Below are 71,502 nucleotides of genomic sequence, written 5' to 3' on the forward strand. Positions count from 1 at the left end.
ACATGTCTGCATTCCAGCTAGAGGGATTAAAGGTGTGTGTGTGTGTGTGTGTGTGTGTGTGTGTGTGTGTATGTGTACACGCACATATGTGCACTAAGGCTGAATCATACCACATCTAGAAACATATTTTTTCAGTAAACAACACAATCTCAGGGTTCACCATGTAATTAAATATCCTGCAACACTTCTTCTCTAGCTACAAAGGATACTCACTAAGCCCCTTGTGTGCCATTGGTGGATCCTGATTTTCCCTACTAGTTTATGGTTCCATCCAGGGTCTTATCAGTGCCTCCTTGAATGAAATCTTATCAAAAGAGAGAGAAAGAGCTAGGTGTGGTGTCGAATACCTTTAATCCCAGCACTCCGGCAGGCAGATCTCTGTGAGTTCGAGGCCAGGCTTGTCTAAGGAGTTCCAGGACAGCCAGGGCTACACAGAGAAATTCTGTTTCAAAAAAAAAAAAAAATACAAAGCAGGCATATAGACAGAGAGACAGACAGACAGACAGACAGACAGGCAGACAGACAGACACACACACACACACACACAGAAGGGGGGATCAAAGGATTTCTTAGTAACCTTCTGAGATGTAACTTGAGAGCCCCTAAAACAATGTCAGAGCTGATGCTTGGACAATGTCTTAATTAGGGATTTACTGCTGTAAATAGACACCATGACCATTGCAAATCTTATAAAGGACAATATTAATTGGGGCTGGCTTACAGGTTCAGAGGTTCAGTCCATTATCACCAAGGCAGGAACATGGCAGCATCCAGGCAGGCATGGTGCAGGCAGAGCTGAGAGTTCTACATCTTCATCTGAAGGCCACTAGCAGAAGACTGGCTTCCAGAGGCAGCTGGGATGAGGGTCTTATAACCCACACCCACAGTGATACACCTACTCCAACAGGGCCACACCTTCTAATAGTGCCACTCCCTGGGCTGAGCATACACAAACCATCCCAGACAAGTAGCCACTTACTGAGAAGCCCAGACTCAGACCTGGACACATCTTACCCCACCTACCCACCCACTGCGGTTTTCCTTGAAGTATATGCTCCCACTCCAGTGACTCAGTTTCTTTAGAACACTTCTCTTTCTCTTAACTACTCCAGCTTAAGCCTACATTAAAATATTGTCAATAAAACTTCCATTTCTGCGTCACTATCCTGTAGGATAGTCCTGGAACCAAATTAGTGTGGCTCCGGCAGGTCCCTAAAATCGTGGGGAAGACCTTGGGGTGCTGAGTGTGGAGTTGTGTCCCCTCACCCCAGGAGCTGCCTAAATTCTTCCAAGCCTGCTACAATAAGATGGCTGTCTTAGGTAGGGTTATCATTGCTGTGATCAAAGCAACTTGGGGAGGAAAGGGTTACGGCTCACTCTTCCATAGCACTGTTCATCAGTGAAGGAAGCTAAGGCAGGAAACCAAACAGGGCAGGAACCTGGAGGCAGGGGCTGATGCAGAAGGCAATGGAAGGATGCTACTTACTTGCTTGCTCCCCATGACTTGCTCAGCCTGCTTTCTGATAGACCCTAGGACCACCAACCCAGAGATGTCACTGTCCACGGTGAGCTGAACTCTCCTACACCAATCATCAATCAAGGAAATGCCCCACTGGCTTGCCTATAGGTCAATCCCCTGGGGGCGTTTTCTCTATTGAGGTTCCCTCCTTCCGGATGACTCTAGTTTGGAGAGACATTGTAAAGACAGGTTTGACCACAGCCCATGGTTCCTCTTCCACATGCTTCCATTTGATCCACCTTGTTTGCCTTGGGACAATGGGAGCTGTTGGGGTGATGTCTATTTATGTAGATGAAAATGATTCTCGGAAATGAAACACCTATTAAATGAGCAAGGAAGAGGAGCCTAAAGCCAGAATTGGTTGTTACCGCCTAGATAGCCTTTATTTTTCCTTACGACATAGACGGTGGATAGAACTTGAAGCATGCATATTCATGGTGAGGCATCCCCAGAGAAGATAGTCAGAGAAGGCTGTCATCAGTAGAGTTTAACAATAGAGTCGTTGTGGGTGACAAGACCCTCAGCTGGCAAAGTACTTACCATGCAAGCCAGAGGGCCTGAGTTCAATCCCCAGAACCTACATAAAGATGGAAAGAGAGACTGGTTCTACCAAGTGTCCTCTGAGCGACTCATATGCCCCACAGTATGAAGGCCCCACACCCCACACTTGCAATCATAAAGTTGTTGAAGCATCATAAAAATATTTACCAAAAGAACCAAGTATAACAAAATCGAAGAAAACTATTGAAAAATTCTCATCTCTAGGTAGTCTGGATCAAAGCTCACTTAAACACCTTGTCTGTCTGGTCCTCCTGCCTCTGCCTGCTAAATGCTGGAATTATGAGCACACGCCACCATCCCTAGCTTATAAAGGGCTAGCGATCAATGCCAGAGCTTTGTGTGTCTGAGGCCAGCATTTTACCAACTGTGCCACATCCTAAGCTCTGTTTCCAAGTTTTAAATAAAATAAAAGAGTTGGGGGCTGGATAAATGACTCGGCAGTTAGGAGCATATTCTGCTCTTCCAGCGGACCTGGACTTAGTCCCCAGCACCCATGCCAAGTAACTCATAGCTGCCTGTGACTCCAGCTCAAAGGATCTCAAGCCCCTTTTCTGGTCTCTGCAGACAGTGCTGTACATGCACACAGATGGTCATAAAGGAGAACAAGTCTTAAAGGAAGGAAGGGAGGAAGCAAGCAAGCAAAGCCATCTAGCTAAGGCTAAGGTTCCACTGGGTCCCATCTTCCTTCTCTCTCCCTCAGAGACTTACGAATTTGAAATATCTCCTTCTACTCCTTAGCATAATACCTCCCCTTCTTATAGCAATACCAGTAAGCACAATATATCATATTAGCAATTACACAGAGAGGGTCCAGAGAGATGATGGCTCAGCAGTTAAGAGCACCGACTGGCTGTTCTTCCAGAGGTCCTGAGTTCAGTTCCCAGCACCGGGGTGGCTTGAAAATAAAAGTACTCCAAAGAGGCCAGGTGTTGCAACACACATCACAGTAGGGAGGGAAAGAGAGAGGGAGAAGAAGGGAGGAAGAAGGGAGAGGAGGAAAGGGGAGGAGGGGGAGGAAGAGAAGAAATAAAATTAAAAATGTTTAAAGAGTCTACTTTGGCAATTTTTATTACAGCTAAGATTTCTTTAATCTGGAGTATCTGAGAGAGCAGGGAGCACCTGTCACAGGATGCTCTGTCCTCACCACATCCTCCCCCTTTGGATGCCAGGAATGTTTCTCCAGCTGCTCCGCTACATCTCAAATTAGATTTTCAAACATTTAGGTCTACTATTTTTTTTATAGTCATTTGTATTTAAGTGTGCGTGTGTGGGTGCACTGCATGCATATACACGTGTGTGTGTGTGTGTGTGTGTGTGTGTGTGTGTGTGTGTGTGTGCAGGAAGAGCCAGAGAGTGCAGCAGATCCCCTGGAGCTGGCATTACAGACAGTTGTGGGCTGACTGACATGGGCGCTGGGAACTGAACCCAGGTCCTCTGCAAGAGCAGGATATCTCATCCACTGAGCCAGCTCCCTAACCACATCTAATTTTCATTGAAATACTACACTTTTTGTTGACTGTTGTCCCCTACCATGAATTGCCTTTACTTGTGTGTGTGTGTGTGATGCACACATGCACACACATGCACACTTGTGCACATGTGCACCCATGTTGTCTTCATACATGCATGTTTGCACATGCGTGGATGCATAAGTTTGTGCAAATGTGAGTGTGTGTGTGTGTGTGCGTAGAGGCCCCGGGTAAAACTAACTGGCTTATTGTGTGGATACCTCATCTCTAGCCCCGTATTCTGGGGTTACACACAGGCTGACTGCCACATCCACACAATGTTGAGTGTGTTTGGGGATCCAATCCTCACACCTGCATGACAAGCCTTTCTTCACAGAGTCACTTCCCCAGCCCATGACCCTCATTTAATAGAAGCAGTATTCTCTTGTTCCTTCAAAGGAGCCTGTTTCAGGTGAGGGGTTTTGTCACCATAACAAATGCATCAGAAAGAAGCTTAAATGGAGGAAAGACTTGCTCACAGTTTCAGAGGGCTCAGGTCACCCTTGCTTGGCCCCACACACTTGGACAGACCACCATATTGATGGGACTATGCAACAAAGGACTGCACTCACTTCACGGCAGCCACTCACTTCACAGCAGCCCAGAAACAGATGGGGGGAGGGGCACCAGGCCAGGACACGGGACAGTCTCCAAGGATATTTCTTCAGTTAGGCCTCATCTCCAAATGTTTCCAGCCCTTTCCAAAACAGTACACTAGCCAGGAACCACAAAGCTTTAAGTTCTCCTTCGAGAGAAATGTCTCATATTCAAATCCTGACATCGTCTAAAATACAAATTATTCTAAATTGGACATTAATCTATTTAATGTCATAGATTCATCTGTCAAGTATTTACTGAGTATCTGGTGACCCTCTGGAGATGCCCTAATGACAAGATACCATTGGAAGTGGGGGTTCTGAGGTCCCTGGTACTCAGTCCTGGCAAATATTCTCCACCTACTGATTCTTCTTTGACTTGGGAGTTGTATTCAAATCCTCCAGGAAAGAGGTGACTCCGGTCTGCCTTCTACTTTTAGAGCCCTCCTCCTCCCCCTCTTCCTTCCTCTCTTTCTCCTCCTCCTCCTGCTCCCCCCCCCCACTTCTCTCTTTTCCAGTCACAGCTGGTTTCTAAGACCCACTCTGGCTGCCAGAAGAGTCCAAAGGACTCTGAAAGGCCCGGGACACCTGGCTCAGGAGCATCCATAACCAAGGCCGAGTCAGCACCCAGAGAGCACCTGAGGCTAGCAGGCAGAGCCCCAGCCCTGGTTCAGTGCCTGCCTTCCTAGCTCTGCCTCAACACAGCCTCAGGGTCCTCAGTGGATGCAGATCAGGCTTTTTCTAGTCACGTGATGTCTTTGGTTCCCTCTAGAGGTTGGGGCCCAGAATGTCTATTTTGGCTGATGGAGAGGACACAGGACCAGTGAGAGGACAGGCAGCTAGCTAGCTCAGTCACCAGCAGAGTGGCAGGCAGCATACAAAGGCATCCGAATGTGTGCAGCTACTACATCTAGACACCTCAGATGCTTCTATGGGAAAGGAGAAAGAGGCTCAGAGGGAGACAAAGATTTGGCAAGGCTACATTGTGTATCAAGCCTGGTCCTCTGCTGGTCAGAGGTGGGATACAGCTAGCCCACTGTATCCCAGAAGCCCCAGGGGCCATCCCTGTCTGCTCCAACCACTGCCCATCATCTTTTAGTCCGAGGTACTTAGTGACTGTACACCATGCTCCTGGAACAATCTAAGCTCTGTGGAGACAACAGTGCACGCGGGCGCACACACACACACACACAGCAGATTAAAATCTTGCTTTAAGTGGTCTGGCAAGCAATGCAGTAGCAATGTGAGGCCAGTGATACTCGAGTGTGCATGCATGTGTACATGTATGCATAGTGTGTGTGTGTGAGTGTGTGTGTGTGTGTGTGTGTGTGTGTGTTGCATCCTGCCATCAGTAACAGTGGAGGGAGAGCAGGTACTGAGCACCCTCCTTCCATGTCTAGTCTCCTGGCAAGGTAAAGATGGTCACCCTCGTGTCGCAGGGTGAATACATACTCCCATGGTCTCATTCTGGCATAGAAGTCCTGCCCCTCTCCTTAGCTTCTTCCTCTCAGGTTCTTGTGAATGCCCAAAGGCCCAGACTTCCCCCCAGTGATTACATAGTGATGGAGGGACAAGGGCTGCACTGGCAGAGAGAAACTTCATTCACCAGGTGCCCTGCCAAGATGGGGCAAGGAGGAAGCACAGGACCATTATGGAGGCCTTCAAGGCCTGGCTCTTGTGATTTCTCCTGACTATGTGACTTTGGTGAGCCACCTGGCCTCTCTAAGCCCCTCCGTCCCCGCTGACACATTGCCACACAATAACCAACCACAATAATCTCCTTTCCCTGGTCTATGCATCCACGAGGCCAACAATTTGTTTTGAAACAGGATCTCACTCATCTAGCCCAGGCTTGCTTCAAACTCAATGTGTAGCAGAGGCTGGCCATGGATTCCTGGGCCTCCTGCTTCCCATTTCCTATGTGCTGTGTGTCTCAACAGTGATTTCATTAAGACTCCATTACGGTCCAGTAGCTGGAGTGTAATTTTTAACCTTCTTCACCTGTGGTCCGTCCTTTTGGGTGAGGAGGAGGCAGAGCACAGTTGCTGAGCTTTGGAGTGTGTGGGGACAGCGCCACCTGACGGCCATATGCTTCTGTTCCTGCTGTTGGCTTTTGTTTTCTGACTAGGCTCTCAAGACTGCGACTCTGGCTCCCCCTAGGGGCTGGTGGGGACTGGCGCTCCATCCCTGAAGTTGTGAGTAAATTGTAGGTAATACAGACGTGATTGTAGGGTAAACTACAGAAGGGTTCACGGCCTGGCCACACGAGGGCTGCCTCTAAAATTTCTCCCCAGAGGGAGACACAGGTAACGTCTACCCTCCCTTCTAAGGTCGCAAGGACAAACCAAGGCACAATTTCACCAGAGTTCATTCTGGGGAACCGGTAAGGTTTGGGGGCTTCCTTACAGAGCACAGGTAAAAGGCTACTTAAAGGAGTGTGGGTGCTCCTCCCGCAAAAGGCTGGAAAACCTTCACTCAAAAGGAATGGTGACAGCCGGGTGTGGTGGCGCACGCCTTTAATCCCAGCACTCGGGAGGCAGAGGCAGGCGGATTTCTGAGTTCGAGGCCAGCCTGGTCTACAAAGTGAGTGCCAGGACAGCCAGGGCTACACAGAGAAACCCTGTCTCAAAAAACCAAAAAAAAAAAAAAAAAAAAAAAAAAAAGGAATGGTGACTTACCCAGGGCTGCATAGATGGAGATCCAGTTCCTAGCTTACACTACTCCAGCCACCGGAGGCCAGTTGCAATTAAGGCAGAGTGGTTCACCACAGGTGTTTGGGAGCAGCTGATGAGATTCTCCTGACCCTACCCCCAACCCCTCCATTAGGGGACACAGTTGGGATGACTGTTTTGCAAGAAGGCACAGAAAAACTTTCCCTGCATCATGGTTACTTGGCTGGGAAGATTGGCACAAGGGTACTCCTCCTCCTCCTCCTCCTCCTCCTCCTCCTCCTCCTCCTCCTCCTCCTTTTTCGAGACAGGGTTTCTCTGTGTAGACCTGGCTGTCCTGGAACTCACTCTGTAAACCAGGCTGGCCTCGAACTCAGAAATCCACCTGCCTCTGCCTCCCAAGTGTTGAGACTAAAGGCGTGAGCCACCACTGCCTGGCTTGGCTTTTCTTTCTCTCTGTCTCTCTGTCTCTCTGTCTCTCTGTCTCTCTCTCTCTCTCTCTCTCCCTCCCTCCCTCTCCCCCCCTCCCTCCCTCCCTCCCTCCCTCCTTCCTTCCTTCCTTTTTCTTGTCTTTTTCTTAAGAGGCAGGGCTCACTAATACCCAGGCTGCTCCTAAACCCCTAGGCTTCAGCTCCCTTTTCACCTCACGTTCCGTACCCAGGACAGCAGGCGTGTGCCTCTCCGGCAACTTGGTTTTCTTTATATGTATGTGCACTGCACATGTGCAGGTGCCCTCGGAGGCCAGAAGAATGTTGGACTCCCTGAAACTGGAGCTACAGACAGCTGTGAGCCACCGTGCAGGTATGGGAACTGAACCTGATTCCTCTGTAAGTGCAGTCAGTGTTCTACACCAAGGTTGAGAGAAAACATAGATTTGCAAATTATACATATATAGTAAGTGGCTTGTATCTAGAATATATAAAGAGTTCTCCAAACTCAGTAATATGAAAACTAAAAATACAGTTTATTAGTGGATGTGTGTGGATGTGTGTGTGGTGTGTGGATGGGTGTGGTGTGTGAGTATATATGTGTGTGTATGTGTGTGTTGCATGTGTATGTGTGTGTGGTGTGTATGTGTGGTGTGTGTATGTGTGTGGTGTGTATGTGTATGTGGTGTGTATGCATACATGCACATGATATACATTTGTGGATGTAGGTCAGAGGACAACTGGCAAAACCTGGCTCTCTCTTCCCATTTGTGTTGCCCTTAACTACAGAGCACTCTTGCCAGTTCAGGTATGTTTTTTGCATAGATATGCAAATGTTCATTGCAATAACAGAATAAAGTTGTCACTGAATACAGCAACGCATATCTTTGATCTCATGGACATCCTTGAGTTTGAGGCCAGTCAGGACTACAAGTCTCTCTTGTCTGTCTGTCTGTCTGTCAGTCTCTCTCTCTCACTCTCTCTCTCTCAACAAAAAAATGCTAAAAATGCCCATTGATTGGTAAATGCATAAACTAACTATGGTGTGTCCATACAACGGAACAGAATACAACTTGGCCACAGAAATGAATGGCTTTCAAAATAATTATGTTAAATGGTAGTAGCCAGAGCCTTAAAGAGATCTCTCGAGTCCTGTCTCGTAAAGGCTTTAGAAAAGAGACTGATGAGCATGCAGAGACAGAAAGCAGCTGTGGGAGGGGGCTGCCTTGGGAGGCAGCAAGCAGTGCTGGGGAGAGCTAGGGTGGGGGACTGCAAAGATTAGGAGAAAAATCTTTAGGGCAATCATATGCTTATCGTCTTAAATTGCATCCCTGATTTTGTGGACTCTGTGTCCCCCCCACTGTAAATACCAGAGTCCCATCTTAGTTACTTTTCTCATTGCTATGGTAAAACACCAGACTGAAGCAATTTAAGAAAGGGTTTATTTTTGGTCCATGTTTTGACCTCACAATCCTCCTGCCTCCACCCCCTGAGTGCTGGATTACAGGCATGGCTCAGCCCCCATGCTCAGCAAATTACTATTTACTTGTGCTGTGCATATTTCAAAAGGAAGTTTCTTCAACAGTTGTTTTTTGTTTGTTTGTTTGTTTTAATTTTCACAGGAAACCAGGGTCCCTGAACACATTTTTCTCTTTTCTTTTTAAGATTTATTTATTTTTAAAGATTTATTTATTATTATACAAATACACTGTAGTTGTCTTTAGACGCACCAGAAGGCATCAGATCTCATTATGGGTGGTTGTGAGCCACCATGTGGTTGCTGGAATTTGAACTCAGGACCTTCGGAAGAGCAGTTGGTGCTCTTACCCACTGAGCCATCTCACTAGCCCAAGATTTATTTATTTTATGTATATGAGTACACTGTAGATGTCTTCAGACACACCAGAAGAGGGTGGGTGTCCATTACAGATGATTGTGAGCCACCATGTGGTTGCTGGGAATCGAACTCAGGACCTCTGAAAGAGCAGTCAGTGCTCTTAACCGCTGAGCCATCTCTCCAGCCCCCACATTTTTTTGTAACAAAAATCTTCAAAACTGAAGCTCATGTGAGTGAAGAAAGGGACTAATCTTGAGGGTCATTCTGTTGGGTTTTTAGAAAATATTTAATTATTTTATTTATGAATACACTGTCGCTGTCTTCAGATGCACCAGAAGAAGGCATCTGATCCCATTACAGATGGTTGTGAGCCACCATGTGGTTGCTAGGGATTGAACTCAGGACCTCTGGAAGAGCAGTGAGTACTCTTAACCACTGAGCCATCTCTCCAACCCCTTGAAGTTATTCTCTATCCTTGAGAGACAAGGTGGCAAGGTGGTGCCCTTGGCATTGGGTAACAGAAACGTGCCATAGCAGGTGACCCCCCAGACTGGCTGGTGAAGCTCTGTGGTTTTATTTTTCTTGAGAGGCAAGAGACAGCTTTGTCATTCAGAGGGCATATAGAAACTCGGGCCTGGGTAGGCACCAACCCCCATCCTTGATGGCGGAGAGAGGGAGAATGACAGAGTCACCAGGCTCTGATCCCCTCTGAGTGCCCCAGCCATATTGCTATACTACAGGATTCTGAGGATGGCTAGAGCCAGGGCCAGAAGGCTCACCACCCAGCCCTGTGCCCTGATCAAAGGGGTTCAGTGGAGCCACGAGATAAAGAGCTTTCAGGCCCCAAATTCCATAAACAGGGAGTGGTGGGACTCACCGTGATCCCAGCATTCTCGAGAAAGAAGCTCAGGAATCAGGAGCTTAAGGATATCCTCAGCTACACACTGAGCTGGAGGCCAGCCTGGGCTACGTGAGACCCCATCTCAACACCAAAGGGAGATAGGCAGAAGCATCGTTAGGGAGCACGGGAGCAGCAGTCCCAGCCATGCCTGGTTTCGCACACCTGGGATAGTCTGTCTATACACAGAGGCAACTCAGGCAGAGGTTCTTCATACACAGCCCCATGCCTCAACATGTTGGTTAACTGTGCCTCTGTTTCCATATACAAAATTGTGGTTACAGGGATGACCACAAACAGCTGTGAGCATCAAGAGTTTCCGTCTATGCTGAATGTTTAGGTCTGGCCTCTGGTGTGTGCATGGTCACCGTATTCTTTTTAAAGCCCCGCCTCCACCCTTCCTCATATGGAACACAAGCTTCCCTGGTGAGGAGAATTCCCTAACCCAGGCCTCGCACAGAAAATCTAGAAACCCAGGTAGGGTTGGGGTGACACTTGGACCGACTGCTCCTGCAAGGCCAGATGTCTCCAGCAGGGGGCAGCAAGCACCAAGCTTTGTTTGGCATGGGTCCCTACAGATCCCTACCTCCATTACTTTCTATAACATGGGTTGTGGATACCGTTCTCCTACGGGAGCCCTGGACTCAGCTACTTCTCCACGTAACCATGGACTCTTAAGTCTTACTATTAGTTTCCCATAGTGTGTGAAATACGAATGCTGTCCATTCTTCCTCCCTGACCTCAGCGCCCCAAGTTATACCAATCTTCACCCCAGGGCAGCCTTCTCTCAATCTGACAAGAGACTTCCAAACAACACAAATAAAAGACCACCCCCACAAACACATCTTTATTGTTCAATTAATGAACTAACAGGGAGGGGTGAGTGGACTCGGTCGGGGGTGGCTAGTTTTGAATAGCCAGAAACTCTTGTTAATTGTATACAAAACATGGTTATTAAAAAAAAAAAAAACCACGTAGAAAATGGGTGGGCGAAGCAGGAGCCTTATGAGGACTCAAGGCACCTGGGAATTTGAGACACAGCCCAACCTCACATCTAGAGCAGTGTACCAGGGCTGCACCCAGGACTTCCCTATAGATCAGATACACTCCCTTCTCGCCTTTAAAAAATAATCACTGCAAAACTGCCCTTGAAGGGGCATAATGACCACTGGCCAAGGCACTGCCAGAAATAAAAAGAGCCCACATGGAGCCCTGAGCTGCCTTCTCCAGGACTCAGAACCAGAGCTGGGCTATCCCTGTTCCCCGGGATCCCACAGGGTTCAGCTTTCCCCTGGGAGGAGTGGCCATCAGACACTATACGCAGGCACATACACCCTGGGCTTTGGTCATCACCGTGGGTGGGCAGAGGAGCTGCAGCTGGTCCTGTCCAGCTTGTGTAGACTTAGATGCACTTTGCAGTACAGTCCGGCTGGGAGCTGCTGTGCCGGGCCAGGATAGCACAATCAGCATAGCTAATCGGGATAGCACAGGCAGCATCCAGTGCCTGCTGTGTCCGTGCTGGACTTGGCACCAGGTCCCAGCAATCCATCCGTGACAGAGTGCTCCGAGATAATATCCTCCACACGGGTGATGTACAATAGGGTCAGCAGCACACCAAGAAACTGAGGACAGAGAGGGAGCCGGTGAGAGCCTGCTGGCACATGGGCATCCTTCCCTGGCAGTTCCCTCCCTGGGAACTGGGCTGGGGAAGTCAAGACACCCCAGCACCCACTGCCCAGGCAGCCCCAGGCTGGACCTCCTCTACCCTTCCCAGGAACATGGAGACTTCCTGCCCCTGTACATTAGCATGGCCCCTCTCTGCTGGTCTTCTGCCTCGATCCCAGCTCTGCCACACCTTATCCAGGGGACCCTTGGGAAAGTCACTTCACTCTTCGAATCCTCCATTTCCACTACCGCCACTAAGCAGATGTGCTAATCAGACACACCAACCTTGCTGACGGACTGGAGGCAGAGCCAGTGCAGAGAGAGCAACTGAGACTACTCAGTTTGGCTCTCCTTCCAGACCCCAGCCCTCCCAGAGCCTCTGAACCCTTCATCACTCAGCCCGGCTTCATCTGCACCCACGGACTACCCACCTGAGGAAGCAGGATGCCCAGTAAAAGGCCCGCCATGATGGTATAGTTGTCCATGAACCATATCAACACGGCGTTGGTGCAGCCCCGCACGTGAATGACGCTCTGTGCATTCAGGCGCTGTGCGGGCAGAGGGAGAGTATCGTCAGCATGGGAAGGTGGCCCTGGGTTCTCTAGTGCTGCTCCTGAGATGGCACTGGGGACACTGTGATAGTGCTCTGGTGGTGAGAACTGCTGGGAACTGGCAGAGTGTGCCTGCATGCCTCCCAGATGCCACCCAGGGCTGCACACTGTTACCTGAGCCAAAAGCCTACTCCAGGTATATGTGGAGGGAAACCCTACATGGTTTTAATGTACACTGAAGTTTCTAGAATTACTATGTTACATTTACCCATGAGTGGAAAATCCCTTGCCATGAAACTATTTCATGTACAAATTATTAAAACCATCATCATTTGAAACTTTGTTTCATGTACAAATTATTAAAAACATCATCATTTGAAACTTTGTTCCATGTACAAATTATTAAAAACATCATCATTTGAAACTTTGTTTCATGTACAAATTATTAAAAACATCATCATTTGAAACTTTGTTCCTAGTACAAATTATTAAAGACAAAACCATTTGTGGATGGCACTACCCTCTTCCACATATGAGTAGGACTAATCGGACCCACTGGGTTATTAAAAGATGAAAGAAAAAAGACTGGGCACAGTGATTCCCACCTTTAATCCTAGTGCTCACTCAGGAGGCAGAGGCAGGGGAATCTCTGTGAGTTTGAGGCAGCCTAGTCTACATAGCAATTGCAGGTCAAATGGGGCTACATAGACTTGCCCAGAAAGCTGAGGCCCGGGGCCACCCAAGGACTTTCTCTTCCCCAGGAACTCCTGAGTCCCGGGCAGGTAGTACCAGTGTGAGCTGTCAACAAACTGCAGGGCTGGGCAGGCAGCATGGGAGGGGCCCTGGAAAGTCATGATATCTCACTCAGATAAGCCTGCCTGGAGCAGGGACTCAGCAAACCTGGCCAGATGACCTCCCCTGGCACCCTGGGTCCTTCTGTGAGTGACAGCCAAGGAGAGCTGGGAAATCTGAGTAGCCAGGAGCCCTCTGCTAGAAACCCTCTACTAGCTGAGGAGTGGGACAAAGGGAGCACCATCTGGGAACAAAGGGAGCATCATTTCTGGGGACAAAGGGTTTCCAGGCTGTTACCTCCTTGTCGATTGTTTTGTAGCCACACATGGTGTTGACAACATCTGTCTGAAACAAAAACACATCGGTCACGGTTCTATAGGCTATAATCTGAAGGGCTCGCCTTTTGCAGAAGAGCCAAGGGCTGGGTATACAGTCTGGTGGGTACTGATGGAGCTGAGATCTCCTGCCACCAGGATCAGGCTCCAGCCTATATCTTAGTGACCACCTCCAGGAAATGCCCCAGTGAAGAACCATGGGCAGGCTCCCTCCCTGGGGGTTCATGTGAGGGTCACCCCTCCACCAGCAGCAGTCTAAGCTCTTAGCCGGAGGCACCCCCGTGGCTCCCCGTGGCTGAGCCATGCTGTTCCCATTTTACTGGCTCTCAGAAAGGAACTGCTCAAACCACAACTGGGCCCCTGCCAGCTGTGGTTTACCTGAGGGCAAGGCTGGGTCACTGGCCACGCTCCCCTGCCCCTTCAAAGCTGGCTTCGCCATCAAAGAGCCACAGAAGTTCCTCTCTGAAAGAAGGGCGGCTCTCCAGAGCTTTTATCCCTGGAGTCGCAATGGCTGGGCTCTAGCCCCCATCAAATTCCTTCCCAGGTAGGCCCCAGGACAATGCCCACCACTGCGTGGGCCCTGCTTGGTCCCAACCTCAGCCACAGGGGAAAGGTAGACCCTCAGGCCCAGCCCGGATCCAGCCTGGGTCCCTGCAGTGACAAGGGAGGGGAGCAGCAGAGGACCCCAGCTCTCACAGGGCACCTTCACTTGGTGATGTTCCAGACTCTGGGTGTGGCCCTACCCACGTGTACCCCATTTTCATGGTTACAGGCTGGGGTGGTAGGCACAGCTATTGAAACCATGAACAAGAGACTTTCCAGGAGAATAAACATGTATACGAGTGGTGTATGTATGGTGTGTGTGCTGTGTTGTATGTGTGGTGTGTGTGCTGTGTGTGTGTTATGTTTGTGTGATGTGTGGTGTGTGTTATGAGTGTGTGCGCACGTGTGTCATAATTGCCAGGCTTTTCTGCTCCAGTCTCAAAACTGGGCAGTTCCTGACATACTTGTCACACATCAGGGCTGACAGGTGGTGACCTCACAGCTCAGCATCCCAGATGACTGGGAGGTGACAGCTGAGAGGCTCCCACTGGGGAAAGTGGAGGCTGGCATTTATGTCACCACATGCCGCTGCCCAGGGCTCTGCTGCCAGTGCTCACTGCACCTGCACTGTACTCTGCCTCCAGCGACTGGGTAGAGCCTGCCGCCCCTGCCGGGCACTCTGGCTCTTTGTTGCTGGGCAGAGCCCTGCCAACCCTGGGCAAGTCCCAAGAGGCTAAAGCAACACTACCCGGATTGAGACCCTCCAAAGCTGTTGTAAGGACCGAGTAACTACAACCAAAGAGCCTGGGCCAGGCCCGCACATGCTCACTGACACACTCCCAGAGGAAGCTGCCCACGCATCTCCCATTGCCAGAGCCCCTGGTCTAAGGCAAGCTCAGCCCCGGCCACCACGTCCCACCCACTCCCACTGCCTGCTCCACTTGGGCAGAGTGAGAGCAGTGTTTAGCAAACTGGGTGACCCTCACATCCAGCACCCATGCAGTTACCGTGTTCCTGATGCAGCAGGTGTAGGGCACCCCGCAGGCCAGGGGCCCGGGGGCGCTGCAGTCGTGGTACTGGTTTTTGCTCCAATCTCTGTAGTCCTCCCCGCCACAGCACTTGAACTGAGGGGAAAAGCACCAAGGAAGAGCTGTGATCACTGCCAAGGTCAGGGTCAGATGGCAGGAAGGAGGTGTGCATGTCCAGGGGTGGAGGTGGGGATGGAGGTACCAGAGTGGGATGGGGGCACGAGGGCCCCATGAGGCCATACTTTATTAGGTCAGAGCTATCAAGAGCGGCATGGCCATGAAGAAGGGGGTGAGCCCTCCACTCTGGAGAGCTCACATAGTAAGGCTGGACACTTCAGTTGGACACCAGGTGGTGACTACACTCTGGGAGGGACGTCTGTCCTCGGCAACTGGTCTGCACCTTCTCCTCAAGACTCAACCCCCTGAGGCAGGGGTCTGGCTAGAGAAGACAGCCTCAGAGGCCAGGGCCTGTGGAAGCCCTGCTTCACCCTGACCTTGGAGACCCGAATACCTGCCACAGGCTCTCCCCTTAGCTCCCCCTCCCACCTCTACTCGCTGCACAGGAGTCAGCTTCTTGGGCGGGAAGAACAGAGAACAGTCCTGCAGAGAGTCTAGCTGGGACAGTCCTTCTGGGCTCTGCATAGACTAAGTACAGTCATCTGGGGAGACAAGAGTACTGCCTAAGTGACAAGAACCATGGCCAAGCAGGCCGGCGCACCAACAGGAATACTACAAGTTTGAAGCCAACCTGGACTACATAGTGAATTCTAGTACAACCTGGGCTACAGGGTGAGACACCATCCCCCCAAAAAAACCCACCCCAAATTATACCAATTCCACCTTGGGAGGGGCATGATCTCCTAGGAAGGGATACTGTGTATCTGGGCATAGGGAAGTGGAGAGGTGGGGGTGTAGCTTTATAACTGGGAGGACAGGAAAGGCTGCTGGGAGGATAGGACAGTTCATCTGCAACATGAACAAGGAAAAGACAGTCAACACCCATGTGCAAAGGCCCTGTGAGGGAACAAGGCTGCATCCAGGGAACAACAGCCATAGGTAAATGAGCGATCAGCCAGAGCAAACAGAGCTCTGGGACTGTGTTCCAAGGTAGGAGGCTGACGGATTGGTGTTGTAGGAGGCACTGAGACACAATCTGGGCACCCTTCTGAAGTTGCCACAGTGCCCTGTAGTCCCTTCAGGACTCGGGATCCACAAATGCCTATCTATCAGCTATGTTGGACAAGGGCCATTTGTTCTGCTGCCAGATGGATACACGTTCAAATCTCCACGTCACCACTCCAGCCGGTGGCCACAGGCAAGGCCGTCGCCCTCTCTGGGCCTCGGATGCTTATCTACTAGAAAGAGCGATGCCAACTTCGCCTGGCTGGGTTCTGACTGTAAGAGGAGTCCTGCATGAAGCATTCTGCACGAGGTTCAGTGAACATGAGTCACCTCCTACCCCCACCCAAGGAGAAATTAAACCCCCGAGCCAGCTAGGGGCTGGTTCCAACAAAAGCATCTATCTACCCAGAGTATGACTCGGCTCTCCCAGCCGGGGCTGGCAGGCACATTGCTGGCACAAACAAATCTCCCAGGAGCTGCACCTGTTTCTTCTACAGAGAAGCACAGAGCCAAAGGCCTGGGGTGTGGTGAGGTTGGTCCCCACTGAAGGCTCGCACAGGGGACCAGGCACACCCAATCGCCAGACTCCACCATCACTGTCCTTATCCAGGGAGTGAGGGTGACCCCACCGCACTGGCTCTGCCCTAAGCACCATCATAAACAAACCAAGGGAGTCTCAGCTACAGCAGAGGGAGAGACCAGAGTCAGCTTCTGTGGTGCAGACAAGAAATCCAGGCCTCGGGACTAAGAGGGAGGCAGGCAAGCCCAGGGAAAGGGTGGCTTCTGCTGCAGCTGTAACTGCCGCACCCACATACTGGGCTGGGCCTCGGAGAGAGGAGCAGTGTCTCAAGGGGACACACAATTATCGACACATTCAAAGATGTGTCAGAGAAAAGGGAGGGGTCTTGTTCCGTGTCCAGTGGAGGAAGCTGGAATTAAGAGAGAATATTCTCACCACCTATGAAGTAAAGCTCTCCACACTAGAAGAACTGGGTCCAACAGGCTAGACACCAGGCCAGCCAGTCCCAAAGGGAGATCCTTGCCACCCAGGGGGTGAGCCCTGGGGCTCTGTAAAGTGACCAGAGACATCTGGCTTTGTGGTGAGTTTTCCCATGTTTGAAGGGACCATCCATGGACCAGCACTGGGAACGCACAGGTCAGCTGGCCCCTCACCCCACTCTTTGTAACAGAGGCATGAATCCAGGGCAAGGGTCCTGGAGGTCCCCCCTCTGCCCCTCATCCCCCGCTGCCCGGTCACCTTTTTCTGAACAAAGTCCATGATGTTCTTGAAGTCCAGATCATCGTAGTAGTTCTCGATTCCTCTCCGGATGTTGTCGTTCAGAAAGTCAATGGTCTACCCGGAAGAAATTGCCAAGGAAAAGGAACACACATCAGAGGCCAGCCTGGATTATTCTAGAAGTCCAGGTTAGCATGGAGATGAGACCAACAGTTTCCACCTACCTGAGCAGAAGGTCCCTGACATACCCCACCCTGAACACCTGGCACTGCCCAGACCACAGACATTCACTCCAGGCCCTGCAAGGCTGATCTGCCTGGCTCCAGCTCTGAAGCAGTATGCTGGATCCGGGCCTCAGCCCTCCCAGATCCTGGCATATTCTCTCCCTTGCCCAGCAACAGCTGTGACCATTGGTCCTCCAGCCCATTCTCTGCTCCCATCACCCAACCTCTTGCTTTATAAAGAAGGAAACTGAGTCCCCAGGGGGAAGAAGTCCATGGGGGTGAGAACTGAGAGGAAACAGAGATGAAGACAGACTTTGCTCTGGGTAACAGCAGGCTGGTCAGGACTAGAACCCAGGTCCCCTGACACCCTACGTGGGCTTTTCTTCATCCCTTGGTGCTCTGACCCTCAGGCCACACAGTCCCCTCCCGGTTTGGGAGTGGCCAATCTCCACCCGGAAGAGCGAGTGGAGCACTGGAATGCCAGCCTCTCCCAGTCAGGCTGGGCTGAGATCCCTGGAATACAAAGAGCCCACAGCAGGCACGGCTGGGGCGGGTGAGTGGGCAGCTCAGCCACAGGCTTGTTGTTGTGACAATTGAAGCTTTCAGAGCAGAGGCAGAGTCTGGGCACAAAGGGGCATTCTTGGCTCTGGTACAGGACAGAGTAGCCAGGCAATTCCTGTGGGTGGTGGGACCAGCTCCCAGGCCCTGTTGGGGTTTTGTTTCCCATTGGTGAGCCAACCCTGGGGACCTTTCAGAATTAAGCATTAGAGGCTAGCTAAGCCAAGGGGGAAGGAACATCAAGTCTCATAGTCAAGGGCACAGTCCCCACTGCCACCGGACCCCAGCATCTCTTAATCTCCAAGCCCCCTTCTTTCATCCACAAAGGGAGGCAAATACAGTCAGCCTTCTGGAGGTATCAGGAGTTTGAACCCCACAAAAGTGATTGTGGATGCTGGTCACACTGTAGGTCCTGGTAACACCAGCATCTCTGCATGTGGGAAACAGATCTCTCGAGGTGTCACAGAGGAAGCCTCAGTCCCCAGGGGTGTTAAGGCTCACAGCTTGCCCAGAGGACTTCCTGCAAGAGCGGTAGCCCCCGCATGTGTGAGCATCCTGGAGCTTGCCTGAGACACCTGCAGCCCTGAGACTAGTATACTTGTCCAAGGTTGCCCAGTTTCTGCCTGCCACGCTCTACATTACAGGCTAAGAAGACTCAGGTGTGACTGCCTGTTCCTGAGACCCACAATACTCAGATCGAGCTGTCTGGAGGACCCCATTCCCACCCCGTGATGACCAGCAGCAGCACAGACCTCAAAGGGAAAGAGAAGCCATGGGCTTCTAGGAGAGGCTCTAAGGTCATCAGCACACAGCCCTTCATGGGTCAGGGCAGGGGTTGAGTGGACCCGTCAGCCATACTGCATTGGCAGAACCAGTCAGCTCTCAGCTTGACCTCCGCATCCTGTGCCTCTGGGGGAATGTGGTGACAGGCCAGATGGCTGGGGTGGAGTGGGGATGAATAAGAAACAGGACACCAGGGCGAGGTCTGTGTGCCACCCGCCCGAGTGGGGCAAGGGAATGAGCTCACCAGCCTTGAATGATGCACTGTAGGGGCTCCGCTGGCTGAGCTAGGCTTGTGGGTGACACCGCCATTAGGGTCTTGCCTAGGCCAGGAGGGTAGAAATGTGGCGTGCGCAGTGACTTTCCACTCTCCAGGCACCAGGGCTGGAGACCTGGCTCACCCTGGCCTTCCATCCCCCCCCCCCCCCCCAGCCATCCTTAGATCTCCAGGGAGTCTCTTCTCTCAGGAATGGATAAGGGCAGGGTGGCCAGGCACTCTCACTCTCTCTCTCTCTCTCTCTCTCTCTCTCTCTCTCTCTCTCTCTCTCTCTCTCTCTCTCTCTCTCTCTCCCCCCTCCGTCCCTCCCCTCCCTTCCTCCCTCCCTCTCTCTCCTGATAAGTCTAACTAGTATGGTATGTGCTGGCTGCACTCAAGACAGACCAACAGACCAGGCAGACCCACACACCCATGAGGACCCTATCTCCATCTAGTGAGCTGCCTTAGCCCTGTTGGGGAAGAAGGTCCTGCAGAGAACCTCTTGCTTGACAATACCCAGGGTACAGATGATCTGCCCCGGTGGGGACAGGGCACATAGGGTAGGAACTCCGCTCCCAAAAGCCAGCCATACCACTGTCCCCAGACAAAGCTCTCAACCAGGTCACACCAACAGGAGCAACTCCAGCTAGCAAGATGCCTTTCTCTAGTGCCACTATCACAGGCCACGGAGGGACACATGACCCAGAGCAAGCAAACATCGAAGGCCACGTGATTTTCAAAGTGTGTTAAGCCACCAGATAAAGCCACAAAGACCTTTCTTTCCAGAATTTGTCTTTCGGTCTGCATTTCTAGCCTCAGATACCTCTGCCTCTCCCCAAAGAAGCCGTGGACTATTTTCAATGAATGTGGCATGTAGTGTAATCCTGCATAGACAGGTGTCCCTCCCAGGCTGACTGCCCCAGGATCCAGCCCCTCTGGGGATAGAATTACTCTGGGTCCCCGCAGGCTGCGCGGTTTCTGGGACCTCAGGCTGTGTGGGAGAGGATGTATATGTTTGGGTGCTCAGCCAAGGGGGACTGAGGAACTACCAGCTTTCTCCTGCCCCTGGGTTCAAGGCATCCTAAGTGCTGGCTAGTAATGCTATACCAGGTAAGATAACCAAGTTGGTGCTGCCTGCCAGTCTCTGACCTGGCATCAGGAATGACTAAAACATCCTCTGATCAAGACAGAAAGTGGCTTGCAGTCATCTTGTTTCTATTGGGAGAAGTGGCATGAGGCCTGGGAGACCTACCAGCTAATGCCAAGGCCCTCTGGTGTTTCCGCTCAGTTTTGTCACCTCCGACACCCCTGATACCCTCATGATGAAACCTGGGGTAAGCTAGGACAGCAATAAGTATGGAGAATCCAGCTCAGGTTCTGAGGTCACCAAGTCCCATGCCCATGCCCGGGGTTAAGGCACTGAGCATTTTTCTGCTGGCCCCCAGTTGACCCCTCACCACACACCACACGTGCACAGACCGAGGAGCCACTGGGCTCTGGTGGCTGGGTCCCCCTGCTTGCAGCTGCCTCACCTGGCTCAGGGACACAGTTTCTTCTCACACCCAAGCATCTACCTCTCACTAACTGGCCTCAGCCATATCAGGCTGCTCTCCGAGAGCCTAGCCTGGTGACTAGTACTGTCACCACAAAGCACACTGTCAGAATGAACAGGTAGGCCCATGGTGCTGGACACTGACCTTGTTCTACAATGGCTAAAGAAACCTGCCTTTTCCTGGGGAACACTTCACTTGGGCACCCTCCTCTCCCTCTTCCCCCTCCTCCTCCCCTCCTCTTCTCTCCTTCCCTCCTCCTTCTCATCCTCGCTGACACCTCCCCCACCCAGTAGCTTCCAGTAGCTTCTCCTTCCCCCATGCCCAGCACAGGCCTGGCTCCTGTCTTACAAAATCACATTGCATTAGCGCCAGAAGAGGCAGGCATAATGGTTTGTTTTTGTGGTTGCTGCTGCTTTTGTTGTTGCTTAATGTGGCATTTCCAGACATCACCAAAAGAGAAAGAGAGAGAGAAATTTGGGATCTAGAAAAAAATATATCTAAAGGAGAGAATAAACCAATGCACCATACTCCTCAGCTTCCAGAAATTTTTCTCCAGATCGTTTTTGTTTTGGTTTGGTTTTTTGTTTTCTGTGACAGGGTTTCTCTGGGTAGCCCTGGCTGTCCTGGAACTCACTCTGTGGACTAGGCTGACCTTAACCTCAGTGGTCTGCCTGCTTCTGCTTCCCACGTGCTGGGGTTAAAGGCATCCACCACATGCCCAACTTCAGGTCTTTTAATTTTTTTTAAAAAATAGGGATTTACTTTGTAACCTACATAGGCCTCAAAGTTGCAATCCTCCTGCCTCAGCCTCTCAAGGTCTGGGATTATAGGTGTGCATCACTATGCCTGCTATAGTCTAACAACTTTAAATGTTATGATGAATATACTGTGAATTTTTTTTAAATAGATAGTATCTTGCTGTATACCTCTGGCTAACCTGGTACTCAGTACATAGTTCAAACTCTCAGCAATGCTCCTGCCTCAGTCCCCCTAGTCCTGGGATTACAGGCATGTGTCACTACTTTATATGTTTGCTTTCTTTTCTTTTTGATTCCTTGCTTATGACCCTATTCCCCAAGGATGGCCAAAAACAAAACAAAACAACAAACAAACAAAAACCAAGAAAAAACCTAACCAAAACAAAAAGAACAAGCAAACAAAAAACCCGATAGGTTCTAATTCTCATCTTTCCCAGTTCGGGAGGCCACAAAGATCTGCTCTGAGCCATCCTTGTCTGTAAGCTCATTCCAGAGGGTCCTGCGGCAAACCTACGAGAGAATGCTGAAGCACCTTCAGATAGGTTTATCAGCAGTGGTCTCCATAATGATTCAGTGGAAGTTTGAAGGGCTGAGCAGGAAATGTCCTGGAGGATGGGACACTGGGGGAGGTGCTGGGAGCTGCCTCCACCTTCTCCCAAACACCTCTTCTGCATCCTTTACTATGGCTTTGACATTGGGGTTTTGCTGTTGTTGTTTGGTTGGTCTGTTTTTTTGAGAGTCTGTCTGCATAGCCTTGGCTGTTCTGGAACTCATTGTGTAGCCAAGGCTGGCTTCAAACTCACAGAGATCCACCTGCCTCTGTTTCCTGAGTACTGGAATTAAACCACACCTAGTCTTTGGCATGCTTAGTTTTGAGACAGGGTTTTGGTAGCTGAGGTAGCCTCAAACGTACTAAGTAGTTGAGGGATAGCCTTGAACTTCCCCCACACACTGTGAAGCACACATTTCAGGGGTCATGAGGCCCATAGGGTGTGGGAATAACAGGAAAGTCATTTGTGACCAGGCCCTGGCTTCCTGAAGGTCCCAAGAGGCTCCAAAGCACTCAGCTCAGACTCCTCATTTAAAAGAAGGAAGCTATGTCATGGTCCCAAATGAACTACAGAGCACTGAAATATGACAAATCTGAAAGCCTTGGAGAGGCACATAGGAACCAGGACCAGCTCATTTGGTAGAAACAGGTTTATTAAAGCCATGAATGGTGCTGACCATGAGCTAGCCCCGGGGTTGTGGCAGGAAAGTGCTAACCTAGACCCCGGCAAGGCCACTGGCCAGCTGAGAGCTGTTCACACACAAAAGCATCGCATCGCTATATACAACTGCAATAAATACCTCTCTCTACTTAAGGCTTCTGGGAAATGAACCAATACCTCCTTCCTGCCAACTCAGAGGAGATGGTGTGAGAAGCAGGAAAAAAAGCAAACAAACAATTTAAGGGCCTGGGGTATGGGTGGTACACACTGCTAATCCCAGCTCTTGGAAGATGCAGGCAGTAGGCTGTTGAGGTTTGGTCTTTTGCTATGTATTACTGTAATGCTAAGTGCAGGCCCCCAAACCCTGATTGCTGCCCTAGAGACAAGAAAGTCTATAGATCCAAGTGATGCTTTGTAAACTTGCCTCCAAGTTATTTCTGATTGGTGGAGAAAGATGCTGATAGCCAATAGCTGGACAGGAGAGACATAGGCGGGGTTTAGGATCCCTGGGCTTGGGGGTCTGAGGAGAACCATAAAGGGGAAGAAGGGGAAGAAGGAACAGAGAGGTGCCATGTGTTTAGGAGTTATGAAAACATGGCACCGAGGGCTGGCCAACTGGAGTTAACATAGTAAGTAATAGCTCAGGGTTATCAATAGGAAAGTAGATTCTAATAGCATAGAGGGTAGATAGGCCCAGCTCTTGTGCTGATCAAAGCTTATTGTAAATATAAAGGTTGTATGTGTCTTCTACCCAGGTAGAAACCCTGGCTTGGGATGAAAACATTTCTACAACCGCAGGCCATCTCTACAACCAAGGTCATCTTTGTTACATAGCTAGTTTGAGGCCATCAAACTATAGAGGTCCTATCTCAGAAAACAAACCACAGGTGCACACACACACACACACACACACACACACGCACACACACACGGGGGGGGGCACTGTTGACTCTCCATCAATACAATGGGAACTGTCCCACTTTCCCTCTCCCCTGAAAGCCTTGGAAATCACCCACTAGGAAGCAGACCCTGAGGTCCTCAGTAGGTCAGACTTGCCCAGGGTTGGGTCCCACTATTCCTGTTCTCTCCTGGGTCAGAAAACCACCATTCTCATGCAGGCTGTAGCAGGGATCAGACATGGTGTTCTCTGAGGGTCTCAGACGCCAATTGGTGACTTGGGATCAACTTTCAATGAGTTTCTGGCATGATTTGCCTGTAGCCTGAGACACAGTCATGTTGCCTTGAGACAGGGTCTCTCTACATAGCCCTGTCTGTCCTGGAAATGGCTGTGTAGACCAGGCTGACCCCAAACTCACAAAGATCTGCCTGCCCCTGTCTGCTGCTGAGGCACAGTCTTAACAGGGCCAGGGACCAAGATGTTAGGGACCTGCAGGGTGAGGTCAGGGAAGTGGACAGGAGACCTAGACTTCTACAATGGGCCTTGCTCAAGCCCTACCCATAACACCACCCAAGGAGGAAGAAGGCAGAAGAAGATTACAGAGGGAATCTCTGTGTGCAGCAACAGTAGAGCTCTTGACTAGCATGTGCAAGGTCTTGGGTTCCATCCCAGCATCCCTAAGTCAGAAGACAGCTCTACACCATCACTAATGGGATCCTGGACAAGAAATGCCAAGAAGGGTCTAGTAGAGCGCTTCTCAACCTATGGGCTGCGACCCCTTTGACAAACCTCTATCTCCAAAAAAATATTCACATTATGATGTATAACTAACAAAATTACAGTTATGATGTATCAACAAAACTAACTTTATGGTGAGGGGACTCTCCATAACATGAGGAACCATATGAAGTCTCGCATGTCTGAACCATACATTGAGGACCTGGAGCTCTGAGACTTGTGCCCGCCTATGGGGTCCTCATTTCACAAACAAACACTGCTGGGTCTTGGGTGTTACTCAAGCTGTCCCTCCCCTCAATCGTATGTACATGTCTAAAACACGCATCAAACCCCACCGTCTGTGGTCTGGGGATATCAGTTTCCACTTCCACCTGAGCCGCCATTATGTCTTCTCTGGGTGACTGTCACAGCCTCCCATGTCACCCTTACTTCCTACTGCCTGTTCTCCACTCGGCTGCTAGAGTGAGATGTGAGTCAGGCAAAGTCCTTCCTTGCATATATCTCTAACAACTCACTGCCTTTCAAAGTCACCCAGGGCACCTAACCCTTGGCCTATGAGGTCCAACGTACACCCCCCGAGCCAGCCATCCAACCCCGCCTTCCATCTTCCCCTCCACACCTCACCCTACTAGTCCAGTAGACCCCCCCACACACACACCCATACTCTTCTGCCAACCTGCCCAGAGGCTCTGCCCACCTCTGCCCTCCTAGCCACTTAGCATGATGCAGAGCTGCATGGCCTGGGCTATCCTAGTTTACCTAACCCTCTTCTTAAGAAAACCATCTGTCTACCCTGCCCATGGCAGCACCCTGGGTACAGCCCAGAGCATACCCATGGGCGCTTGGTACACATATGGCCAATGATGAACCCACAGGCCTACCTGGTTCCGGAAGATCAAAGCCACTATGCCACCAATAAGCTCCATGACCAGGCAGATCCCCAGGATATACATAAACTGTAAAACAAGATGAAGAGATTCATTTGGGGGTTTGTGGGAAGGCTCAAGGGACTCCCCACCTGTGCTGAGATCAACCGTAATAAGGCACTAGCCCTCCCTGACTGGGTCTTGCGGCTACTCCTAGAGAACACAGGGCTGTGCAAGAGAAGCCTTGAATCTAGAGACTCGTGATTTCCCCAGGGGTCCTCAGTGAGGTCTAGATGAACAGTGGGCTCTTCCTCCCTCTAACACACCAGAGGAAACAGGCCTGGGCACCACTTCCAGTCCCTGACTCCCCACAACAGTCCTAACAGCTCAGAAGAGGTTTCCTAGTCAACCAAGTATAGAAGGGGTCCCTGAGGTTTGGAAGACACACGCTCCATTCCCTTACCCTGCCCAGAGGTTCCTCCTGCCTCTCACCCCCCCCCCAGTCCCTTTTCATGACGCAGAGCCTCATGGCCTAGGCTTCCCAAGTCACCCAACCTCATCTCTTTAGTTACTCTATGGGAACCACCCATCTACCCTGCCCACGGCAGCACCCCGGGTTAATAGATACTGATCAAATATATTCTAACAACTTCCAGCCTTGGGCAGTACCAAGATCCTGCTTGTGTGACTATAAAGGTATCCCCTCAGATAACAGAGGAAGTGAGTCTTCACACTCCGGGTCCCCAACATTGGGGTGTTGTCCCTCAGCTATAGACGGGTTGTGTTGACTAAGACCATCCACCTGACGGACATGTGATCCGAGCCAGGTCCTCCAGTGTACTAGGACTCCAACCAGAGTGTCCAAGAAAGATGCCCTTAGCTCAGCAATAAAGACTCTGAGCCCAAGGATGACCAGGGATAGCAGGCGGTGGCAAACAGGCTGCCCAGCCTGGCCCAGTGGTGCTGTTAGCATGCGCAAGCCTGATGATTCATCACACCCCACCCCCACCCCCTGGCTTTGCCTGCTTGCAGCTAACTGCCATTTCTCCCATGACAACCGAGAGCACAGAGATCCCAGCATCTCTGTGACAGCAGTATTCAAGTCAGCTGCACCCGCTGATGTGAAGTAGATGGGGCGGACCTGGACCACTGTGCTCCAATGACTCCTGGTTCAGGAAATGTTCTAGGGTGGCTGGATTGTGTAAGAGGCAGAAGGAATTGAACTGGCCAGGGGAGAGGGACAGCTCTTCAGCTTTCTCAGAGACAGCAAGAACCACTCCCTATGTACCATGAGGGTTGGGAGGAGCCACTTACCGACTGCAGAAGGCACAGGTTGTCCCGGAGGGAAGCCAGCACCCCGATGAAGGAGACGATGAACATGACCACCCCAAGGAGGATGAGGATGATGGCGGGGGCCAGGAAGGCACTCTCCAGGGTTTTGTATTTCTGCCGCTCTGCCTCTGCGTAGATCCCCACCGACAGGACCAGGCCCCCAATCAGCTGCAAGAGAAATAGAAGGTGAGGGCCCATGGAGGTGTGATAGTTCCGTTGGAGCATTGCTTGCCTGGCATGCAGGAGGTCCTCCTCTGTCCACTGCTGAGCATAAACCAGGGGCGGTGGTGTATGCCTATAGCCCCAGCACTGAGAAGTAGGGTCAGGAAGATCAGAAGTTCAAAACCATCCACACATGAATTTCAGGACAGCTGGCCTACATGAGACCCTGTCTCCCATAGATAGATAGATAGATAGATAGATAGATAGATAGATAGATAGATAGAGATAGTCACTAACGTGGCTCTAATCCATATGAGTGCTGTCATTGTAAGAAATTACAGGCTGGGAGAGTAGCTCAGTCGGTCAAGTGCTGCAGATGTCCTGGGTTCAATCCCCAGCGCTGCATAAGCCGGGTGGTGGTTTATGCACTGGCCAGTTAAGAGCAGAAGAACTAGCAGTTAAGTCCTCTCTGGTTCCATTCAGGCTTGAGGCCAGCCTGGGATACACAAGACCCTGACTGAAGAGGAATGAGAAGGAAATAGTGAGATTATTACAGAGAAACACACAGAAGGAAGGGCACAGGAAGATGCATAAGGCAGACATCCCCCTGCGAGCCCTGGAGAGGGCTTGGAACTCGCCAGAACTTAATCTTAGGCTCTGACCCACAGACTGTGAGGAAGGGGAACTCTGTGGTGGTGTGCTATAAAAGCCCCTGAAGACAGGTACTAACTATAGAGGACAGCGCTCATGGACCAGGGATACACCACTGCCTGCAGAGTCAGAGAACATGAGTCTCCGCTCCGGGACAGACATTCACCAGGAGTCCACATTCTCATCTGAGTAATGGGTATGAACACACTCATTCCGTTCCTGCTCACCCCACAGCTTGTTGATAGGTCTTATGAGATGATAAAGATGGACGTTCTAGAAACACGGGGTACAGGGTCACCGACATGCATACTCAACAGGCATGCCGCCCCAGGGGCTTTTCCCAGCTGTTCAGAGACAGACACTTCACTCGGTATAAAATCACAAGCAAGGAATTTCCCTTCAGAATGACTGTTGAGAAGGCTGAAGGTCAGAACAGGACAGGAGAGATTTCTAGGGGATTTAGGTACACTCTCTCTCTACTTACTAGCATTTTAACACTGAGACATGGTACACATTTTAGCCACACAGGCTTACCACATGGCCTTCTGTTCCTCCTTAGCTTCCCCCTGACATCCCAGGGCACGATCCCCCAAACCCTTCTCTGAGTGTGTTCGGTTGTTATGGGTCTCGTGAAGCCTTGGGGAGCCACAGTATTAAACACTGAAAATCCCCAACTGCCGTGGTCTACATGCTTGTGATTTTTACCTCCCAGGAGGCTAAGTGGGAGGGTTCCAGGTTAGCCTACATTAGAGATGCGCTCCCATTTTCTCTCCCTCCCTAACCCTACACACAATCTCATGTAGCCCAGGCTGGCCTTGAACTTGCTGTGTAGCCCAGGAAGACCTTAAACTGCTAATCTCCCCACCTCTGCCTCCCAAGTCCTGGGATGACTGCACGCACCATCACTCTGGGATTTGTGCTTATTAGTATTAAATAGACATCATTTTTAAAAATTTGCATTGCATTTGTCTACTTACTTGGGGAGAAAGGCAGCCTGTGGAAGCCAGAAGACAAATTCCACCATGCGAGAACTGAATACCGAACTCAGGTCAACAGGTTCATGGCAGGCACTCTGATCCAGAGAGCTACCTCACTGGCCTTTATTTACCCCCTGTGCTGGTTTGAATATGCCTGGCCCAGAGAGTGGCATTTAGGAGGTGTGGCCTTGTTGGAGGAAGTGTGGGGGTGGGCTTTGAGGTCCTACGTAAGCTCTGCCCAGGACAGAAGAAACCCTTCTCCTCGCTGCCTATAGAAGAAGACAGTCCTCCTGGCTGCTTTCAGATCAAGATGTAGAACTCTCAGCTCCTTCTCCAGCATCATGCCTGCCTGGATGCTGCCATGCTTCCTGGTATGATAACAGACTGGACCTCTGAAACTGTAAGCCAGTCCCAAATAAATGTTTTCCTTTGTAAGAGTTGCCTTGATCCTGAATTCAAATCCCAGCAAAAACATGGTGGCTCACAACCATCCGTAACAACATCTGGCACCCTCTTCTGGAGTGTCTGAAGACTACAGTGTACTTACATATAATAAATAAATAAATCTTTAAAAAAAACAAAAAAAAAAGAGTTGCCTTGATCACGGTGTCTCTTCACAGCAATGGAAACCCAAACTAACACACCTCCCTAAACATAATTCCAGGACAGGCAGATTTTGACAGTTCAGAGTAGACACACACACACACACACACACACACTGTCACTGAAGAAGCCTGGTCAGTATCTATACCCCATGTCTGCAAAAGAACGTGGACTGCACTTTCCCACAGGCTTCAAGGTCAGACATCACTTCCCCCAAGTCTGCACAACCAAGGATTCTGGCACCGGAGCTGTGTATTCTGAAGGGCAGGGAACGAGCACTAGCTCTATGAACTTTTCCAGTCCACAGCAAGCAGTAAGGAGGAATAACAGAAGCCATGTCCAAAGTGAGAGAAATGTGGGAAATCACTGACAGTGTTAGCGAGCTACGCTGGCGACTCAGCAAGCACTCAGAAGCACAGAGGCTGCCCCACAATGACTTCCAGCCTTTCAGTGGCCATAAGAGGCTCCTTATAGCCTATGGTAACCTCACATAGTGCCAAGGCTATCCTGTGTTAAGGGATGTGCCTGCTTCCGCCTGAGCTCAGAGAAGTGACAAGCATGGCCAGGAGCCACACCTCTAAGACACAGAAACAGCTGATGGGATGATCACCAGAAAACCAGCTCTCTTGGATCCAGAGTCCTCTTCGATTTGAAGCTGAGTCTTCCTGGTTTGCAAAGACTTGCTACATTCTGGTTTTCTGAGACCCACCTCCTTGTCTAGAAAGAAGGTCTCTGTGGTATACATGACCAGGAGGGTTGACAGCATGGAGGGAAACAGCTGGCAGTTCTGTATGAGCAGGTTAGAAAAACTCTGGGCAAAGGGATGCAAACAAGTACAGCCTGGGCTACATGAGACCCGAGATATATATATATATATATATATATATATATATAGAGAGAGAGAGAGAGAGAGAGAGAGAGAGAGAGAGAGAGAGCGCTCACGAGAGGGAGTGGGAGAAAAGAGAAGAAAGAAGAAAGAGGAGGAGGAGGGAGGAGGAGAGGAGGAGGAGGAGGAAGAAGGAGGAGGAAAAGGAAGAAGAAGAAGAAGAAGAAGAAGAAGAGGAGGAGGAGGAGGAGGAGGAGGAGGAGGACTCCACACTCACGGGGCTGCTCACTGCATCCTAACCCTGTGTGGGTCAGCCCCAAGACACCCGCACCTCGGGCCTCTGGATGCACTTCACAGGAAGAGAGTGAGGCTAGGCTTGGCCTGGGCTTCTGTACCCTCAAAGCCTGTCTCCCAGTGTCACTCCTACTCCAACAGGGCCACACCCCCTAATCCTTCCTAAACAGTCCACAGACTGGGGAATCACACCACCCTTCACACCACCATAGATGGTGCCATTCCACAGAGCCCAGGCATTGTCAGAGTCCAGGCATTGAGGCAATCAAATAGGCGGGGACCCAGTGTTCTTGAGGGGAGGAGGGGGTGGGGCTTCATGGAGTCTGTGGGGGGAAAGTTTGAGTCTCATCTTGTAGCCAAACTGTACAGCCCATCCACGTTAGTATTTTATGGATTGATTCCATACGTTCTGCAAGGTTGTAAGCATCGTGGTCCTAAAGCTGTCCTCTCTCCTACAGGATGGGCTCTGGGTCCTAGCATCTCCCCTCTGCTGGCTGCCCTCCTACCCACTTCCAGACCCCAGGCTTGTCCCCACCCCTCTCTCCGGTCTGACTCTCTGCTTCTGCTTGGCCTTTAAATCCATCCCTTAAATCCCAGAGCTGCAGGACAATTTCATACACAGCCCATCTCAGCCCTCGGCAGAAGGACAATGGGTGGATTCTTTTATTTTTACAAGCTCCCTGGAGCCCTGGGACCACTCCAGGACAGCCCTGCTGCCAGTAAAACCAAACTTCCTTTGGTGTGATCGCACCCCCCTGCCCCACCCCCACTCCCCATCAAACACCATTACTATTGCCTTGCTAGGGCTAACCAGGGGCAAGAGCTCCTGGCCTCCAAACCCTGGGCAAAATTTCCACAGCAGATCAGAAAGCCCAGGCCTGCTGGGCGTGGTGGCGCACGCCTTTAATCCCAGTACTCGGGAGGCAGAGGCAGGAGGATTTCTGAGTTCGAGGCCAGCCTGGTCTACAGAGTGAGTTCCAGGACAGCCAGGGCTACATAGAGAAACCCTGTCTCGAAAAACCAAAAAAAAAAAAAGAAAGCCCAGGCCTCCTGACTCCCTCATTACCATACACCTCGCCATCATAGACCCATCCCTCAAGGTCAAAGTGACCCTTCACACTGTCCCCATACCAGCACAGGCTAACCCAGCACAGGCTAACCCAGGGTCCCTGAGCAGGTGTTCAGAGCATCGCTGATCAGGACAAGAAGCTGGCATGAATCTTCCCGGGAATTTAACATTTTCCAAGTGATATTTACATCTCTGATGACATCAATTCACCCATCTGGGTATAAAGTCATCAGTCAATGACAGTGCAATCCAGTCCCCTCCTTCGCTAATTATAGCCCTGCCCCAGGCAGCCAGCCTCCCCAGCTCCGGTGCAGGAAGCAAACAGATCATTTGTCAAACTGGATGGCTTCAGCTAAACAGGCATAGGGTAGGGGCACAGGCCACACACAACTGGGACACGGTGGGAAATGAACGTGACGCCGGCAGTCTGTGGCTAGGCCTTAGGCTGTGGGACCAAGCTGCCTCTTTGCCCTTCTGTTGTCCAGGATGAACTGGGTCCTTTCAGAACCAGCCTGGGGCTCAGCTTTCTCATGGGCAGAGCCAGGCCCAGCTATACGAAGCTGCCGGGAAACAGGCCATCCTGTGTGGTGCCCAGCACCTGTAGGTCCTCAGGATGCATCTGGTTGGTGCCTGGCTAGCTCATCCCATCTGGAACAGCCTTCCACTTAAAGGAGTCTATGAGGTCTTCTTCCAACCCTAATCCACATTACAAGCTCCTGCTGTGTCCCCGGTGAACTGCCAGGCTTCACCCAAGGCCACAAGGACTCAAAATCGGATAGGGAGCAAATGCCTGTCCCACGGATGGATTCAGAGAGTCTCTGGAACATTGGGCTGCAGGGAAAGTCATGTCTTTTTTTTTTTAACTGAGTGTCTCTCAGGGTATAAAACTTGTAATAAAGGCTTGCCCCCCAGGGTGGGGCTGCTGGGAGCTGGTGGAGCCTTGAGGAGGTGGACCAAGTCATTAGATCACGGCGCAGAGGTCCCAAAACAGTGAGCCCAAATGAACCTTTCCCCTTCCGAGTTAATTAGCTCAGGTAACTTGTTACAGTACTGCGGTGCGGACTAACACTGCCTCTAACTGCAATATACTCTCCAGTCTTACCAATGGAGGCGACTTAACAGTACTGGTGATGGTCACTGATGGATTCCAGCATGTCTCCCCGTGCCTCTGTCCCAGCTGTATAGAGCAGGAAGGAGCAGTGAGAGGCAGGAGACAGGAGCTAGCTTTCTGGGCCTGCCTTGGCGTGGGTGCATCCTTACTCTGATTCCTAGGACACTGTCAGATAGTAAAATAAAGCCCGACGCCATAACAGAGCATCTTTTTAATGCATGTATGTGTCTTGTCTACATGTGTGTCTGTGTACTAGTTATGTGTCTGACACCCAAAGAAGCCAGAAGAGGGAGTCAGATCCTCCGGGGCTGGAGTTATAGATGGTTGTGAGCTGCAGTGTGGGTGCTGGCCGTAGGTTCCTTAACCACTGATCTAACACCACAGGCTCCTTTTTTATAGGCAGAGTGTCATGTGGCCCAGGCTGGCCTGGTGCTAACTCCGTGGAAGACCCTCCCTGAACTTCTGTTACTAGTGTTACATCAAGATCAAGTGATTCTGGGATCTTAGCATCTTAATCAAATGATTGAAATAAAAGCAAAAAAAAAAAAAAAGAAAAAAGAAAAAGAAAAGAAAAACAGCCAGCAAAGTAGCAAGGAAATGTCGTTCAGAAGCCAAGTGATAGAAGTCACCAACCACACTGTCACCTACACAGCGGGCCACCTGAATCAAATGGCTCTCAAAGGCCCTGGCTTTCCTTTGAGGCGCCCTTTGATGGGGTCCAAGAGAAGGAGCTTGGTTGCTAAGAGGAGCAGCCCAGGTGGTTTTCTTTTTTGACTGACAGGCTTGGACATATATATATATGCTTCTACTCACGGCAAATCTCCTTTCCCACGGCACATATGATTTTAGCCATATGCACACCGAAATATGCGTAAGACTGCAAGTAGGGGACGTTCCCTAAAAGTTCCCTAGGAGAACACAGTTTCACTCACTGTGAATGCACTCAAAACCAGTTCAGGCCAGATCCATGCCCCGTCCCCACCCCCACATTCCCTTACCTAGAAATTTAAGCAGAAACTCTTCGCAAAGGGGCAGTTATTGGTGACTCATAGGGAGGGGGAGCCTCACTTCACTGTGCAGATCCGTGCAGGCCAGGGTGCAGGTATGTAAGCTGGTCCCCAGGTTAGCCTGCCTCCCTTTGGAGCATCCTGCAACTCTGCCTGGCTTGTGGGTTTTCTTTATGCCAGTCTTATTTAGGAACAGGGTTCTTTTCCTCGCTCAGGCTTTTCTTTTCCTCGCTCAGGCTTTCCTGCGCTGGATAAAATCTTCAGGGGGCATTTTGTAGCCTTCCCAAATTGGCCCAGGGGTGGGAGCTATGGCAGTCACAAAACAGGCCCACCTAGGAGGCAAGGTAAACATCATTTTCTACCCTCCTGTTGGCAGAAAGTTGATTTCAAAGACTCCCCACGTACACAGTGCACACAGCGCATTCCAGACAGCGAGGGAGAGAGGCTGGGAGGTTTGTAAAACCAGTTATTCAGTCCAGCCAGGGCAGAGTGGAATTTCCAATCAAGAACCACACCACAGCCAGACAACAAAGTAACAAAGTGTAGCCCAGACAGACAGGTGGGAGTCACAAGAACCCAACCGCATACTGAGACAAGACGCAGCCATTTCTTTGCCCTTGGGAGTCCAGGGAGGGTCCACTGCAGTAAGCCTGGAAGGAGGCGCTGAGTTGTGCACCTGGGAGGGTAAGTCTGAGAGGTGACATAGCCTGAGATGCTTCTGGACCTAAAGAAGGCCCTCCACAGTAATCCCCTTCTAAACAGGAGAGTGGATCATGGTGTGTGAAAAACCACGGAGGTGGCTATAGGAGGGAGGGGAGGGGCAAAAGTAAGTCACCTTCCCCTCCTTCCCCACCCCCACCCCCGTCCTCCATTTCCCCTAATACCCCCCATCTCTCTCTCTCTCTCTCTCTCTCTCTCTCTCTCTCTCTCTCTCTCTCTCTCTCTCTCTCTCTCTTACACACACACATAACCACACCTACACACACACACCATACACACACACATACTCACACACCATACACACAGACACACACACAGACACACACACACACCAGCTCTCTCTAACACTCTCTGCCCTGCTTCCCTGGAACCATCCCCATGGTCCTTGGATAACGGTGGCTGCCAAGGACCTACTTCTGGTCAGCCTTGATAGCTCATTGCCAAGAGCCCAACAGAGTACAAGGCCATGTTCCCTGTGGTGCCCCCTGTACATCTGACCCAGGGGATTGAAAATCCCCGACTCAGGCCACTGCAGGAACACTCAGATGCAGGGCCAGAGCTGTACTGATGGTAGGAGAGAATAGGGAATTCTGGGATAGGAGCTTAGAGACCCAAGGGATGAGATCCTTACAGGGTGGGGGAGATCTGCTGACAGAGTCTCTGGGGCTCAACCTTCTTCCTTCTCATCCCACCCAAGACTGCCTTCCCCTACAGCCCAGGGCACCCAGACAGCCAGAAACAAACAGTCAACATGAATTAGGGATGTAGCTCACTTGGCAGAATGCTTGCCTAGCATGCACGAGGCCCTGAGTTTAATCCCTAAACCTGCAAAAATCCAAATATGGATCAGAAGTTCAAGCTAGCCTTGTCTAGAAAAAGAAAAGAAAAAAAAAAAAAAACTAAACAACCCAAACTATTCTATTTACTTATTTGTAATGCTCAGCTCAGAGCGCTCCTCTCCTGGGAATGCCTCACAGTTCACTGGGTAAAAGGGATCTCTCTGCTCTTCTCAACGGCTACAAAAGCAACAACAGGAAGCCCTCACTGGTGGCAATATGAACCATACTTACTGTGCCCTCTCGGCAGTCCATAGATACATGCATGGCTTGGTGGCAGGAGCCAGCACCACTTACCAACTGTGACCTCGACACAGCACATTATCACAAATGTACTAACAAGACCCAAACATCTATGGACAGGACGTTGAATGGCTTCTCCACATACCACGCTCTTACCACAAAAGCCAAGGCGGTTAGTCAAATCAGCTTACAATGACCAAGTGACCACAATGCAAAAGGACACTCCAAAGTTCTGGGCCTCCAGCAGGTGCTCAATAAATGTTACTTCCTTCCTGTAGCTCACTCAGGGCTCACTGTTAGGCACACATCTCAAAACCTAATTCTGATGTCAGAAAACAAATAACAAACAGAAAAAACAACCACCTTTTCATGACAGCCACTTTGATCCAAGCTTACCTTCCAGAGGGAGGAAAGAGTCCTGTGGACTTCAAGGAAACACTCCAGCAAGTCTCAGACATTTGAATACTTGATCCCCACTTGGTGGGTATTTGGGGAGGATTAGGAGGTGTGGCCTTGCTGGACAAAGTTCATCACTGGAAGAGGCAAGCCTTGGGGTTTCAGAAGACTTGTAGATTGAGATGTGAGCTGCTCAGCTGCGATTCCCCTGTGCAGAACGCCCCCTCCAGTCTTCTGTCATGGACTCTAACCCTCTGGAACCAGAGGCCCAGAATAAATTCTTCCCTTTCTAAGTTGCTTTGGTGATGGTGTCTCTTCACAGCAAAAGAATAATAACTATGACACATCCTATGGTACATTCTACATCCATCAACCAGGCCACCGTGTGCCAGGCACTGGGACTGAATAGGTAGGTTATCGCCTCTGTGACTCAGTGGGCTCCTGAGTGGCCTCCATCTGCACCCCTCTCTATTCTCAACATGACAGGCTAAGGAGCTTACTTAAATGTCACAATGAGAGGAGCCAATTAACTACTGTAACCAGGGATGGTGGCATTTGGGTGAAGAGAGGGCCCGAGCTTCCACGGAGGAGCATCCAAGCAGGACCTCCGGGCCTAAAAATTTGTAACTGATCAAGGATCCTGACTTGGGAGCTGCGGTGTTTTGAATAGAAATGGCCCTATAGACTCATTTGTTTGAATGCTTGGCCCATAGGGAGTATGTGGCCTTGGTGGAGTGGGTGTGGCTTTGGTAGAGGAAGTGTGCCATTGTGGAGGTGGGCTTTGAGGTACTATGCTATGTCAATGATACTTCAGCTGCCTGCGGATCAAGATGAACTACTCTTGACTCCTCCAGTGCCATGTCTGCCTGCACGCTGCCATGTTTCCTGCCATAATGATTATGAACTAAACCTCTGAACCTGTCAGCCAGCCCCAATGAAGTGTTTTCCTTTATAAGAGTTATTGAGGTCATGGAGTCTCTTCACAGCAATAAGACCCAAAGTAAGACAGGTGTCAAGACAAAGAGGTGGCTGATTGCTCTGGGCAGGGCAGAGACCTCGAATATGCATAGGAATGATCTGAAGGTCTGTGAGTTTCCAGATGCTCTGCAACCCTTGGTGTCAAAAGGACACCAGTTATAGTACAGGGACTATGGGTTCTGTTTTTTTTTTGAGACAGAGTTTCTCTGTATAGCCCTGGCTGTCCTGGAACTCACCCTGTAGACCAGGCTAGCCTCGAACTCAGAAATCCGCCTGCCTCTGCCTCCCAAGTGCTAGGATTAAAGGCGTGGACCACCACTGCCCAGTCAGGTTTTTCTTTTTTTAATGTCTGAGAAACGTTTTAGATACAATTGGAGCACCTTTTTAAATTATTTCTTTATTTTATACACATTAGTGTTTTGCTTGCATGTATGTCTGTGTGATGGTGTCGGATCCCCTCAAACAGGAGTTAAAGACAGCTGTGAGCTGCAGTTTTAATGTGGACCTGAAAGGGGTATGCTTAGACCCAAGAAGATTTTAAAATACACCCTGGAGGTCAGCCATAGTGATGCACACCTTGAATCCCAGCACTTGGGAGGCAGAGACAGGAGGATCTCTGTGAGTCTGAGACTAGCCAGGTCTATATAACAATTTTCAGGGCAGTCAAGATTATAGAGAGAGCCCCTGACTCAAAAAATAAGCATGTCTTTGATCCTCATACTTGGGAGGCAGCAGTAGGTAGATCTCTGTGAGTTCAAGGCCAGCCTGGACTACTGAGCTAGTTCTAGGATAACCAAGGCTATAACCTGTCTTGAAAAACCAAAAAATAAAAATAAAAAACCAAAAAATAAAAATAAAAAATAGCTGGGCAGTGGTGGTGCATGCTTTTAATCCCAGCACTTAGGAGGCAGAGGCAGGCGGATTTCTGAGTTCAAGGCTAGCCTGGTCTACAGAGTGAGTTCCAGGACAGCCAGGACTATACAGAGAAACCCTGTCTCGAAAAACGAGAGAAAGAAAGAAAGAAAGAAAGAAAGAAAGAAAGAAAGAAAGAAAGAAAGAAAGAAAGAAAGAACCATGCTCCATAGGAAGCCTGTTGCAGGGCTCAGGCCTCATAGCATACAAGGTAGCATTGGCAGGGAAGTGTCAGGGAAGACAGCCAGGGGCCAGAGGTGGGTGGCCTCTTCTGCTCCCAAATTAATGGCTAAACTGGAGACTTCACCAACTGCTAATTGGAGCTAAGTACAGGCTATAACGGGAACTTCCCTCTTACACACTGAAAACAAGACACTGGGGGCTTTAGAAAAGTCAGAGAGAGCCGGGCGTGGTGGCGCACGCCTTTAATCCCAGCACTCGGGAGGCAGAGGCAGGCGGATTTCCGAGTTCGAGGCCAGCCTGGTCTACAAAGTGAGTTCCAGGACAGCCAGGGCTACACAGAGAAACCCTGTCTCGAAAAACCAAAAAAAAAAAAAAAAAAAAAGAAAGAAAAGTCAGAGAGAGATAAGTAGGAAGACAAGGGGTTGGGGATGGGGAATGGAGAGGAGATGCCTGGCATCTTAATCCTTCCTCCTCAGCTTTGAGAAAATGAAAAACAAACACAAGGCAGGTGTGGTGGCTCACACCTGCATATCCTATTGCTTGGGGGACTGAGGTGGGGCAGGAGCTGTGCCACAGCGTAAACTCCCGCCTCAGAAGATAAGAAGAGACCATTGTGAACACTACCCGAGCTCCCCGCCCCCCTCCACGGACAGAGCTGCTCTGAGCCTGACAGCAGAAGCCCACATTACTTAGAGGCTCTTGGGGTGCTGGGAAAGCCAGGGCCCTCTCTGAGTTCTATTCTTCCTCTCCATTCTAAAATACAAATGCAACGATCACTCCAAGGCTCCCCTGAGATGGCCAGCCTCCTTTGTGAACTGTGACCTACTGGTAAGAATCCTGATTCTTTCAGAACAAGGTGGCACAATGACAGAGTCTCCAGAAGAGCCAGACACAGTCCGTGGGGATTTCCATGTATCCCAAGTCCACTGGTCCCCAACTTTGTGCATGTTTGGACTTGGATTGCCATATGCTGCTTAGACTTATCAATTAGGTTTGTGTGTGGGGGTTATCTATGTCTCTCGGTGTGTCTATGCCTGTCTGTCTGTGTGTAAGTGCCTATGTCTCTGTGTGTATACATGTGTATCTATGTCTGTCTGTCTGTATGTATGTGTCTATGTCTCTCTGTGTGTATGTGTATCTATGTCTCTGTGCGTGTGTGTGTCTATGTCTCTGTGTATGTATTGTGTGCCTATGTCTATGTGCCTATGTGTGTATGTGTGTGTGTGTGTGTGTGTGTGTGTGTGTTACTTCTTCACCTTATCTTTGTTTTGAGACAGGGGTTTTCTCTCTGTACCCCAGCCTGGCTTGAACTGGTAATCCTGTCTTCCCAGCTTCTAGAGTGCTGGGATCACAGGTATGAACCACCCTGCTGGATAAGATTTTTTCTTTAAAATGGTGACTTCTCTGAACAGTCCCAGACCTAACCCAACCAGCACCTATAAAATCAAACATTCAAGGTTCTTATTTTCTAAAAAAGTTTGTTTGATGTGTATGTACCTGAATGTAATGTATGCACACTACATACATGCCATACCCAGAAGAGAATGACAGACGCCCTGGAGCTGGAGTTATAGCCTGTAACTAATGAGCTACCCAGTGTGGATGCTGGGAATTGAACCTGGGCCCTCTGGAAGAGCAGCAAGCTCCCTTACCCACTGTGCCATCCCTCCAGCCTCTTAATTATTTTCAGTAACAAACACTGCTCTTAATACACAGATGGACCACAAGACAGTGCTGTGACCTCCTGAGATAAGCAGGCAGATCCCGGCTGCCCAACCCCCTTATTGTGCAGATGGCAATCTGAGAGGCACAGTGATCACTCCCCCACAGTGTCACACAGTGAATTAGCCACTGGTCAGCAGCTGTGACCCAGTTCTCTAGACTCCCAGGCCAACTGTCTCCACCGAAGGCTGCCCTTCCTCCTCAGGAATATGAGTTCTCACGCCCTGGCATATCCTCTCAAGAAAATAAAATAGAAAAAGAAAAAAGAACCATTTTCATGACAGTAAAACTGGTTCTACTTCTGCTTCTTGCAACTCCAGGGAGCCTGATGGGACCCAGACCGGGGAACCTCAGTCACTAGGGCTCTGCCCACTCCTTCCTTTCCCACACTGGACCATGGTCAGTTACTTCCCTGGTAGAGCCCCCACCCCTATTCCAGCACCCAGCTTCTTCCAGTCAAGCCTCCAGAGGATCCAAAACTCCCAGCCGCCAAAGAAACGTTTGGTGACTAAAGCCATCAAGCCAGGATGACCTCGAAGAAAGAAATGCAGAACAAAAGAGGCTACCTGCAGCAGGCACTAGGTAGCCAGCCAGCCAACCAACAGTCCTGTCAGAGCCGCACACACTCACAGGAACAGGGAAGGGACAAACAGCTGCTCCCTGGGGCCTGCAAAGGCAAGCATGTCTAGAAAGCAGTTGAGCTGGGATCGACAGGCGGAAGAGCTCTTCATTGTTAGCTCCAAGAAGACAAAGGAAGAGGATGTGGCCCTGAGGCGGCACAGGGGGGTTTCCTGGCTGCAGAAGGCCTAGCTTAGGGGCCTGAGGACAGAGCTCCATTGGCAGGGTGTTTCCCTAGCATGCAAGAGGCTCAGACAGATGGGCACAGGGATACCCACTTTTGATCTCAATACTCAGGAAGGAGAAGCAGGAGGATGGGGAATTCAAGGTCATCCTCAGCTACATAGCCAATTCCAGGGTAGCCTGGGGTAATGGTTTCAGAAGGTTTGGCCCCCCCAGAGATTTTTGAATGCTTGGCCACAGGGAGTGGCACTATTAGGAGTTGTGGCCCTGTTGGAGTGGGTGTCACCTTGGAGGGTGGGCTTCGAGATTTCCTAGGCTCAAGCTACACTCAGGGTAGCTCAGAGACTCGGGCTGCTGCCTTTGATCAAGATGTAGAACTCTCAGCTCCTTCTCCAGTACCATGCCTGCCTGCATACTGCCATGCTTCCTGCCATGATGATAATGAACCAAACCTCTCTCTAGGCTCCCCATCCCCACAAGCCCTTCAGGCCTCAGGACTCCCGTAGTAGCTCTGCTTACTGGCTGCTGCCGCCTGACTACAAATTCCATCTTTTCTGCAAGTGAGCCCTAGGAACCACACAGAGGTGTCATCTTTAGTCTACTTGGTCAAGCCAGCCTTGGCCCAGGGGTCTAGCTCAGAACTGTACACATGTACAGTGTTGACAGCTACCTGCTTGACACTCCTGGTGTGTGTAGACCCTGCCCCACCCCCACTCCCGATCCCCCAGAAATGCCTTGTCCATTTCTCTGGGTTCTGGGACCAACTCTCAGAGCCTGGTGGAACATTCCTCACATGGGCCCATTGTGTGGCTTTCAGTCTCTGCTGGTATACCCCCAAGGCCCTGGGTAATGAGATGGTTAATACTGTATTGCTTGCTTGCCTTCTTGCTGTGACAAACAATCCAACAAAAGCAATTCATAGAAACAAAGGTTTATTTTAGCTCGGTGTAATCCAGCATGGCAAAGGGTCATGTTGACAGGGTCTGTCAACTTGACAGGGTCTAGAATCATCTAGGAGATAGACCTCTGGGGATATGTATGAGGACGTTTCTAGAATAAGTTAATTGAGGTAGGAAGACTCTCAAACATGGGCTCCGGGACATGGGGCAACAAGGTCCCACATGCGAAGTCCAAGACTGCATGAAATGGAGAAGACCAGAGGAGGAGCAGCTCTGGTCATCCCTCTGCTTCCTGACTGCGGCTGTAATGTGCCCCCTGCCATGCCAGACTACACCGAGCTAAAACAAACCTTTGCTTCTATGAATTGCTTTTGTTGCACTGTTTGTTACAGCAAGAAGGCAAACAAGCAATACAGGCAGGAGGGCCCCATAACCTGTCACCCTTGATGGGTCGAACCTCTCAGCTAGAGGCCACACCACCTGTTCTAGAAGCCAGGGATTCTTGGAAGGCAGCCTCCGCCAGCGTGACTGGTTCTGAGGCTCCTCAGCTCGCTCTCTGTGCAAGGGGACGGAACATTCCTCAGGCTCTTAAAGACTTTATTTTACAGGAGCCTCTCAAAGCCCTTGAGGGGTGTCTACAGATGAGGGTTCTGGGAAAGGCAGTCCTTTACCCAGTTCACACAGAAAAGATGACAATGACCTAGGTCTCCTGGGATGTCCCTGCCAACAGCCCTGACAATGAAACGTCCCCTCCCAGTGACTCTGACCCTGACCCTAAACTCCATATACAATCAAATCCCCTCTCCCTCTCCACCCATATCTGGCTTCTTCTAGGTTCCTCCTCTGCACCAGCCTTGGCCCTGCCTTGCCTGCCTCATGGCCTTTGTACTTTGCGCCCTGCCTGCCTGCCTGCCTGCCTGCCTGCCTGCCTGCCTGCCTGCCTGCCTGCCCTGCCTGCCTGGGGTGTTCTCCACAGGATGTTCCTTGTCAATTGCAACCCCCCCACACACAAAAGCCAGCTCCTGGTGAAGACTTTCCTTGACCAGAACACCTAAAGTGGGAATTCCTAGCCTTTCCCACTGACTCCTGGATTCCCACCTTAGCAATTATGTCCCTCCAAGGGTTTACCCAAAGACCTTTCTTGTTCATGGTTGTGTCCTGTACTGTATGTGTCTGGTATACAGGAGGTGTCAACTCATTGACAGAATGAATTACTGTGCTTTCCCTACCTGCCCTAGAAAGAACAGCTGGTCTAGCCTAGAGCCTCCTGTCTCCAACTAAGGTGTCAACCCAAACCAACTCATGTCCAGAGTCCTTTCTGGGTAAGCCTTTCCCTGTGCCCTGTGCCCTAGTTCACCCAGAAGGCATCTTTGCTGTAGGTGGTGCAGGCTGGCACTGGAATTCCGAGATCAGTTCCTTATCTGGTTTCCTATGAACCCCACCCATGGGTGTCCCCGTGAATCACCTAGAGAGAAGAGAGGCAGAAGGAGGGCTGGTAGCCCTGCCTGTTTCTTTAGAACCAAAGCCACAGGTGCTGGGTCCGGTTGTACAGGTTGAGGTAGCCATTCCTCTGCAGGAGAGAAAGGGGCCTGTGCAGAATTCTGGACCCTACAGCTGTTCCTTTATACAACAGGGACACTAGAGGGCTGCAATCCTGCCTCACCCTGGTTCAGGCTAAGGGAGGCCCAGACCCGGGCTGTGGGAAGGCCATTCTCTGGCTTCCAGCTGGAGTTTCACTGGGTTCTCTTTAAAGCACCTGCCTGGAATGTGAAACGAGCCCTGCCCAAAGAATCAAGGAGAAAACACCAATTCCGGAAGTAAAAACCTTTGCATGTGTACAAGACGTCCAAACAGATGTCAATCAATATGTGACAGAGGTCCCATACTGGGGTAGGATCAAAGGTAAATTATTGTCTTCATGTTTTCCTAAATTGCTTTAAAAAAAATTAGTCAGGTACTTGTATGATTTTTCTCAAAAAACAGGGCTCATTTTCAAAAAGAAAAAACCTGCAAGAGTCTGGTGTGGAAGCACACACCTGTTAGCATTGCTCTCTAGGCTGAGACAAGAGGATCACTGGGAATTCCAGGCCAGCCTGGGCTTCATGGTGACTTCCTGGCTAGCCTGGGCTAGGCATTCTGTCTCAACAAGTAATGAAAATCTGTCAGAAACCACTTTGCTTTCTATCTGCTATCACCTACCAGGACATAGGTGGAGGAGGATGACTGCTCGAGAGTGGTCACCTCCCACTCTAACCCTGGAGGTGTGAGCTACAGGGGGTGGGGGGCGGGGGGCGGGGGGGGGTGGGGGGATTGAAGGTTGTGAAGACACCTATTTCTTGGTCTGGGGGAGCATTCTAAGGCAGCTCCTCACTTTGCTCCAGACTCTGGTTTCTTCTGGACCTCCAGAGGGGCTTTAGGGACCCATCCCAGGGAGGCCGTGGCCCTCCTGGAGCGCGCTAGGCAGTGCCCTGTGTATATAAGGAGTGGAGTGTTTGCCGTGCCAGGCCCAGCTCCCAGCTCGGTTTACATATCTGTCCACTTACTCCCAGCAAGTCTGGGCGTGCTCTGCTCTTAACACGCATTTCACGGATAAATCCTCAGAGTTGCCGCCGCTGGGTGCAGAGTTCACACTCTGACAGCGAAATACAAAGATCCAGGGACTGTAGAATCGGGACTCTAGTGCTAAAGGTAGAATGCTCACTGAGCAGACGCACGGTCCTTCAAGGATTCGCTCGCCAGCACCACATTAAAAAACCCGGGCATGGTAGTTGCATACTTGTAATAAATAGGAGTATTTGGGAAGTGGAGGCAGGAGGATCCAAAGTTCAAGGTCACCCTCACGCACAATAGGAGTTTGAAACCTGGACTCAAAAAAGGGGGGAGGGGTGGGGTGGATGAAAAGAAGGGATGGAGAGATGGCTCAGTGGTTAAGAGTTTGCTGCTCCCAAGTCCAGTTCTCTGGGCAGCACACTGGGCAGTTCACAACTACCTGTAACTCCCGTTCCAGATCTGACACCCTCTCTGGCCTCCTCAGACACACACATGCACACACACGGTACACATAACCTCATGTAGGCGCGCGCACACACACCCATAATAAATAAATACACGAATCTTTAAAAACAGAAAAAGATTCTGAGGAAAGGCTTAGAAGACTAGCCTATCATTACAAATTATTTCCTCCTGCACTTGTGACCTCGGCCACCATCCCTCCCCATTCACCACTACTACACAGGATTCTTCCCTTCCTGATTCCTCAACGACACTACACACACATACACACACACACACACACACACACATGAACACATACATACACACATACACACACACAAGCACACACCCACTCATACACACACACACACACAAGCACACACACATATACACATACACACATACACACAAACACACACACACACACACACACAGATCCAAAAGGAGACCCAACAACAGGCTTGGCTTTCTAGAGAGCCAGTGGCTGGCCGTGAATTCAGCCTAACCGACTTGAAGTTATGCCTCAAAATCTGGCCAACAGCAAGGAATTACACACAGTGGCCAGGCTCAGCTCTGTCCTAGGTCCAATCCTAGCCCTGTGGGTACAGGGCAAACTCCATCACCCTCAAGCCCTAGGCTCTCCCTTCCCTTTGTACTACGCTCAGTCCTAAACTGGTATTCCTAGTGAGCCACACCCCTGACCTCCAGGAGCCCAAAGCCCAGCAAGAAAAAGCAGTGTGTGAGCCGGGCGTGGTGGCGCACGCCTTTAGTCCCAACACTCGGGAGGCAGAGGCAGGCAGATTTCTGAGTTCGAGGCCAGCCTGGTCTACAAAGTGAGTGCCAGGACAGCCAGGGCTACACAGAGAAACCCTGTCTCGAAAAAACCAAAAAAAAAAAAAAAAAAAAGCAGTGTGTGTAAACAGATCTCCAGGATGTCCTGGGCAATGCTAAAATTAGAGAGGTGACCCCTGTGACCTCAGGGCACACGTGTTACAATAATTCACCCTGCCTGTGGGAAGAGGCAGCTCGGGGTGCCTCTGGGTGAGACTCACAGTGACAACATGGAGACACGGTAGAAGGAGCAGGGGGACCTCTGGGCCAAGACGATGAAACTAGAATGCTCAGTTCAGCCCCGTGGGGTGACCCTGAGCACATCATTCAAGAAGCCCCCTCAGTGTGGGGCATCAGAACAGGGGGTTCAGATTGGAAACAACCACAGAATTCCCCAGCTGTGGCCAGAGAAATAAAACACTGGCACAGCCTAGACTGAAGACTGTTAAGACTGCCACATAGAAAGAGGGCAGCCCCTTGGGGCCTGTGAGATGGTTCAGTCTGTAAGAGTTCTTGCCTTGCAACCCCAGCAACCTAAGTTTGAGCCACAAAACACACGAAAAGGTGGAAGGAGAGAACCAACTCCAAAAAGCTATCCTCTGTCTTCCACATGCAAGATATGGGACTTGCAACAGATGCATGTACACACACACACACACACCATAAACACGCAACAATTAACCAACTAATTAGAAGACAGAGGCAGGCCCTAGCAGATCACAAAGTTTACAAAGATTTTTCTTTGAGTGAAGTCCTAGTGATTTGGTTTATTTGGTAGTGTTTGGCTAGTATGCGCAAAGTGAGCCCTGGGTTCAATAGTTAGCATCAGATAAACCAGGTGGTGATGCTATAATTCTAGCATCCAGTAGGATCAAAAGTTCAAAGGCATCCTGAGACCCTGCCTCCCAAACAAAAGCACTAAAGCATTAAATGAAAAGATGAGGCTTCCCACATTTCCTTGCACAGTGAGGAAAAAAATAATACATAATATTATCAATATAATATTATTAATATAACATTAATATATAAAATATATAGAAACAATATATAAGTGGTACATAAGTAAATAATAATATGTAAATATTACATACTGCATGTGTATGTTTGTACCGAGGTCATTCTTTGCCTTGGATAACTTAATAGCAGGGTTCCCTCTGTTTTAGACAAGCCAGGGAAGGAAGGGGAGGGTGCCACTGGCCGTCTGCTTCACTTTTAGTTTTAAGACAAAAAGACCCCTTTTAATTTTTTTAAAATTGTATTTATTTTTATTGTGCATGCATGGGCGCATGGGTTATAGGGAACACATGAAGCTAGAGAACAACCCTAGAGTCAGGTCTCTTCTTCCACCTTTAAGTGGGTTCCGGGGATCAAACTCAGGGTGTCAGGCTTTACCCACTGAGCCATCTTTCTGACCCCTCCCCCCACCGCCCTTTCTACTTTTTATTTATGTATCATTGCATGCATTTTCTGTCAATGATGGGTTTTTTTGGAGGGAGGGGAGGAAAGGGTTTATTCAGCTTGCATTTACAGATCACAGCCCATCAATGGAGGAAGTCGGGACAAGAACTCAAGCAGGGCCTGAACCTGGAGGCAGGAGTTGGTGCAGAGGCCACGGAAGAGTTCTGCTTACCTGCTTGCTCAGCCTGATTTCTTATAGAACCCAGGACCACCAAGCCAGGGATAGCACCACTCACAAAGGCCTGGGTCCCCCAAACCCCCATTGATCACTAATTGAGAAAATGTCTTACAGCTGGACCTCATGAAGGCATGTGCTCAGCTGAGGCTTCCTTCCTTTCTGATGAGTCTCGCTCGCTTCAGTCAAGTTGACACACGAAACCAGCCAGCCCAGCTCCCTTTTACATTCTACATGGAACAGTCCATAGAGAAGATGCTAAAGATGCTCTTGCTGTACCCATACAGAACGGACTCTAACGGAGTGTCACAATCAGTATCTTGATGCTACGAAGAGACACCATGACCACAACAACTCTTATTAAAAGACGGAGGAGGAGGAGGAGGAGGAGGAGGAGGAGGAGGAAGCATTTAATTGGGGCTTGAAGAGCAGTGAGTAAAGGAATGGCCAGCTAACAACCTGCACAGTGTGAGACCCGTCCCATGGGCAAGCACCAATCCCCAACACTATTAATGAGACTCTGTTATGTTTATAGCAGGAGCCTAGCGTAACTGTTCTCTGAGAGGCTCCACCCAGCAGCCGACTGAAACAGATGCAGAGACCCACAGCCAAACATTGGATGGAGGTCAGGGAACCTCTTAGAAGGGTTGGGGGAAGGATTGAAAGCCCTGAAAGGGATAGGAACCCCACAGGAAGAGCAACAGTGTCAATTGACCTGGACCCCTGGGAACTCAGGGACTGAGCCGCCAACCAGGGAGCATACATGGGCTGGACCGAGGCCCCCAGCACATAAGTAGTAGAGGGCTGCCTTGTCTGGCCTCAGTGGGAGAAGATGCACCTAATCCTGAAGAGTCAATGACGATCTTTATAAGCTAGGCATGGTGATATATGCCTACAATCTCAGGATTTTGGAGGTACATCAGGGAGATTATGAATTCATGGTCATGGGGCTGGAGAAATGGTTCAGTGGTTAAGAGAACTGGCTGTTTTCTCTTCCAAAGGATCCAGGTTCAATTCCCAACACTCTCATGGCAGCTCACAACTGTATATAACTCCAGACAGATCTAAGGGATCTAATACCTTCTCCTGGCCTCCATGGGCACCAGACACATATGGCAGGAGCCTGGGTGACCTTAAAGCAGCTCTTCAGGAAGGTGTGCCCCCAGCATAGGTTACAACTCCCCCATGACTTTGTAGATGAAGCCCCCCCAGTTCTTCCCCATCAATATACTCTACCCCCCTCCCTCATACCCACCACCTCTGGCCAAGCCACACGCACTTCCAGCGGAATTATATACAAGTGGTTGGGAAGAGTGGCCAGAGTCCCTGTAAAGGACCATCAGGGAGGACTGTGCAGTGTGGGAAGACGCAGGGTGCTGATAGAGAAACAACTATATGATGGTTTCCCCCTCTGGGATGGAGATCAAATCCAGGGGCTGCTCACACTGTGCAAGAAGTGTTCTTGCACGCTCAGCCCAGATGGAGCCCCTTCCTTTCCCTTATCTGTTATGCTTGGAATAAAAGCTTTGCTGGTTTCAACAGCACACAGACAAAATTGGAGCAATGTGGGCAGGCTTAGAAAAACCACCGCCGCCGCTGCCCTGTGGGACGAGGGATTGACCTCCAGAACGTGTATGGGACTCCACCAGCTCAACAGCAGAAAAGCAGTTCTGATTTTACACCAAGGTTCTCATCTCTAAAGACATTTCTCAGGAGACAAAGAGTCAAGGAGGGCCAGCAAGATGGCTCAGCAGGTAAGAGCGATTGTTGCTTACTCCTGACGGTCTGAGTTCGATCCCCAGAGTCAGAGTGGAAGAGAGAACTATCTGATCCAGAAGTGTCCTCTGATCTCCGTATGTGTGTATAATCCATATAGCAAGATAACAAATGAATAGTTGACACTATTTTGAAAAAGCATTTAACACAGCTTCCATGCAGGCAAAACACTTATACACAAAATAAAAATAAATAAATCCTATTAAAAAACAAAACAAGGGGCTGGTGAGATGGCTCAGTGGGTAAGAGCACCCGACTGCTCTTCCGAAGGTCCGGAGTTCAAATCCCAGCAACCACATGGTGGCTCACAACCATCCATAATGAGATCTGACTCCCTCTTCTGGAGTGTCTGAAGACAGCTACAGTGTACTTACATATAAATAAATCTTAAAAATAAAAAAATAATAAAAAAAAAAGAGACCAAAGCTAAAAGAGCCTGACAGAAGATCAGAAGGTTCACTGTGACAAGATCTCCCTCTCCCTCTCCCCCCTCTCCCCTCCCCCTCTCCCTCTCCCTCTCCAGCTCAGGCTGGCCTCAAACTCATAGAGAGAGAGAGTGAGCCACCTGCTTCTTCTGCCTCTCAAGTGCTGGGACTAAAGGGCCACCACCGCCCTGCAAGCACTCACACTCTGGGTTGGTAAGTAAATAACCCTTGCCCTGACCTGTCTTCTTGCCAGGGAGGAGGCAGGAGATTGCATCCAGATAATGGTTTTTTCTGTAAATGCTTTTCAATTAGCAGGAAACTCAATCCAGACAAATTACTTAACCGGCAGCCGCCCGCTGCCACCCTGCAGTCACCCTGCAGTCACACTCTGGTACCTGGAGCCATCCCAGCAGCCTTGCCCACAGCTGAGTTCTTGGCCTGGGTGGGGAGATTTTTTTTTTTTTTTAAGTAGAAATACTGCCAGAGATGGCTTGGTTGGTACACAGCAGGCTTGGTTGGCTAAAGAGGGTGGAGTGGGAGGTGGGGAGGGGGCTGCAAGGGGCAGTGATTTGGGCTTTGTGAGCTCTTCTGATTTCATAGAACTGTGTTTTACTTTGACAATGTTTGGGGGGTGGGGGGTCTGTACCTCACCAGGTTCAGCCAGCTCTTTCCTCATTCTCTCTCACTACTAGTCCTAAAAAGGGATGCTGTGGGTGTGCAAGACAGGGTATAACACATTTCCATTTTACAGGTGGAAAGGGGGAGGCATGAAGAGCCAGTGGTTACACACTGAGGAGGGAGAGGGAATGGGACCCCCTACCTTTCCACTCTTGTCCTCAACTTTCCCTTTTGTCTCTGACTTATAGACAGGACTAAACTGAGCAGAATCACCATGGTCTCCCAGGCCCATCCAGCGTTGGGGGTTTTCAACCCTGGCTCACACTGCAGTTGTGTGAGGAGCTGAGGTACACAGTAATAAACACGTGTGCCAAGGCACAGGGATCTGTTGGAAACCTCCCAGTTAATTCTGATGCAACTTTGGGTGAGAGCCTCTGAGTTATAGCTCAAATCGTCTATCCGAACCTTCAGACTCCCTGCAACTTATACCCCACGTCTCTGCCCCACCCTCCACCCTTGGGAGCCTAGCAACGCTGCTAATCTTTCTTTCGGGGTACCTGGAGTCGAAGCTAGCCAAAGGCTAGAACCAACATTTCTGAGACCCAAAACAGAGATATCATTTGCCTACAATATGCCAGTGAGTCTGGGACATAGCAGGACTAGAATCAAGATGTACTGACTGCCAGCAGGGTCGCCTTGTAAAGGGCTCCCATTCAAAGGCAGTCTTGATGGCCAGCCCAGCAGTTCCTGCCCACAGAAGAAATGCAGTAAGGAGCTGAGGAAGAGGAGAAGAAAGACAAAGGGAGAGAAAGTGGAGGAAGGGAGGGAGGGAAGGAGGGAGGAAGGGAGGATCTTATTTTCAGGGGACCCTTTGGGACCTCTGAACAAGCCTATCTACGTACACACTTCTGGAGAGGTGAACATAGAGCCAACCTGTGGAAAGATATCCTCATGTCTAGACTGAAGTCCAGTTATTCTAAAATGCCCTGATAAGCCAGGGGTAGTGGCACACCCCTGTGACCCCAGTACCCAGTGTGTGGGAGGTACAAACAGGAGGATCCAACGTTCAAGGTCATTGTCAGCTACACAGTGAGTTTGGGACCAGCCTAGATGACATGAGACCCTGTCTAAAAGGGGGAAAATGTCCCTGGGGACCTTTTAGCTTATACCATTCATGGTCAAAGATTCTTGCCCATAATAACATTAATGGTGCCAGACATGGTGTCTTACAACTGTAACTCCAATACTTGGAAGGCTAAGGCAGGAGGATTACTGAGTTCAAGACTAGCCTGGACTATTTAGTGAGTTCTAAATCAACCAGAAATGCATAAGATGCTGTCTCAAAACAAATAAGCAAACACACACACACACATATATATACCACCACCACCACCAGCTAGACTAAGCTATAGTAAGACCCTGTCACAACAATAACTACAACAATAATAATAGGTGCCTTTAATGCCAGCACTTGGGTGACAGAGGCAGTTACATACAGAGGCCCTGTCTCTAAAAAAAAAAAAAACAAAAAAACAACAAAAAAAAAAACAATAGCAATAACAATAAATACTAATAATTATTTATTGTTAATATTTTTATAATTATAATATAATAATTATATTATTACTATCTCCCTTTTTTTTTTTTAGCTCTCTGTGGTCTCATCTTGGCCTGCGTTATTTTACTTCCACAACCATCCAAGTGTTTGGACAGTAATAATTACTGTCTCCAACTACAGATGAGAAAACTATGGTCAGAGAAATGAAGGAACTTCCCCAGATCACTCAGCTAGGAAGTGGCGGGTAGTATTCAAAGCCTGGTTGTGGGCAACCAATGCCATCCTGATCCTCTATGGGCAATGCCAGAACTCATGAAAATAGCAACACCACCCAGGAGCCGCCGGGTTGTCAAGTGGAATGCTGCGCTCCAACAAGAAAGCATTTCCTTCCAACAAGGAAGAAAGCAAGATGCCCAAGAGAAACATCTTGGCCAGAGGAAAGGCACAGGCAAGTAGCAACAGGGGCCAGACTTGGAATCCAGGTGGCCACAAGCACAAAAGCTGCCCACCTTTGGCCAGGCTGTGGAGAGTCACACCCTGAAGGCGTGGTGGGCGCAGCCAACATCTTACCCACGCCCTACAGAGCAGCCAGAGGATGCACAGCAGACTCGGCTGGCGAGCCGGACCCCATCAGGTAGGAGCTCAGCAGCACAGGTGAACAAAGTGCTGTCCTGTGGGCAACAGGGCTCGAACGCTGAGGACTGACTAGGCTGCTGGAACCGAGCAGAGCTGGGACCCGCCACGGTATCCCGGTTCCCAGGGAACTGGTGCGAGAAGCCCTCGCGCACTCCCGGCGGCCTCTCTGAGTGGTTGAAGCTGAACCCAACCCTGGGTCGAGTGTTAGGGGGCCATCGAAGGAGTGTGGACCGTCCCATACCCCACCCGGACCCCGGCTCCACGGGCTCCATCACTCACCCAGAACACGGTGGAGTAGATGATGAGAGAGAACTTGAGCCAAAGATAGGAGAAGCGCGCGCAGTAGCGCACCTGCTCCGAGTCCCCGCGAGGCATCTTGGCTCCCGCGCGGGGCTGCGGGGCTGCCTCGATCCGGCCACCGCTCCAGGCCCCACCTGCGGCAGTCCCGCGGCCTGGCCCGCCACCCGCGCTCTCTCCCAGGACTGACACAGGCTCGCCGCAATCACCGCTCCGGCCAGGGAGCGGACAATGCCGGCCGCCAATGGACGCGAAGGGGCGTGTCGCGCTGTCGGGGCGTGGTTTCGATCCTAGGGGCGTGGCTTAGGCTACAGTGGACCGGGCGAGAGGAGGGGGCGAGACTCAAAAAAGGAGCGTTCCTATGCGTAGACGTCCTGGATCTGGATCTTAGAGTGGGAGCGTGGGACCTGGAGAGGCACAGAAATAAGGGCGAGCGTGCCCAGTTGTGTATTAGAAAACAGGGTGCTCGCACTGTAGTTCAGTGATAGAGGACTGCCTAAGAGCCTGAGTTCCTAAGCACCATCAAAAATAAGGCTGGCTTTCCACGAGTGTGGTTGAATACTGCGAGAAAGGATAGGGATTGACAGCGACGGTGGAGACAGATAGGAGGAGGCAGAGACAGGCGGATCTATGTGAATAATCTGGTCTGCACTGTGAGTCCCAGGACATCCAGAGCTACTCAGTGAGATCCTGTCTCGAAAACAAACAAACAAACAAACAAAAAACAAGCAAAACAAAGCAAAATACCAAGTGTGTCGTTGTTGCAGTTACATCCTAACACACACCTTTAATACCTTGCATTCAGGAGACAGAAGCAAGTGGATCTCTGAGTTTGAGGGCAGCCTGGTCTACATAGCAAGTTTCAGGCCAGCCAAGGCTATGTGTGACACTCAGTCTGAATAAAACACAAAACAAAAACAGCAAGCGAGTGTGTAAGAGTGATGGGTCACATCCTGGAAGGTCACCAGTCCAGGGTGTTCCATTGGAGCAGCAGACTTCCGGAGACAGATCTGCCCCAGGCTCATCAAGACCATGGAAATTCCCTTTTGGCCTCCAACTCTGCTCCCCGAAGTTCTTCTCCCAGAAAATCCTCTTCTAGGACCTTCTACAAACCTAGTCACTACTCACTCACTCAGCCAGGGTCTGACCTCCCTCCAGCCTTCCCTTGGTGGGCTGGGCCACAGGTGGCTATGAATCGTTTTCCTTGGTAAATGTTCCCAGCTGTCTTCTGTTGTTTTCCTGTCTCCGGCCTAGCCTGGCTCTGTGCAGAGCCTGAGAACCAGGCAGTCTGTGTTTGTGACAAGCGGTAATTAAATGCATAGCTGCTAGTCAAAAGCTCTGAAAGTTCTGAGTCGAGTGGTGAAAGTTCTGGTGGTGAATCTGGGAATGGCACCTGTAGTCGAGTTCCCTGGGCTGAGAGGGAGGGAGTGTCCAGGAGGTGGGCAGGCCAGGTGCTAATCCTGGGAGAGAGAGAGACTGTCTGAATGCCATTGAGTCTGTGGGTGCTCTTGCATCCAGAGGAGATGTTGGATTTCTTGAAGCTGGAGTTATAGGTAGTGAGTGGTACGCCAACAGACGTGGGTACTAGGAACCAAACTTAGGTTTTCTGCAAGAACAGGAAGCCCTCATGAGCCTGAGCCATCTCTCAGGGACTGTACTTTTTGTTTTGTTTTTAGAAACATTTCATTATGAAGCGCACACACACACACACACACACACATTAATTAAGAATAGGCTGGGTAAAGTATCTTAGACTTTACAGAGGTGCTCCTTCACATAGAGGCAGCGCACAGGGCTAAATCCTTGGGGGGGGTGAGGGGGGCACACTTCTGTCAGCTTCCTGAATCCTGTCTCTCGAATGTCCTTGAGCAGGCCTTTCCTGCAAGGACGGACAATTGAGTCTTAAGTGATTTTACTGAAGTTACAGGAACCGGTTTTGTGGCTACCTGCTCATAAAGGTTAGCATTGTCACTATCTGCACGGGCCTGAGAACATGTGCTGAGATTTCTCTTCATGATAACCTGGCAGGAACATTTAGAGGGAAGCTATCCTTGACAGTAATGGCTCCGATCATGGATCGAGAACAAGGTAATGATTCTACGCATCTGTGTCCTTGGGTAAGTCTGCAGCTATATATACAACTGGATCCAAGACTCTCTCTGCATCTCTGAAACAATGAGGTCTGACCGTTTCTATTCAGCCCAGACAACCTTACATTCCTTCCTCAACAGATCAGTCAGCAAATGTGTAAAAGCACAGAAGAGGTTAACCTCAGATGCAGGTGTATGCTAATGATGTAATGAGTGTCCGGTGGAGGAACAGCTGGTGCAAGGGCTTGCACACAGCTTCCAGGAGAGCCAGAGGGCGGGGCAGTGACAAGGAAGGAACTCTTGTCTTTCTTAACTCTGCAAAGGACAGCAACTTCTGCCTAGATGTTGAAGGTAAACCAAACCAGAGACTCTACTTACTTCCTGTTATGGCGCAGGCCACTAGTGAGGTTTATGTAGAGACAGGTGTGGAATCTAACCTGTCGTTCAGAAGACAGCTAGGGAGATCCAGTGATAGGAGGCGCTGAGGTGGAGGTGCTGAGGTGCAGGCTGTGAAACCGTGGGGGCCACAGGTTGAATTGGCCTATTTCTAGCTCGCAGGCCCCGCACACCCCAGGGTAGTTATGACTTTGGCCCAGCAAGAAATCATGAACTTACTCAAAACGTTACAAAAAGCTCTTTTGCAACTTTTTTTTTTTTTTGGTAACTTGATCACATGCATCTCAGACTTGTACTTTGTAGACAACAGTGTCCTGTCACGAGATATCAAAACGGTAGCTTTGTCTGGTAGAGGAGGGCTTGATGAGGGGTGGGTGTGGCTCGTGAGGAAAGAGATGTCTGGGATCAGCCCTAGGTTTGGTTTGGATAAGTTTGCATTGCACAAGTAGGCAGATGCTCCTGTCATTTACAGAGAGTGAAGAGGAAAGGCAGGAATAGATGCCAGTAGATGTTGGTAATGGTGGTAGTGATATTGATGGTGATGATGATGATGATGATGATGATGGTGATGATGATAGTGGTGAAGTGGAAACTTAAGGGTTCTTTGGCCCAAAGTCTGTTAGACGGTGTTTTGCTGGGGCAAACACATGAAGGAATGTTTCACTGAAGTGGTGGGTGATGGGCTAAAAGGGAAGTTAAAGGGTTTAAGAACCATCATTAAAAATAGACACTGAAAAAAAATTAAAATTACGTGGTGGTGGTGATAATGGTGATTTAGAATCTCGGAAATAGCTTTTGCTGTAAAACAACAGCAAAACAAAAACAAACAAAACTTCAGGGCCACACTGCTCTGAAAGGTAGAGCAGTTTGGAGAAGTACGGGAGGGGTTTCTCCAAACCAAATATCCAGTCTTTTTCTTGGTTTTCCATCCTGGGCCCCAGGTTCCTGTGCAGTCTTTGGGACATCTTTTCAGGAAGTCTTTTTCAGTCCTGTGACAGGATCCTGAGGCCACATGTTGCTGAAGATAGTATGGGGCTTGGGTTCCCATACCATCCTGACTGTCCATGAATCTGACCCCTGGCTCCAAACAGGCACCAGCCAGCTCCCTCCAAAGCAAGCTGGGATAGACACTCCGTTATGATCACACAGAGGGCTGGATTTCCCCGGTGCCTTCCTGCCTACCTTCTTCCTCTAAACCCTCCAAGGCTGCCCCCTCTCCAATCCCTCTGTCCAGGGTGGCTGCCATCTTGTTTTGCCTGGACTTGAAAGTGGATCCATGGATTAAGGAATTGTCATTTCTAAACTGAGACTACTCCTAACGTACCATATGAGCTTTCCAGGCTGAGGAGTTTCTTGGAATACAGGACTGTGTGTGTAAACATGAGAGAATCCTTGAAGAACCAAGGAAGCCTGATTTCCCATCCTTCGGCCAGCTCACGGTGCTTAGAGAAAGTGTCCTGAGAGAGACAGGGTCTTATGTCACTCAGACTGGCCTCCAACTAGTTAACCATGATTGTGGTGGTTTTGATGAGAAATGTCCCCCATAGGGTCGAGTTTTTGAACACTTGGTCCCCAATTGACGTGAACTATTTTGGGGGGTCGTGGGAGGAGCATCCTTGCTGGGTGGGCTTTGAGGGTCCATGGCTCACTGCACTTCCGGTTCACTGCCTTTGCTTCCTGCAAGCGGTTGTGCTTTCTTGGCTTCCTGTTCCCACCACCATCTTCTGCCTGCTGCCTCACTGTGTGCCTTTCTACTAGGATGGACTCTTTTGGGGGTTAAGGGGATGACACAGGGATTCTCTGTGTGGCCCTGCCTATGCTGGAATTCACTCTGTAGACCAGGCTGGCCTCAGACTCACAGAGATCCGCCTGCCTCTGCATTCCAAGTGCTGGCACCAACGCCACTTGGCGCCATGACAGACTTTTACCCCTCTGAAACCGGAGCCCAAATAAGCTCTTTTTCTCCATGAGATCCTTTTGCTCAAGGTTGTTTATCAGAGCAACAGAAAAGTATCTAATACAATCGCCTTAAACTTCTGATCCTCTTCCCTACATCTTCTGAGTGCAGGAATTGTAGGTGTGTGCCTGGTGTTCAGCTGTTGTTTTGTATTTTCGGGGAAGTACTATGTAGGTCCGATGGTCCTGAAACTCACAGCCCTCTGCCTTGGACTCCGGTGTGGTGGTTTTATGCCACAGGTTTTAGTGGACTTTTCATTGATGTAAGAAAACACTGAGTGTCTTAGTCTGTGTTCTAATAGAGACTCCGTGACCACAGCTACTCTTATAAAAAGAACACATAGCTGGGCGTGGTGGCGCACGCCTTTAATCCCAGCACTCAGGAGGCAGAGGCAGGCGGATTTCTGAGTTCGAGGCCAGCCTGGTCTACAGAGTGAGTTCCAGGACAGCCAGGGCTATACAGAGAAACCCTGTCTCGAAAAACAAAAAAAACAAAAACAAACAAAACACTGACTGCTCTTGAAAGAAAGAAAGAAAGAAAGAAAGAAAGAGCAAGCAAGCATTTGAGAGCGGTTAAGAGCACTGCTCTCGCAGAAGTCCTGAGTTCAATTCCCAGCAACCACAAGGTGGCTCACAACCATCTGTATTGGGGATCTGATGCCCTCTTCTGGTGTGTCTGAAGACAGCTACAGTGTACTCACATACATAAAATAAATAAATCTTTTTTAAATTTTTAAAAAGAAAGCATTTAATTGGGGCTTGCTTAAAGTTTCAAAAGCTTAGTCCACTATCATCATGGTGGGTAGCATGGACGCACACAGGCAGACATGGTGCTGAAGAAGTAGCTGAGAGTTCTACAGACAACAGGATCCACAGACAGGGGCTTTGGGGGGAGTTGGCCTGGCTTGGGCTTTTTAAACTCCAGTGACACACTTTCTCCATCAAGGCCACACCTCCTAATCCTTCTTAAGTGGCGACTAAGCATTCACACATATGAGCCCTTGGGGGCTATTCTTATTCAAACCACCACACCCATGTATGTGTGTATGTGGGGGGGGGGCAATTAGAGATGGAAAAGGTTTATTTGGCGTCCCAGCCCCCATTACAGTTTTTCACTGAGGGGCGCCACTGAAGTCAAAGCGGGAACCTGGATGCAGGAAGTGAAGCGCAGGCTGTGGAGGAAAGCTGCTCACTGGCTGGCTCCCCAAGCTCACATTCTGCTCCTTCCCTTACACCTCCCGGGACTGCCTGCCCAGGGGTAGCATGCGCATGTGTGAGCGCAGGTGCCCATGGACTCCAGAGGAGGGCGTGGGGTGCCCTGGAGCTGGAGCTAACAAGAGTGTGCTAGGAGTCAAACTCAGGTCCTCTGCATAGCCGTATACTCTCAACAACTAAACCGTCTCCCCAAGCCCATTTTTATTTGCATTTCCCTGATGGCTGGTGAGGTTGAATATATTTAACGTGTTGCTCAGCCTTTTGCGGGTCAGCGCATGCCTGGTTTTAGCCATTGTATATGTTTTAGTTAGGTCATAGATTCTTCCTGAGGCCAGTGTCAAGGGCTGACAGGCTGAAAAGACGCCATTCGTGCTGGTCCTGTGGCTTTCGCAGCAGAGGGTCTCAGAAGCAGCCACCAACCAGAGTTCTCCTTGTTGATGGACCCAACCTGGAATTCTGGGAAAGCAGTCTGGGTAATTTGACAGAATGTTGGGTGAGGCCTGTGTGGCTCATACAGGAAATGGCTGGCACCCTAGTCCTTGCGTCGCGGGCAGGGCAGCTGTTTCCAGGAAAAGCTGGGTCCTGCTGGAAAGGGGAAGCTCAGGGAATCTGACTAGGCTCCCCTGGCAGTCTGAAGGTCTAGTTTCAGTTTGTCCTCTGTTATGGTAAGAAAAAAAAAATGGAGGCAAGCTAATTGTGATGGTTTGCATATGCTCTATGCAAAGAGAGTGGCACTATTAGGAGGTGTGGACTTGTTGGAGTGGGTGTGTCACTTTGGGTGTGGGCTTTAAGGCCCTCCTCCTAACTACCTGGAAGCCAGTCTTTTGCTAGCAGCCTTCAGGTTGAAGGTTCCAGCTCCAGCTCCAGCTGCACCATACCTGCCTGGATGCTGCCATGCTCCCACCTTGATGATAATGGACTGAACCTCTGAGCCTGTAAGCCAGCCCCAATTAAATGTTGTCCTTTACAAGACTTGCCTTGTTCATGGTGTCTGTTCACAGCAGTGAAACCCTAACTAATTCATAAAGACACTAATTCATAAAGCACTGGCATTTATTAAATACATAGCTCCAAGAACTGGGAAGTCTAAGAACACGTGCCACCTCTGCTTGGCATCCACTGGGCACTCTTGCATCATAACCCAGTAGGGTACCACATGTCCAAACTCTCTTTCCTCCCACCCCGCATCTGCTCCAGCATTATCAAGCCTCTGACGTGGGCTGGGAAGTAGCTCAGTTAGCAGGGAGCTTGCCTTGCATGCATGCAAAGCCTGGGTCTATCCCCAGCACTACACCACGTGCTTGGTGACAAAAGGGGTAATTCCAGCTCTGAGGAGGTGGAAGCCGGAGCATCAGACTAACTCGGTCATGCTTGGCTGTGAAGTGAATTCCAGGCTAGCTACATTAAGTTCCTGTGGTGGTGGTGGTGGTGGTGGTGGGAGCTGGAGAGATGGCTCAGTGGTTAAGACCACCAGCTGCTCTTCCAGAGGTCCTGAGTTTGAATCCCAGCAGCCACATAGTAGTTCACAACCATCTATAATGGAATCCGCTGCCCTCTCTGATGTGTCTGAAGACAGCTACAGTGTACTCATACACAATAAATAAATCTTAAAAAAAAAAAAAAAGATCATGTCCCCAAAATACAAATGAACACAGCCACTAATCCTCCCTCTCGTGACCTCATCTGGTCCTGATGGCCTCCCGAGGGATTCACTTCCCAATTACCATTAACATGGGGAGTTTGGGGATGAAGTTTCCCGCATGTGAATGCTGGAGGACAAATCCTCAAACAGTAGGCCTGGCAGCATGGTTTGGTGGGTAAAGACTCTTGCCACCAAGCCTGGGATGGCCTGAGGGACATCCCTGGGACCTACACAGAAAGAAGAGAGCACTGACTTCCAAAAGTTGTCTTCCGGCCTATGCACACTCGCACACACACTCACGAGTGTGCACGCACACACATTCACAAGTGTGTGCGTGCACACACAAATATAATTTGAAATTTTAAAATAGAACCAAATGATAGCTGCTTCCAGTTCACATCTGGGGCTAAATCTGCTCCTGAAGAACCTGAATGGAAGGGCAGAACATTCTGCACCAAGAAAACATACACAGATGTGTCAGCCTGGGCCACGGAAAGTGGCAAGCCCCAGGTTCAGCCACTTTCTGTGCTGGGTTCTAAGGCCCCAGCAGGCCTTGGTGGTAGGCTTTCACCAAGGATAAAGTAGCAGCCTGCCCACCTCTAGATTAAGTGTACCCGGGGCCTTGGGCCTACTGGATGGTTGATAAAAGAAAGACTGTTCCCTGGCTACATTACCACCACACCTGCTCAGTGCCTGGTGCCATGTAGAGGTGAGCCCATGGAAATGCTTATTAAACGTGAGCCACCTGTGAGCTGTCCCCAGGGCCATGCACACTGACTGCTGGCAGCCCCACCCCACAGCAAGCCGCAGAGCTGGGTCCTTCCCGAAGCTTCCACCAGAGAGCTGGCCACTGAGACATTGGATGGAAACCTCACTGGGTCCTGGAGGGCTCAACCCTGTGCAGGAAGCCTCCCTGTCTCCTTTACTTCCTGTCTTTCCTCTCAGGGCATTTTGACTTCCTCTTCTCTGCATCCCAGCTTCTACTTTCTGTCTCATGAACTAATCCCTTGGGGCCCTGCTTGGAAAAAAGAAGGCCCTTCCTTTAACAAAATTCAATTTTCTGTTATTAACAGGGGAGACTACATTGTTTTATTATTATTTACTTATTTATTTATTTTGTTATGAGACAGCACCAAACCTTTGTGAGGTAAACAAGTCAGACTCTGACTGAAGAGAAGGCTCAGGTCTGGAGCCTCCCATACAATCACACAGACCTTCAGAAATCTCCTGGGCCTGGAACCTGGGTTAGTCTCCACTACCCTGATACTCACCCCATGACTGGGCCAAGCGTCCCACAGAAAGCAACATTTTTTTTTCTCCCTTTCTGAGCAAATGACTCTACCTATTTCCTCATGACTGCAGAGAACCTCGCCTCATAGGAATGTCCCGGGGAGTGGCTGAAGAAGTGTTAGGGAAGGAGGCTCAGTGTCTTAGTTAGGGTCTTACTGCTGTGAACAGACACCATGACCAAGGCAAGTCTTATAAGGACAACATTTAATTGGAGCTGGCTCACAGGTTCAGAGGTTCAGTCCATTATCATCAAGGTGGGAACACGGCAGCATCCAGGCAGGCATGGTGCAGGAGGAGCTGAGAGTTCTACATCTTCATCTGAAGGCTTCTAGCAAAATACTGACTTCCAGGCAGCTAGGACAAGGGTCTTAAATCCACACTCACAATGACACACCTACTCCAACAAGGCTACACCTCCAAATCGTGCCACTCCCTGGGCCAAGCATATTCAAACCGTGACACTCAGTGACCTTGCTATTTAGTGTTTCAGAGTGCCATGAGCTACGTGGTAAGTAAAGGCAGCAGACTTGGAGAGCATTGTTGATTTCCTCTGGTAAAAGAGCAAGTCTCCCTCCAATTTTACACTTTCACAGAACCAAACCAAACCAAGCAAACACTTGTGTTGCTATCCAGGCTTCAAGCTCCTGCAATCCTCCTACCCTGGCTGTCAGCGTAGATAAGGCAGTAGATGCGCACTGTCACACCAATGTGACTCATATTAAAGAAGAGGATTTTATTTTTCTTTTTTAAAATGATGTGCATATGTGGATGTCTGTGTGTGGCTTCTGCGTGTGAATTCAGTGTCCATGGAAACCAGAAGAGAGTGGTGTGTCTCCTCTAGAGCTGTGGCTGGCCCTAGGCAATAAGAGTGTATGCTTTCTTAAGCACTGAACTGGCTCACATTAAATACCAGACAGGTAGGTCTTCTATAGTAAATAAGGCTCAGGGTGTCCTCACCCAAGCCTTAGGGATAGGGCTCAGAGAAATGAACTCACTGGGCAGTTTTGCCATTGTACAAACATCAAATGGTAACAATGTTACTAGGTTAAAAAGTTGCAGGAAACAAATGCACCCTTTCCATGAGACACAATTTCTTGTTTGTTTTGTTTTTCAAGACAGGTTTTCCCTCTGAGTCCTGACTGGCCTGGAACCTGCCCTGTAGACCAGGTTGGCCTTGAACTTGGAGATCCACTGCCTCCCAAGTGCTGGGGTTAAAGGTGCGTGCCACCACCACCCAGCTGAGATGCAAACTATTTTTTAAATTGCATTGACTTATTATGTATGTGTGCACAGGCTGCCGTAGCCCAAGTGTGGAGGTCAGAGGGCACCTTGCAGGAAGAGGCTCTCTCACCATTCAGGTGGTTATGCTTGGCTGGCGACATGCACCATTAGCCACTGAGCCGTCTTGGCAGTGCCCTGTGTTTCTTTTTTCAGACACAGCTGGATAAACCAGGCTAGCATCAAATTCATCATGTGACTGAGCTGGCTGCTTTTGCCTCCCAAGTGCTGAGATGAGATGACAGATAAGTACCTATATACGCACATACACACACATGTATTTCATTATATATACATGTATATATGCATTATATGTGTATATTCATATGTGTATGTGTATATATACATATATGTATTTCATTATATATTCATTATTTATATTATACTCATATGTATGTGTACAAAAATAAACATATATTTCATTATGTATATATGTATATATTCATTATGTGTATATTCATATATGTAGGTGTATGTATATATTTCATTATGTATATATGTATAACCATATGTGTATGTATATATATATGTATGTATATGTGTGTATACATATATGTGTATATATACATATGTATATATATATATATATATTCTATAGCCCAGGCTGCCCCTAATAACCCTCTTGGCTTAGCCTCCCAAGTATGGGGATACAAAGTATCATGACTGGGCCATCAACATAATTCAGTATAAGCAACACTGACAGCCTCTGGAGAAGTCCAGGCCAGGGGCAGCCTGCCTGCATGGAGGTCACATCTGGACACACAATGCCCACTGACACAGAAATGTCCAACTCTGAACAGAAGTGTAACTCTTACAAATTTGTCTCAAATGGATCCTGCCCGTTTCCAGGATTGCGTCTGCCTCTTATCCTTTGTCCCCTGCCAGGAGGATCAAACCTGGATCAGAGGGACAACTGAGTCTAAGAACATCTGTTCCCCGCCTGTACTCCAAGGGTAAGAACCAGGAGGGAAGGTGTGAGGTCTTCAGGGCAGAAGGGATTCCTGTTTCTCGGTGGTGGCCTGGAGTCCAATGGGGGCGGGCAGTCAGTACTGAGAAGTTTGTCTTGGTCTGGGGTTAACATGACTGCTCAAGTGGTTAGGATGCTTGCTGCAGGTCTAACAACATTCTGAAATGGAGTCAGATGCCCTCTTCTGGTGTGTCTGAGGAGAGCGACAGTGTACTCACATACCTAAAGAAAATAAATAAATCTTTTAAAAAGACAAAAAAAATTAATAAAAGCTCATTGGGTTTCTGTTGTTGTTTCTGTTCTTTAGTTTCAATTCTGTTGTGGATTTTTCATATTGTAGTGGATAAGTGCCTAAAATATACCCCATAGTGACAGTGTGAATCCAGTGTGAAGCTTCATAGCTTCACACTAGTTAGAAGTTCACTGACGAACTTTGGGTTGGTTGAATTTGGTGTGTGATTTTTTTTTTGTAAGTTCTTTATTATAACTATTTTTAAAACTCTACTCTCTTCTAGTGGGAAGAACCAGGTCCCTGGAGAAATGAGTGCCGGCCAAACATAAGTATTTCATTTTTAATTCAAATGTGGACATCAGAGAAGCGCCAGGAATGGAGAGGAACTGATTTGCATGTAAGAGTCTGTGTATTACCACAATCTGGTTCACCGAAATTCGACACCTCAGACAGAACCCTGTAACCCAAGAAGAACTCTCCAGAAAGGTCCTGGACCAAACAAAAATCAGGGCAGAGACCAAGTATGGTATGGCATGTTTGCAATCCTAGCCAAGGCTGAGGCAGGAGGATCAAGAATTTAAGGTCATCCTTAGCTACCTAGCATGTTTAAGCCACTTGAGATCCTGACTCAGGAAAAAAAAGTTTGTGAGGGTAGCCTGGGCTATACAATGAGACTCTGACTCAAAAAACCAAAAACCAAAAAACAAAAAGACAAACAAACAAACAAACCAAACAAAACCCCTAACCATTGCCGTGCTCTCTGTAGCTGGAGTGTTCGGGGTTGTTATGAGCCAGTTTGGAAATTCCAAGTAGAAAACAGTACAAAATGGCTTCTCACAACAGAGGTGTTGACAGGTAAATCCACACGAAAAGAAAAAAATGTGTTGCTATGGGAACCCCCCTAAACCAGTGATTCTCAACTTTCTTTCTTTTTTTTTTTTTTAATTTATTATATGTAAGTACACTGTAGCTGTCTTCAGACACTCCAGAAGAGGGCGCCAGATCTTGTTACAGATGGTTGTGAGCCACCATGTGGTTGCTGGGATTTGAACTCTGGACCTTCGGAAGAGCAGTCGGGTGCTCTTACCCACTGAGCCATCTCACCAGCCCGATTCTCAACTTTCTTAATGCAGCTCCTCATGTTGTGGTGACCCCATCCGTAAAATTATTTTTGTTGCTACCTCATAACTGTAATTTTGCTGGGTATGAATTGAAATATAGATATCTGGTATGCAGACAGTATTAGGTGACCCCTCAAAGGGGCTGAGACCCACAGGTTGAGAACCGCTGCTCTAAACCGATGACCTACAAAACAGTCACAACTTTGAACAAAGTTCAAGGATTACAACCTACCTCTGCGGCTGCAGAGACAGCTCAGCAGTTAAGGACACTCCCTGCTCTTGCTGAGGTCCTGAGCTCAGTTCCCAACACTCGTGCAACTCCAGCTGCAGAGCCATCCAAGGCCTCTGGCTTCTGAGGGCACCTGCACACACGCGCACATAACCATACACAGCGGGACCTCATTGTGTACCCTCGTCTGGCCTGACGCTCACCGAGATCCGCCTGCTTCCGCCTCCTGAGTGCTGGGGGCAAAGGTGTGCACCAGAAGGAAGGGTCTCCCCACCCCCTTACCCACAGTCTGTCTCACTATGTAGCCCTGGTTATCCTGGAACTCACTCTATAGACCAGACTGGCCTCGGATTCATAGAGAGCTGCCTGCCTCTCTCTGCCTTCGGAGTGCTGGGCTGAAAGGTGTGCGCTACCATGCCCGATATTAAATCTTTGTTTTGAAAGAAACCTCTACCAGTGAAAAGCTGCTGTGTTCAAGCTGTCGCGGACAGAAGCTGTCGCGGACAGAAACTGCAGGGCATCTGTTGAGGAAAGCAGGACCAGAGAGTGAGTGGGTAGGCAGTGCGAGCCTTCAGGTAATTCTTTTGAATTCTAGGAAAAGCAGTCAGGTTACACAAGGGTCTGACAGATGGGCTGGAGCATCCCAGGTGTAAACACATTGAGAGAGTCTGGTCTCAGGGTTGTGTCTAAATTTGGCCTCCCGCTGCAGCCATCTGGGTGGGGCTCTTTCAAACACCCTGCACCTGGCGCCTGCCCCAGGCACCCCCACTCTGTTGGTTTCAGGTATGTGTCGATGGGCATCTGAAGTTTTTGAAGCGCCCCACCTCATTCCAGCTGCAGAGTTCAAGAGCCACTTGGCCTCGTTAGGGCACGAGAGTGGCCGCGGAGAGAGGTTGGAGGGCTAAAATATAAACTGTTGCACGGATAGGAGCCACGCAGAGTGGAGAGACCGAGAGAGGGGGAGCTGAAGCTGAGGGTACCCTGACTTTAAGCTTAGGCAGCTGGGTGGAGATGCTGATGATTTCAAACACGGGGGAGCATGGCATGCTTGAGATAGCCCCACTGTAGAGATGCCTGGTGCTTATTAGCAGTACAAGGAGATTTGGCTGGGTGAACAGCCTTGACTGCCGCAGCCGCAGCCACGGCCACAGCCACGGCCACAGCCACAGCCACAACCACCACCACCTCTCCTGCCACAATCTGCTAACGGAGAGGTTTCTCAAAGCCCTGTAGTCACAGGTCCAGATGTGGTAGCGCACACCTTTTATCCCGATTCATGTTCTGTGTCTGCCCTCTAGTGGCACGATCTGTGTATTACAGAGATTGAAGGTACAGTTCCAAATCTTTACAGAAGAGGCTGAGCCCAGGAAGAGGGGTCGGGGGAGGGAGGCACGGAGGCACCGGTGGGGAAGAGGGTGAAAGGGAGAATCAGGGATAGGAAAGAGGGGGCTTCCCCTTGGTTCTCAGCTGCAACAGTGATTAAGGGTCTCCGCAGCACTCTCTGTGTCAAGCCGGAAGCCCTGAAAGACAGAGAGCAGAGGCCTGAGTTCCAGACCAGGCTCTGCCAGTGCATGCCTTGCCTGAACCTCAGCCTCCTGGCCCAGCTGGGGAACTCTGAATAACTTTGTGTCTTTATCAGTGGCCACAGTAGAGTTAGAAGACTGAACGTCTGTGTCCCTCACACAGCAGATAAAGGACAGCTTGGGGTGGGGGAGCATATGCAAGGGCTACTGAGTGGCCAACAGGAAGTCCCTGAAGGCTTTCTGGAGTTGTGGCATCCGTTAGTATCTAAGGACTAAGTGGTGCACGAGTAGGTAGTGTCTGTGGGCAGACTTCCTTCTCTTGGGACATTCAGGAGGAACTCCCAGTCTCAGAGAAGCCAGTGGGAAGAGAGAAAGGCTGTGTGAGGCTTTGACTATCCCACCTTGAACAGCTCATCTAATTTTCCTCAACATGGTTGGGCTGGGGAGTGAAGTGGAAATTTCCTGTTTCTTTGGAAACTCGGTTACTTCATATGATGTTTAGCCCGGGCAGACAGGTGAAAGGATGCTTTGCTGAAGCAGACACAGGTGAGAGAATGTCTTGGTGAAGCAGACATCTGAGAGGATGCATGATGTTTGCAAAGAATATGAATATGACCCTACAGACAGTGGGAGGAGTCTCTGGCATTGGTTCGCCTTGCTCCACCTTACTAGCTGGTAACCCGCACGTGTTGGTTCTCCTTGCATAGCATCGCTGATCGTCACTTGTCGTGACTTCTTACAGAGTAACTTGCCAAAGAACTTCTCATGATATACTGGTGGCTTCTTGAGCTTCCTTAGACATGGGCCGATTACCGGAGCCCCTCAGTTTCTTCTGGATCGAACCGCTGTTGCTGATTTGTGAGTGGTGATGGCCGAGCGGGCTGGACTCTGCAGCTGCTGAGTCATGTTGGTGTTTTGCTGAGTCATGTTGGACTGCTGACAACGAAGATTGGAATAGCTCCCAAAGAACTATTTCTAAACAGGTTCACATCCCCCTTTGCCCTATTAACCTTTCTTTTCCACTACTTCTGGAGGGTGTTGGCTAGAAGGGAGGTTGAAGCATTTAAGAACCCTTATTAAAGTAGGTTTTAAGCAATCTAAGTCAGTAGAGGGGCTCAGTCAATAGTAGAGGGGCTGTGGTGCAATCACGAGGACTCCCAGAAACCACATACAAGGCAGATGGTGGCTATGCACACCTCTAACTCCTGGGCGGAGGATGGGAGGGCAGAGACAAAGTGATCCATTGGCCCACCAACCAAATTGATGAGCTCCAGGCTCCATAAGAGACACAGCGTCAAAAATTAAAGTATACAGACTGGAGAGATGGCTCTGTGCTTAAGATCATAGGCTGCTCTTTCAGAGGACCTAGGTTCTATTCCCAGCACCACGTGGTGGCTTACAACTGTCTGTAACTCCAGTTCCAAGGGATCTAATGCCTTGTTCTGGTTTCAAGAAGCACCCACAATGCATATGTATCCCCCAACCTGCCACAGACACACAAAATAAAAAGACACAGACCCATCTTTGACCATAGACCTTAGGCTAGCGTGTCATAGAGGTGACAGTCACAGCTCCTGGGTATAGTCCAGGGAGAGGATTTCAAGGCTCAGAAAGCAACTGTGTGTTTGAGACCAGGTCTCACAGTTGCCAAGGCTGGCCTGGGTGGAGAAGGAATGGACATGGGTTTTAAAATATATAGATAGATAGATATAGATAGATAGATGCACACACACATATATATAATGTATATGTGTGTATATATATATATGTACATGTATGTATGCATATATATAGTTATAGTTATTTATAACAAGTATGGCAAGGATTAGATGGGATTCGATATGAGCTAAAGACACACAACATTTTCATTCCTCACTGTCTCTTAGGTGTCAGGAGGCACTTCTAGACTCCCAGCTCCAAGAGGTCATTTCAATAGACCCACCTGAGGAACCCAAATGTTGCTGTGAGGGCCACTCTGGTATAATTTCCAATATAGTCCAGCCAAGATGGGGCTAGCCTGTGCTCCTCTTCTATAAGGTCAGTAAAAATTTAAGTCAGCGGTTCTCAATCTGTAGGTCTCAACTCCTTTGGTGTGGTTGAATGGTCCTTTCATGGGGGTCACCTAAGACCATTAGAAAACACAGATATTTATATTACAACAAAAAGAATTTCATGGGTGAGGGGTCACCACAACAGGAGAAACTTCATTAAAGGGTCGCAGCATTAGGAAGGCCGAGGACCACTGATTTACAAGATCTTGTGTAGGCCACTTTTAGGTCAATGTCAGTGGTCAAGAACGCCATTTGAACTGGACCTGGTGATGCCTAGCTGTAATTCCAGTTACTTCAGGGGCTGAGGCAGGAGGATCACAAGTTCAAAGGCAGCCCTGGGCAATTTAGTGAGACCCTGTCTCAAATCGATTTGTTTTTGATGAGGAGCTAGGAAGGTACCTTAGACTGTAGAACACTCGCTGCTCAAGTGTAAGAATCGAAGTTCACTGCCCAAGCACAAGGAGTTAATTCCACCGGATGGAGGTAAAAAGCTAGGTTTGGGAGGGGGCATGCTTGTAACCCCAGTGCTTAGACGGCAAAGGCTATGGGGTCCCTAAGGCTTGCAGGCCAGCTAGCATGGCCCAGTTTGCAAGACCAAACAGGTCCCAGTGAGAATCCTGGTTTCTTACCAAAACCTAGTGGACAGTTCCTTAGGAAAGGCACTGGGTGCCTCCTCCACACAAGGTGCACACACATGAACATACAAAGAACATAAAAATAGATGGGGCAGTCAAAATGGCTCTGGGGTATTTGCTGTTAAGCCCGATGACCTGAGTTTGATTTCCAGGTCAAACTAGTAGAAAGAGAGAACTAGAGTCCCAAAAGTTAGCCTTTGACCTCTACACACATGGCACAGCCCCCAAACACAAAACAAACAAATGCAATAAAAAAAAATAATGCAAAAATTAAAAGGACTGGAACACAGCCCAGGGGGTGGGGCTTACACAGCGCCCATGAGGGCCTCCTTTCTCCCCTGCACCACCAAAGCCAAAACAGCAATGGCAAGAAGGCCATTGGGCAAAATGGTTCGAGTTGGTACAATCTGGAGGAGGAGGGAGAGGAGGAGAGGGAGGAGGAGGAGGGGGAAAAAGAGGAGGAGAAGGAGGAGGAGGAGGAGGTGGTGGTTTTAAAGGAGTCTTTGAAGGACCTCAGGCTGACTTCAGACTAAGTGTTCTGAAAAAGAAGAAAAAAAAAAAAAAAGCATCCAAACTTCTCCCCATTGCCCCGGTCCCCAGCCAACCTCCTCTCTGAGGCAGGAGGTGGATGTTCTGGTTTTTATTTTCTTTTACTTTATTTTATTTTAGATTTAGGTGGCAGTCTCTGTGCATCACAGCCTGCCTTAAACTTGCTAGGCAGCCTGACCTTGAACTTCTGCTTCCACTTCCCAAGTGTTAGATCACAGGCCTTTGTTGCCCATGGTCTCCTGATTGCTTTAACATGGAAAATTAGCCTTTGTTTCTCCCAGCCCTTATCCCCTACATGTGAGAGACAAAATGCAAAAATTTTTCCCTTCCTGAGACTCTCTGAAGATGAAGTCTGTGTGCCCTGAAGAAATCAGATAATCTCCCTCCTCCCGCAAGAGAATAAAGGACGGTGGGTTTGGAGGAAGGAAAATGAGTTTCACCAAAGGGAGGCTTTGCCATGAGACCAGGAAAGCTGGTGTCCTCCCCTCCCTGAGGGGAGCTGGAAGGAATGACCACAAGGCAGGTCTCTGCCTTCAGTTCTCACTCCCCCAGATGAACCCCCAAATTCCTGGGCCCCAGGCGTCTCTCAGAGACAACGCTCCCCCTCCCCCACCGCCATTTTCTGGAACCCAGCAGAACAGGGGCCTGAGAAATATCAGTGGCCATCCAGGCACCACCCCACAAGCCTTGGCACTGTGCATAGCTTCATGAGCTAGGGAGAGTGACCCTGACCCTGGGGTTAATGAAGTTGGAACCCATGCCAACCCAATGGGATGGAGCCCACAGCTAGGATGAAGCTGAGTGTCAGAGAATAAACAAACAGAAGCCGTTCTCTGCATCCAGGAGTTGTGAACTGGAGTGTATGCTCCTTTCCAATTAGGGATCCACCTAGGATCCCCCAACCTGTCTCAGGTCCCCTCCTCTGGTCCCTCTTCACTGCCCAAAGCCACTAGGGGATCCCTCCTGCCTCTGAAGCTCAAGGCTTGAGTCAAACACTCAACAGAATGCTCTGGGACATTCCTGCTGCCAGCCTGGGACTTGGCTCCTCATCTTGACTGAGCACCTTATGAAGAGAGAGACATAACCCTTTCTCATAGCACCGAGCCGATTGTCCAAGCACCTGATCAGCTAGCTACCTGCACGAGTCCTGGTGGGAGAGGAGATAGAGAGGAGTTGGGGCCACTTGGCAGACTGTGACAGCCCTTTTCCTCACCTCAGCTAGGCCACCTCATCACATTGGCTGGCATCCTGAGTAGATGCCAAGTCCCCTCTAAAATACCCAAGCTGGCTCAGAGATGAACCCCCTGCTCCCTGCTCAGGGAGGGGGTGAGGTTGTTCACCACTTCCTGCTCTGCCTGCCATAGATGGGCAGATTCTGTGAGAGCCCGGGGCTGGCTGGGTGTGTGTTAAGAGCCTCCGTGCTATGTGTATACCAGCCGCGCTGAAGATGTAAACACTCTAGCCTCTCTCCTCTGCCTAGATAAACTTGAAGCTTTTAGGGCACGGCACTGCCCCAGCACAGTCTGTGTGTTTAAAGAAGATGTCAACAAGAAGCCTGTGATCTTGGCACGAGCCGGCTCACCGTCTCTCAGCTTAAGTTTCTGGGCCACTGATTCCCCCTACCAGGGGGTACACAGCTCACCTCCCACACGAACCATCCTGGGGTCCTGTCATCTGCAGACAGAGGGGAGCTGTCTATGATCATAGCCCAGGAACTCTGTAAACCCCGACTCCTGCCTCTGGTACCCTGTTAGTCTGCTACAGAGACAAGGCTGTGTTTTTGTGTTTTACTCATAATGTAGCTGAGGGTGACCTTGAACTTCAGACCCGTGGAGGCCATGTAGGATAGAGGGTAGCTCCCTGGGAGTAGGACCTAGCTAGCCTTTCCCTCTGCAGTGCTTGCTGCTCTTCTCTGTGTGAAAGACTGGACCAGGACTCTGGGCTTTGGAATCTCATGGACCCATCTAGAACCTAATTGAGGAAGCCATACAACGGCCAGGTTTTTATTCCACCAAATGGCGAATTTGAGAGAAGAAGCCAAGCCGAGCTCTTGCCTGTGTGTGGACTGAAGAGGAGTGGCCGGCATAGGTTCACAGGCTTGAATACTTGTTTCCCATTGGTGGGACTGTTTGGGACGGATTGGAGGAGGTGTGTCACTGGGCGTGGGCTTTCCTTTGAAGACTCAAAGACGTGTGCTCCTCAGTGCTTGCTCTCCCTGTGACGTGGGTGTGGGTCAAGATGTGAGTTCTCAGCTGTTCCTTCCTCCCTTCATCATGGTGAGACCGTAATCCAGACTGAATACTCTCTTCCCTAAGTTGCCTTGGTCGTGGTGTTTTATCACTACAAAGAAAACTAGCAAAGACAGCCTGCTGTCACCTTCATGAAAGGAGGGACTTTGAAAAATAAAAAAAGCAACTCCTGAGGGCAAGTCTCAGGGTGATCTTTGTCTTCTTGAGGCAGGGTCTCATGTAGCCCAGGCTAACCTTGAAGTCCTGATCCTCCTGCCTCCACCTCCAAGTACGGTGATCCAAAGCACATGTGGCCACCAGCAGGCAGGCAGGCAAACATAATTCTATAGACCGAGTTTGTGGAGTATAAAAAGGCTCCCCAAGTTGTCCTTTTTAAAAATTATTTTTGAGTTAATTATTTTATTGACATTAATTATTTACGCTAATTTATTTACATTAACTAATTATATAATTAATTA

The 71,502-nt window shown here is 49.7% G+C and overlaps 1 protein-coding gene and 1 long non-coding RNA gene across 2 annotated transcripts; one reads left to right on the plus strand and one right to left on the minus strand.

The window, feature by feature from the left end:
• Positions 1-10,836: 10,836 nt before the first annotated feature.
• Positions 10,837-51,845, minus strand: Tspan15 (tetraspanin 15). The gene is made up of 8 exons (XM_021174820.2): positions 51,604-51,845; positions 26,446-26,631; positions 25,147-25,221; positions 17,311-17,406; positions 14,910-15,026; positions 13,322-13,369; positions 12,113-12,229; positions 10,837-11,638 (listed from the first exon to the last, which is right to left on the minus strand). Exons 1-8 carry the CDS (start codon positions 51,697-51,699, stop codon positions 11,489-11,491), a joined length of 885 nt encoding a protein of 294 aa, XP_021030479.1. The 5' UTR covers positions 51,700-51,845; the 3' UTR covers positions 10,837-11,488.
• Positions 51,846-66,308: 14,463 nt separating this feature from the next.
• On the plus strand, positions 66,309-70,371 carry LOC147002662 (uncharacterized). The gene is made up of 3 exons (XR_015048531.1): positions 66,309-66,543; positions 67,447-67,597; positions 70,276-70,371. It is a non-coding gene; the product is annotated as an uncharacterized LOC147002662 (long non-coding RNA).
• The last annotated feature ends 1,131 nt before the right edge of the window (positions 70,372-71,502 follow it).

Source organism: Mus caroli, unplaced genomic scaffold, assembly GCF_978045245.1.
Source record: "Mus caroli unplaced genomic scaffold, Mus_caroli_1 scaffold_9, whole genome shotgun sequence".
Classification (NCBI taxonomy): domain Eukaryota; kingdom Metazoa; phylum Chordata; class Mammalia; order Rodentia; family Muridae; genus Mus; species Mus caroli.

Excerpts from the sequence above, each read along its gene's own strand:
- Tspan15 (XM_021174820.2), bottom strand. The coding sequence starts at position 51,699 with ATGCCTCGCGGGGACTCGGAGCAGGTGCGCTACTGCGCGCGCTTCTCC. Across the intron at positions 26,632-51,603 it reads TCTACTCCACCGTGTTCTGG|CTGATTGGGGGCCTGGTCCT; the intron begins GTGAGTGATGGA and ends TTTCTCTTGCAG. Across the intron at positions 13,370-14,909 it reads CCTGCTGCATCAGGAACACG|ACAGATGTTGTCAACACCAT; the intron begins GTAACTGCATGG and ends TTTTTGTTTCAG.